Source organism: Oncorhynchus gorbuscha, linkage group LG24 (assembly GCF_021184085.1).
Source record: "Oncorhynchus gorbuscha isolate QuinsamMale2020 ecotype Even-year linkage group LG24, OgorEven_v1.0, whole genome shotgun sequence".
NCBI classification, from domain to species: domain Eukaryota; kingdom Metazoa; phylum Chordata; class Actinopteri; order Salmoniformes; family Salmonidae; genus Oncorhynchus; species Oncorhynchus gorbuscha.
Window position 1 is genome coordinate 2,727,195 of NC_060196.1, and position 65,000 is coordinate 2,792,194.

The window sequence follows — 65,000 nt, forward strand, 5'->3', positions numbered from 1 at the left end:
AATATATTAAACAAGTCAGCTTTATTTGTCCCAGTTCTGGATGAAACACTAAAACACATTACCAAAGATCTTTAATCATTTGTGATTCAGTACATGTTCAGTGGTGGAAGAGACCCTCTGGAGTTGCTGCAGTGTGTCTGGGGCTGCTGTGTGTTCTCCTACTGGCTGGGATCATAGGCCTGTCTGTTCAATGTAAGTCTACAGTATATCTATACTAAACAACAATGTAAACGCAACATGCAAACATTTCTAAGATTTCACTGAGTTACAGTTCATATCAGTCAATAGAAATAAATTCATTAGGCCCTAATCTATGGATGTCACATGACTGGCAGAGGTTCAGCCGTGGGTGGGCCTTGGAGGGCATAGGTCCACCCACTTGGCAGCCAGATTCCAACCACTGGGGAACCAGGCCCAGCCAATCAGAATGATTTTTCCCCCACAAAAGGGCTTCATTACAGACAGAAATACTCCTCAGCACACCCCCACCCTCAGACGATCCAACAGGAGAAGACGCTAGATGTGGAGGTCATGGGCTTGCGTGGTTATACGTGGTCTGCGGTTGTGAGGCCAGTTGAACGTACTGCCAAATTCTCTAAAACAACATTGGAGGCAGCTTATGGTAGAGAAATTAACATTCATTTATCTGGCAACGTCTCTGGTGGACATTCCAGCAGTTAGCATGCCAGATGCAGATCCCTCAAAACTTGAGACATTTGTGGCAAAACTACACATTTTAAAGTGGCCTTTTATTGTCTCCTGCAGAAGGTGCACCTGTGTAATGATCATACTGTTTAATCAACTTCTTGATATGCCACACCTGTTAGGTGGATAGATTATTTTAGCAAAGGGTTAGGTTAAATGCTGAATAACAGGGATGTAAACATATTTGAGAGAAATAAGCTTTTTGTGGGAATAAAACATTTCTGGGATCTTTTAATTCATCTCATGAAACATGAGACCAACACTTTACATGTTACATCTATATTTTTGTTCACTGTTTAAATAGTTCTTATAACTCAGATTTAATAGTTCTGATGTGATCTATTTTAGTGAGCAACTTTTTCTTTATTGTTGTTGCAGACAGCAACGTCTCAAAGAACTCATCCATAGAGAGAGACCAGCTACAGACCAGTTATAACAACCTGACTAAAGAGAGATACCAGCTACAGACCAGTTATAACAACATGACTAATGAGAGAGACCAGCTACAGACTGAGAAAGCGTTTCTTAAAATGAGGCTGACCAATCTCAGTGAGTAAAACTACAGTCATAAATTATCAGTAACAACACACACCTGATCATTTGTCTGTGTTCTTTCATTAAGTACCCAGGGTGATCAGTTGAAGGAAATTAATGTTTCAATTTGTAGAACGAACATGCCCTGAAGGCTGGCAAAAGTTTGAATCCAGTTGGTACTTCCTGTCTACTGAGACTAAAACCTGGAAGGAGAGCAGAGAGGACTGTCTGGAGAGAGGAGCAGACCTGGTGATCATAAACAGTGATAAGGAACAGGTGAGAGAGAGTGAGAGAGAGTGAGAGTGAGAGTGAGAGTGAGAGTGAGAGTGAGAGTGAGAGAGAGAGAGAGAGAGAGAGAGAGAGAGAGAGAGAGAGAGAGAGATGGGTGTGCAGGGGATAGATATGATCAAACATAAGTGTGTATATATTTATGTTTCTCAACAACAGACATTTCTCTTCAACCTCAACAAGAGAGTCTGGATTGGTCTGACTGACTCTGATAATGAGGGGACCTGGAAATGGGTGGACGGCACCCCACTGACCACAGGGTGAGAGATGATAACGAATCTATCAATAAGGCTACATTCAACCTTTTCATATACCAGGTATTGTCATTGATGGCAGCAGTCAACAAAGTTAACTTTAAGATTTAACATTTCTTTATATTATTTTGTCTGACTGTTTTTACCCTGTAGGTACTGGTATTACCCATGTCCTGATAATGCAGGTCCTACTCAGAACGAGGACTGTGGTGAGATACGTAATGACCAGCTTCCTCTAAAGGCATGGAACGACTTGTCATGTGACAGCCAACTCAACTGGATTTGTGAGAAAGCGTTTTAACATCACCATGACAACATACTGTAACATACAGCAGCCTACAGTGCACAGAACTTCCTCCTTCAATCTCTCTCTCTCTCTCTCTCTCTCTCTCTCTCTCTCTCTCTCTCTCTCTCTCTCTCTCTCTCTCTCTCTCTCTCTCTCTCTCTCTCTCTCTCTCTTTCTCCCTCTTTCTCCCTTTCTTCCTCCCTCTCCCTCCCTCCCGCACGCACACACATTGTATTTGTTTGTATTAGCATATGAATAAAAGTCCTACTCATTTCCTGAAATTGTAGCTTCCTGTGTCCCAGTAGTTATGTTTGACACGTCATCAGATACAACATGAAGTCAGTACATTTGACTTTGTTTACACTCTGCGTGCAATACATTTCATAATTTCTAATTCAAATACATTCTTCTTACTTGCTACAGATATTTACATGCTCCAATTTAGGCCTGGTGATGACATTCTCAACAGTACCAAACCACCATTACATACACTGTATAGGAGGTGACTGTATTAAATTTACATTTACATTTAAGTCATTTAGCAGACGCTCTTATCCAGAGCGACTTACAAATTGGTGCATTCACCTTATGACGTCCAGTAGAACAGTCACTTTACAATAGTGCATCTAAATCTTAAAGGGGGGGGTGAGAAGGATTACTTATCCTATCCTAGGTATTCCTTAAAGAGGTGGGGTTTCAGGTGTCTCCGGAAGGTGGTGATTGACTCCGCTGTCCTGGCGTCGTGAGGGAGTTTGTTCCACCATTGGGGGGCCAGAGCAGCGAACAGTTTTGACTAGGCTGAGCGGGAACTGTACTTCCTCAGTGGTAGGGAGGCGAGCAGGCCAGAGGTGGATGAACGCAGTGCCCTTGTTTGGGTGTAGGGCCTGATCAGAGCCTGGAGGTACTGAGGTGCCGTTCCCTTCACAGCTCCGTAGGCAAGCACCATGGTCTTGTAGCGGATGCGAGCTTCAACTGGAAGCCAGTGGAGAGAGCGGAGGAGCGGGGTGACGTGAGAGAACTTGGGAAGGTTGAACACCAGACGGGCTGCGGCGTTCTGGATGAGTTGTAGGGGTTTAATGGCACAGGCAGGGAGCCCAGCCAACAGCGAGTTGCAGTAATCCAGACGGGAGATGACAAGTGCCTGGATTAGGACCTGCGCCGCTTCCTGTGTGAGGCAGGGTCGTACTCTGCGGATGTTGTAGAGCATGAACGTACAGGAACGGGCCACCGCCTTGATGTTAGTTGAGAACGACAGGGTGTTGTCCAGGATCACGCCAAGGTTCTTAGCGCTCTTGGAGGAGGACACAATGGAGTTGTCAACCGTGATGGCGAGATCATGGAACGGGCAGTCCTTCCCCGGGAGGAAGAGCAGCTCCGTCTTGCCGAGGTTCAGCTTGAGGTGGTGATCCGTCATCCACACTGATATGTCTGCCAGACATGCAGAGATGCGATTCGCCACCTGGTCATCAGAAGGGGGAAAGGAGAAGATTAATTGTGTGTCGTCTGCATAGCAATGATAGGAGAGACCATGTGAGGTTATGACAGAGCCAAGTGACTTGGTGTATAGCGAGAATAGGAGAGGGCCTAGAACAGAGCCCTGGGGGACACCAGTGGTGAGAGCGCGTGGTGAGGAGACAGATTCTTGCCACGCCACCTGGTAGGAGCGACCTGTCAGGTAGGATGCAATCCAAGCGTGGGCCGCGCCGGAGATGCCCAACTCGGAGAGGGTGGAGAGGAGGATCTGATGGTTCACAGTATCGAAGGCAGCCGATAGGTCTAGAAGGATGAGAGCAGAGGAGAGAGAGTTAGCTTTAGCAGTGCGGAGCGCCTCCGTGATACAGAGAAGAGCAGTCTCAGTTGAATGACTAGTCTTGAAACCTGACTGATTTGGATCAAGAAGAGAGAGATAGCGGGAGAGCTGGCCAAGGACGGCACGTTCAAGAGTTTTGGAGAGAAAAGAAAGAAGGGATACTGGTCTGTAGTTGTTGACATCGGAGGGATCGAGTGTAGGTTTTTTCAGAAGGGGTGCAACTCTCGCTCTCTTGAAGACGGAAGGGACGTAGCCAGCGGTCAGGGATGAGTTGATGAGCGAGGTGAGGTAAGGGAGAAGGTCTCCGGAAATGGTCTGGAGAAGAGAGGAGGGGATAGGGTCAAGCGGGCAGGTTGTTGGGCGGCCGGCCGTCACAAGACGCGAGATTTCATCTGGAGAGAGAGGGGAGAAAGAGGTCAGAGCACAGGGTAGGGCAGTGTGAGCAGAGCCAGCAGTGCCGTTTGACTTAGCAAACGAGGATCGGATGTCGTCGACCTTCTTTTCAAAATGGTTGACGAACTCATCTGCAGAGAGGGAAGAGGTGGGGGAGGGGGAGGAGGATTCAGGAGGGAGGAGAAGGTGGCAAAGAGCTTCCTAGGGTTAGAGGCAGATGCTTGGAATTTAGAGTGGTAGAAAATGGCTTTAGCAGCAGAGACAGAGGAGGAAAATGTAGAGAGGAGGGAGTGAAAGGATGCCAGGTCCGCAGGGACGCGAGTTTTCCTCCATTTCCGCTCGGCTGCCCGGAGCCCTGTATCACCAACCAATGAGTGTAGTAGAGATATAAAAGGATGTTACCTAATCATCTTTGACAGTCAGTCTTTGTTGTCAAGTTACATATAAGCACAATATGAAATGCTCACATTTGACAGTTGATTCTCTGTACAGTGCCTTAGGAAACAATTCAGAACCCTTGATGTTTTCCACATTGTTACACTACAGCCTTTTTCAAAAATGTTCTAAACTATTGTCCTCATCAATCTACAAACAATAACCTATAATGGCAAAGCATAAACAGTGTTAAGAGTAAGAAATATCACATTGGCATAAATATTCAGACCCTTTACAAGGTACTTTGATGAAGCATTTTTGGCAGCGATTACAGCCTCAAGTCTTCCTGGGTATGACGCCAAAAGGTTGGCACACCTGTATTTGGGGAGTTTCTCACATTCTTCTTTGCAGATCCTCTCAAGCTCTGTCAGGTTGGATGGAGGGCGTTGCTGCAAGGCTATTTTTAGGTCTCTCCAGAGATGTTTGATCATGTTCATGTCCAGGCTCTGGCCACTCAAGGACATTCAGATACTTATCCCGAGGCCACTTTTGCATTGTCTTGGCTGTGTGCGTTGTCCTGTTGGAAGGTGAACCTTCACCCCAGTCTGAGGTCCTGAGCATTCTGGAGCAGGTTTTCATCAAGGATCTCTTTGCTCCGTTCATCTTTGCCTCAATCCTGACTAGTCTCCCAGTCTCTGCTGCTGAAAAACATCTCCACAGCATGCTGCCGCCATCATGCTTAAACGTACGGATGGTGCCTAGTTTCTCCCAGACTTGACGCTTAGCATTCTGGCCAAAGAGTTCAATATTGGTTTCATCAGACTAGATAATCTTGTTTCTCATGGTCTGAGAGTCTTCAGGAGCCTTTTAGCAAATGCCAAGCGGGCTGTCATGTGCCTTTTACTAAATTGTGGCTTCCGTCTAGCGATTCTACCATAAAGGCCTGATTGGTTGAGTGCTACAGAGATGGCTGTCCTTCTGGAAGGTTCTCCCATCTCCACAGAGAAAATGTAGAGCTCTGTCAGAGTGACCATCAGGTTCTTGGTCACATCACTGACCAAGGCCCTTCTCCACTGATTGCTCAGTTTCTCGGCAAGCTCTAGGAATAGTCTTGGTGGTTCCAGATGTCTTCCATTTTAGAATGATGGAGGCCAGTGTGTTCTTGGGACCTTCAATGTTGCAGAATTCTTTTGTTACCCTTCCCTAAGTATGTGCCTCGACTCTATCCTGTCTCTGAGCTAAACTGACAATTCATTCGACCTCATGGCTTGTTTTTTTTCTGACATGCACTGTTAACTTTGGGACCTTATATTGACAGGTGTTCCTTTCCAAATCATGTCCAATCATTTGAACTTACCACAGGTGGACTCCAATCAAGCAGTAGAAACATCTCAAGGATGATCAATGGAAACAGGATGCACCTAACCTCAATGTCGAGTGTTATAGCACAGGGTGGGACTGCATATGTGAATACTTTTTTTCTGTTTAGTATTTTTAAGAATTTTGCCAAAATATCTATAAAAAAAAACGTTTTTGCTCTGTCAGTTTGGGGTATTGTGTGTAGATTGCTGAGGAAAAATCATATTCAACCCAGTTTAAAATAAGGCTGTAACATAACAGAATGTGGAAAAAGTCAAGAGAACTTTTTAGTGGTTCAACCAGTTGCCACTCAAAAACTCCTCAACCAATCAGGTGCATTAAGAGAGAAGGGAACTGCAGCCAATTATGTTTCCATCTCATCCTCACTGTTTAAGACTACCCACCCTCAATTAAATCTATTGCTAAGACATTATAATGACCAATATTTGTTGTCCTGGACAAAGGACAATGGATGGGAGAATTCTGGAAAAGGCCTGAATTATCCTGGGGCTGTTACATCTGATATTTAATATATACATATGTATATTTATTTATTTTCCTTTTTTTTAACCCGGAAAAGCCCATTGAGACCCAGAGTCTCTTTTTCAAGGAAGACTGGCCAGGGCAACAGCAACAACCAATACATTACTTAATTAAAACATACAACAACACAATACAACAACAGCCTAAAAAAGCCACAAAAAAAACATAGTCTCCAATTAATATTTTAAATTAATTCAGTGGCACTAACACATCTAGATGAAGCATGGATTGTAGATTATTCCATAAATCTGGTGCACAAGTAGAGAAGGCAGTCTTGCCTAATACTGTGAATGTCCTGGGGACTTTAAATAGCCACCACCTAGCAGACCGGGTATGGTAACTGCTGGTGGTGAACGAGACCAGACTGCAGGGGTAAAGAGGGAGTTTACCCAAAAGGGCTTTGTTGATGAACACATACAAATCTATCTTTCAGCGCATATAAAGTGAGGTCCAACCTGCCATTTGGTACAATGTGCAATTTATTAACAGCTAGTCTTTGTTCTCCAATTCCCCTCTATGATCTATATCTTCCTGGTATCATAGTGTCCTGTCCATCATCACAAATAGCAAGTCCCATTCCTTGGGCAGGAGGACTGTGTAGAGAAATACTCTGGACAAGATGATCATGTCGAGACATGGAATGATTTATATTGTTCTGCAGAAAATGGTTTAACAATAACCACTGTAACCATCTCTCACACGCAGAAAAAAATATGAACACAAGCTTGTTCTATTTCTTGAATTAGCACAGCCACAACTACCTGTGTCATTTGTTGGTACTTCCCTAGAGTTAACTCCTACAGCAGTCACACAGACAGAGACACATAGATCAAATCAAATGTATTTATATAGCCCTTCGTACATCAGCTGATATCTCAAAGTGCTGTACAGAAACCCAGCCTAAAACCCCAAACAGCAAGCAATGCAGGTGTAGAAGCACGGTGGCTAGGAAAAACACCCTAGAAAGGCCAAAACCTAGGAAGAAACCTAGAGAGGAACCATGCTATGTGGGGTGGCCAGTCCTCTTCTGGCTGTGCCGGGAAGAGAACATGGCCAAGATGTTCAAATGTTCATAAGTTACCAGCATGGTCGAATAATAATAAGGCAGAACAGTTGAAACTGGAGCAGCAGCATGGCCAGGTGGACTCGGGACAGCAAGGAGTCATCATGTCAGTTAGTCCTGAGGCATGGTCCTAGGGCTCATGTCCTCCGAGAGAGAGAAAGAAAGAGAGAATTAGAGAGAGCACACTTAAATTCACACAGGACACCGAATAGGACAGGAGAAGTACTCCAGATAAAACAAACTGACCCTAGCTCCCCGACACATAAACTACTGCAGCATAAATACTGGAGGCTGAGACAAGAGGGGTCAGGAGACACTGTGGCCCCATCCGAGGACACCCCCGGACAGGGCCAAACAGGAAGGATATAACCCCACCCACTTTGCCAAAGCACAGCCCCCACACCACTAGAGGGATATCTTCAACCACCAACTTACCATCCTGAGACAAGGCTGAGTATAGCCCACAAAGATCTCCGCCATGGCACAACCCAAGGGGGGGGGGCGCCAACCCAGACAGGATGATCACATCAGTGACTCAACCCACTCAGGTGACGCATCCCTCCCAGGGACGGTATGAGAGAGCCCCAGTAAGCCAGTGACTCAGCCCCTGTAATAGGGTTAGAGGCAGAGAATCCCAGTGGAAAGAGGGGAACCGGCCAGGCAGAGACAGCAAGGGTGGTTCGTTGCTCCAGAGCCTTTCCGTTCACCTTCACACTCCTGGGCCAGACTACACTCAATCATATGACACACTGAAGAGATGAGTCTTCAGTAAAGACTTAAAGGTTGAGACTGAGTTTGCGTCTCTGACATGGGTAGGCAGACCGTTCCATAAAAATTGAGCTCTATAGGAGAAAGCCCTGCCTCCAGCTGTTTGCTTAGAAATTCTTGGGACAATTAGGAGGCCTTCGTCTTGTGACCGTAGCGTACGTGTAGGTATGTACGGCAGGACCAAATCAGAGAGATAGGTAGGAGCACGCCCATGTAATGCTTAGTAGGTTAGCAGTAAAACCTTGAAATCAGCCCTTGTTTTGACAGGAAGCCAGTGTAGGGAGGCTAGCACTGGAGTAATATGATCAAATTTTTGGGTTCTAGTCAGGATTCTAGCAGCCGTATTTAGCACTAACTGAAGTTTATTTAGTGCTTTTCCGAGTAGCCGGAAAGTAGAGCATTGCAGGAGTCTAACCTAGAAGTGACAAAAGCATGGATACATTTTTCTGCATCATTTTTGGACAGAAATTTTCTGATTTTGGCAATGTTACGTAGATGGAAAAAAGCTGTCCTTGAAATGGTCTTGATATGTTCTTCAAAAGAGAGATCAGGGTCCAGAGTAACGCCGAGATCCTTCACAGTTTTATTTGAGACGACTGTACAACCATTAAGATTAATTGTCAGATTCAACAGAAGATCTCTTTCTTTCTTGGGACCTGGAACAAGCATCTCTGTTTTGTCCGAGTTTAAAAGTAGAAAGTTTGCAGCCATCCACTTCCTTATGTCTGAAACACATGCTAGGGCAATTTTGGGGCTTCACCATGTTTCATTGAAATGTACAGCTGTGTGTCATCCGCATAGCAGTGAAAGTTAACATGATGTTTTCGAACGACATCCCCAAGAGGTAAAATATATAGTGAAAACAATAGTGGTCCTAAAACGGAACCTTGAGGAACACCGAAATTTACAGTTGATTTGTCAGAGGACAAACCATTCACAGAGACAAACTGATATCTTTCCGACAGATAAGATCTAAACCAGGCCAGAACTTGTCCGTGTAGACCAATTTGGGTTTCCAATCTCTCCAAAAGAATGTGGTGATCGATTGTATCAAACGCAGCACTAAGGTCTAGGAGCACGAGGACAGATGCAGAGCCTTGGTCTGATGCCATTAAAAGGTAATTTACCACCTTCACAAGTGCAGTCTCAGTGCTATGATGGGGTCTAAAACCAGACTGAAGCATTTCGTATACATTGTTTGTCTTCAGGAAGGGATTTTTGAGAGGAATGGAAGATTTGATATGGACCGATAGTTTTTAAAATATTTTCTGGGTCAAGATTTGTTTTTTTCAAGAGAGGATTTATTACTGCCACTTTTAGTTTGGTACACATCCGGTGGATAGAGAGCTGTTTATTATGTTCAACATAGGAGGGCCAAGCACAGGAAGAAGCTCTTTCAGTCGTTTAGTTGGAATAGGGTCCAGTATGCAGCTTGAAGGTTTAGAGGCCATGATTATTTATTTTCTGATAGGTTAATTGACATCATTTGAGTCAATTTGAGGTGTACCTGTAGATGTATTTCAAGGCCTACCTTCAAACTCAGTTCCTCTTTGCATGACATCATGGGAAAATCAAAAGAAATAAGCCAAGACCTCAGAAAATGCATTGTAGTGTTATGCAGGTGAATGAGGACCCAAAAGCGACTTGGCGAAAACAGAGTCTTTATTCCAGTAAAGGAAATAGGCAATACTCCTAGACAAATCGGAGCAGAAAACAAAACATAAAAAACGAATTCCACTCGTAGTGACGAGGACAGACTGGAGACTCGACCATAAACTGTAGGTTGCCTCGGGAAGGCACCGACCGTAGCAGACTCAGACACCTGCTCACACGCAGCATCTGAGGGAAACAAGACACAGCACGGCGAACAATATACAAGGATCCGACAGGACAGAAACGGAAAACAAGGGGAGAAATAGGGACTCTAATCAGGGGAAAAGATAGGGAACAGGTGAGGAAAGACTAAATGATTGATTAGGGGAATAGGAACAGCTGGGAGCAGGAACGGAACGATAGAGAGAAGAGAGAGAGGGAGCGAGAGAGAAAAAAGGGAACGAACCTAAAAAGACCAGCAGGGGGAAACGAACAGAAGGGAAAGCATAATGACAAGACAATATAAGACAAAACATGACAGTACCCCCCCACTCACCGAGCGCCTCCTGGCGCTCTCGAGGAGGAACACTGGCGGCAACGGAGGAAATCATAGATCACAAACGGTCCAGCACGTCCCGAGAAAGAACCCAACTCCTCTCCTCAGGACCGTAACGGAAAACGATAAAAAGGGAAACTAGGGTACTACTCTAAAAAAAAATGAGACACGGGTAGAGAACTGAAAGCTTTAGAGCAAACAGGACCAAACAGGCCAGGAGAGTAACAACTAGGGACAGACTGAGACACAGCAAGGGCAGGAACAAGAACAGGAGAGATGCGGTGGCAGGGAACAGACTGAGACCCAGCAAGACCAGGAGCAGAAGCAGAAAAAAATTACCAGACTTATTCTGCGCGCAGTCCGAACACGCAGCCACGAAACGGCGCGTGTCACGCTCCTGAGTAGGCCACCAAAAGCGCTGGCGAATAGAAGCAAGAGTACCTCGAACGCCGGGATGGCCAGCTAACTTGGCAGAGTGAGCCCACTGAAGAACAGCCAGACGAGTAGAAACAGGAACGAAAAGAAGGTTACTAGGACAAGCGCGCGGCGACGCAGTGTGCGTGAGTGCTTGCTTAACCTGTCTCTCAATTCCCCAGACAGTCAACCCGACAACACGCCCAACAGGAAGGATCCCCTCGGGAACAGTAGAAGCCACAGAAGAACTAAAGAGACGGGATAAAGCATGAGGCTTGGTGTTCTTAGTACCCGGGCAATAAGAAATAACGAACTCGAAACGAGCGAAAAACAACGCCCAACGAGCATGACGCGCATTCAGTCGTTTGGCAGAACGGATGTACTCAAGGTTCCTTTGGTCAGTCCAAACGACAAAAGGAACGGTCGCCCCCTCCAACCACTGTCGCCATTTGCCTAGGGCTAAACGGATGGCGAGCAGTTCACGGTTAGCCACATCATAGTTACGTTCCGACGGTGACAGGCGATGAGAAAATACGCGCAAGGGTGGACCCCATCGTCAGTATCGGAGCGCTGGGACAGAATGGCTCCCACGCCCACCCCCGACGCGTCAACCTCGACAATAAACTGTTTAGTGACGTCAGGTGCAACAAGGATAGGAGCGGATGCAAAACGCTTCTTGAGGAGATCAGAACAACAATCATACGACCGGTGAGGAGGAAGGGAGTTGGTTCTGGACCGACTGAAGACCGTGCGCAGACCATGATATTCCTCCGGCACTCCTGTCAAATCACCAGGTTCCTCCTGTGAAGAGGGAGCAGAACAAACAGGAGAAATAGCAGACATTAAACACTTCACATGACAAGAAACGTTCCAGGAAAGGATAGAATTAATAGACCAATCAAAAGAAGGATTATGACAAACAAGCCAGGGATGACCCAAAACAACAGGTGTAAAAGGTGAACAAAAAATCAAAAGAAATGGTCTCACTATGGTTACCAGATACAGTGAGGGTTAAAGGTAGTGTTTCACATAATATACTGGGAGAGGACTACCATCCAAGGCAAACATGACCGTGGGCTCCCTAACTGTCTGAGAGGAATGTCATGTTCCCGAGCCCAGGCTTCGTCCATAAAACAGCCCTCCGCCCCAGAGTCTATTAATGCACTGCAGGAAGCTGCCGATCCGGTCCAGCGTAGATGGACCGGTAAGGTAGTACAGGTACTTGACGGAGAGGACCGTCTAGTAGCGCTTATCAGTCGCCCTCCGCTTACTGATGAGCTCTGGCCTTTAACTGGACATGAAATGACAAAATGACCAGCGGAACCGCAATAGAGACAGAGGCGGTTGGTGATTCTCTGTTCCCTCTCCTTAGTCGAAATGCGAATACCCCCAGCTGCATGGGCTCAACACCTGAGTCAGTGGGGAAAGATGGTAGTGTCGGAGAGAGGGAGACACAGTTAACGCGAGCTCTCTTCTATGAGCTCGGTGACGAAGATCTACCCGTCGTTCAATGCGAATAGCGAGTTCAATCAAAGAATCCACGCTGGATGGAACCTCCCGAGAGAGAATCTCATCCTTAACCTTAGCGTGGAGTCCCTCCAGAAAACGAGCGAGCAACGCCTGCTCGTTCCAGTTACTGGAGGCAGCAAGAGTGCGAAACTCTATAGAGTAATCCGTTATGGATCGATTACCTTGACATAGGGAAGACAGGGACCAGGAAGCTTCTTTCCCAAAAACTGAACGATCAAAAACCCTTATCTCCTCTTTAAAGTTCAGATAATTGTTAGTACACTCAGCGCTTGCCTCCCAGATAGCTGTGCCCCACTGCCGAGCCCGACCAGTAAGGAGTGATATGACGTAGGCAATCCGAGCTCTCTCTTGAGTATGTGTTGGGTTGGAGAGAGAACACTATATCACACTGGGTGAGAAAGGAGCGGCACTCAGTGGGCTGCCCAGAATAACATGGTGGGTTATTAACCCTAGGTTCCGGAGGCTCGGAAGACCCGGAAGTAGCTGGTGGCACGAGACGAAGACTCTGATACTGTCCTGAGAGGTCGGAGACCTGAGCGGCCAGGGTCTCAACGGCATGCCGAGCAGCAGACAATTCCTGCTCGTGTCTGCCGAGCATCGCTCCCTGGAACTCGAGAGTAGAGTAGAGAGAATCCATAGTCGCTGGGTCCATTCTTGGTCGGATCCTTCTGTTATGCAGGTGAATGAGGACCCAAAAGCGACTTGGCGAAAACAGAGTCTTTATTCCAGTAAAGGAAATAGGCAATACTCCTAGACAAATCGGAGCAGAAAACAAAACATAAAAAACGAATTCCACTCGTAGTGACGAGGACAGACTGGAGTCTCGACCATAAACTGTAGGTTGCCTCGGGAAGGCACCGACCGTAGCAGACTCAGACACCTGCTCACACGCAGCATCTGAGGGAAACAAGACACAGCACGGCGAACAATATACAAGGATCCGACAGGACAGAAACGGAAAACAAGGGGAGAAATAGGGACTCTAATCAGGGGAAAAGATAGGGAACAGGTGAGGAAAGACTAAATGATTGATTAGGGGAATAGGAACAGCTGGGAGCAGGAACGGAACGATAGAGAGAAGAGAGAGAGGGAGGGAGAGAGAAAAAAGGGAACGAACCTAAAAAGACCAGCAGGGGGAAACGAACAGAAGGGAAAGCATAATGACAAGACAATATAAGACAAAACATGACATGTAGACCTCCACAAGGCTGGTTCATCCTTGGGAGCAATTTCCAAATGTCTGAAGGTACCACATTCATCTGTACAAACAATAGCACGCAAGTATAAACACCATGGGACAATGCAGCGGTCATACTGCTCAGGAAGGAGATGCGTTCTGTCTCCTAGAGATGAACGTACTTAGGTGTGAAAGTGCAAATCAATCCCAGAACAACAGCAAAGGACCTTGTGAAGATGCTGGAGGAAACAGGTACAAAAGTATCCACAGTAAAACGAGTATATCCACAGTAAAATTAAGCCTATATCGACATAACCTGAAAGGCCGCTCAGCAAGGAAGAAGCCACTGCTCCAAAACCACAATAAATAAACCAGACGGTTTGCAACTGCACATAGGGATAAAGGATCGTACTTTTTGGAGAAATGCCCTCTGGTCTGATGAAACAGAAATAGAACTGTTTGGCCATAATGACAAACATTATATTTGGAGGTAAAAGGGAAAGGCTTGCAAGCCGAGGAACACAATCCAAACCATGAAGCACGGGGGTGGCAGCATCATGTTGTGGCGGTGGTTTGTTGCCGGAGGGACTGGTGCACTTCAGAAAATAGATGGCAACATGAGGCAGAAAAATGATGTGGATATATTGAAGCAAAATCAGTCAGGAAGTTTAAGCTTGCTCGCAATTGAGTCTTCCAAATGGAAAATGACTCCAAGCGTTCTTCCAAAGTTTTGTCAAAATGGCTTAAGGACAACAAAGTCAAGGTATTTGAGTGGCCATCACAAAGCCCTGACCTCAATCCTATAGAACATTTGTGGGCAGTACTGAAAAAGCATGTGCGAGCAAGGAGGCCTACATACCTGACTCAGTTACACCAGCTCTGTCAGGAGGAATGGGACACAATTCACCCAACATACTGTGGGAAGCTTGTGGAAGGCAACCCAAAACGTTTGACCCATGTTAAACAATTAAAGGCAATGCTACCAAATACTAATTGAGTGTATGTAAACTTCTGACCCACTGGGAATGTGATGAAAGAAATCAAAGCTGAAATACATCATTCTCTCTACTATTATTCTAACATTTCACATTCTTAAAATAAAGTGGTCATCCTAACTGACCTAAGAAAGGGAATTTTTACTAGGATTAAATGTCAGAAATTGTGAAAAACGGAGTTTAAATGTATTTGGCTCAGGTGTATGTAAACTTCCGACTTCAACTGTATATACCTCAGTTTAGGTGGTCTCCTCCTTCCCTCTAAACATTTCATCTTTATTGCAAAGCAGGAAATTAATTGATTTGGCTAATAAACTGTTCCTTCTCCCTTACTGTGACCTGAGCTGACCTCATCCTCCATTCCTCACTAATCCACAGCTCTCCACCCGTATCTGTGACTGCAACCATGTGATTGCCTTTCCCTTAGTAACATTCCAAGCCCCTGGTCCATATTCAACCTCCATCGACCCCACCATAATACATTCCTCCTACAGATAGCCATTAACGTCTGGTTTAGCAAGTATTTCAAATTACAACCCAGTAACTCAAACCAGACTGTGGACCTTCTCCTTTCCATAGGATACCTGATGTCAATCAATAACATGTTCTGACAGAATGGAAACGTTCTGCATTCCAATCTCTCCCTCAGTACCACAAGGATATTTCATCATTCAAGTTTAGAACCCATCAGTCCCCCCTAATGAATTTTGAACAATAATTCCATACTGTTCAACATGATATAAATTTGGAAATAACTTCTAAATGAACAAAAACATAACATTTACATTTAAGTCATTTAGCAGACGCTCTTATCAAACATGATTAACAGTTGATTATTAGGTTTACACCTCTGAGACTTATGGTCTCTGATCTACAATGACACTGTACACACTCTTATTTACATCTCTCGTCAGACAACTGAGAATGACATTTCAACTGGAGCTTGATACAAAGCTGAGTCCTCTATCTATCTCTATGGGTCAAGGTAACAGTAATAGAAGGAAGAAACTGAGCTTTTAGAAAACAGCCAGTAGGGGGAGACAAACACTTATGTTGGGTATAATACCTGCTTTTATAAGGGACTTTTCTGACCAGCATCCCATTGACAAGCAGATAATAGACAAAACCTAAAACTGTCCGTTAACTTGAACAAATTCGGAAACTGAACAGATTATATATATATATTTACATTTATTTAGATAGATGCACTATTGTAAAGTGGCTGTTCCACTCGATGTCATAAGGTGAATGCACCAATTTGTAAGTCGCTCTGGATAAGAGCGTCTGCTAAATGACTTAAATGTAATGTAAATGTAATTTAACTAGGCAAATCAGTTAAGAACAATTTCTTATTTTCAATGACAGCCGAGGAACAGTGGGTTTCTGCCTTGTTCAGGGACAGAAGGACAGATTCAACAGATTGTCAGCTTGGGGATTTGAATTTACAACCTTCCGGTTACTAGTTCAACGCTCTAACCACTAGGCTACGCTGCTGCCCCCCGTATTATTTATGGTTAAATAAATAATGTTCTTGAAGTTTAAAATTAAGCCTTTTTCTGTATAGATGTCCTGTTGTACTTGTGGTGACCATATATTCATGGACAAAAAGTGGTCTGTGTTTTCTGGACAGATGCAGTGCATAAGGCCTACATAGAATGTGAATAATGACATTAAGCGTATATCTCAAATGGCACCATATTCCCTGTATAGTGCACTACTTTTGACCAGGTTCCATCACTATGTAGTAAATAGGGTTCCATTTGGGACACAGTAAGTTCAGGGAAGTTATTGCTGGATCACCTTTTGTATTGTAATTTCAGTTGATTTCAGCATGCGTTGCTGTGCCAACTCATATTTAGCCATACCACTGACTTCCTTTAATAACAGCTTCCTTTCTGCATGTCTGTCAGTGATTGGTGCTTATTAGCAGACCTGGGTAACGTATTGATTAGGACACATCATAGCAAAAATGTTTTGCAGCTGAAAATAAAAACACATGTATCTTACTGGACAGGTACAGTTAGTCACTCTCTGTTTCTGTTTTCTTTCTTCTGGTTGGTGCCTAATGAATATGACCCAGGTACTTTAGCTGTGCTTGGTTGAGCTTGTCTGGCTTAATGCAACCAATAGAATAGTCCCAAACGCTCAAAGTATTTTACAGATATTAAACCGTTTTAAACCCAGGTCTGGTTATTAGTTATTTTTTAAAGCATCCAGATACATTATTAAGCTGTATATATTCAACATGTTAATCATTGTTATAGAGTAGTAAGATACCATATAAGAGGGTGTGTGTGTTTGGTGTATGTGGGTGGAACAGTATGTGGGTGGAACTTCCCCCAGAAGAACAGGAAGTTATTCAGGAATCAGATAACAAGGTGAAAAGGAGAAGAAAGTGTCCCAACTATAACCAGCCAGGACATGTTACTGTATAACCAGCCAGGACATGTTACTGTATAACCAGCCAGGACATGTTACTGTATAACCAGCCAGGACATGTTACTGTATAACCAGCCAGGACATGCTACTGTATAACCAGCCAGGACATGTTACTGTATAACCAGCCAGGACATGTTTCTGTATAACCAGACAGGACATGTTACTGTATAACCAGACAGGACATGTTTCTGTATAACCAGACAGGACATGTTTCTGTATAACCAGACAGGACATGTTACTGTATAACCAGCCAGGACATGTTACTGTATAACCAGCCAGGACATGTTACTGTATAACCAGCCAGGACATGTTTCTGTATAACCAGACAGGACATGTTACTGTATAACCAGCCAGGACATGTTACTGTATAACCAGCCAGGACATGTTACTGTATAACCAGCCAGGACATGTTACTGTATAACCAGCCAGGACATGTTACTGTATAACCAGCCAGGACATGCTACTGTATAACCAGCCAGGACATGTTACTGTATAACCAGCCAGGACATGTTACTGTATAACCAGCCAGGACATGTTACTGTATAACCAGCCAGGACATGTTACTGTATAACCAGCCAGGACATGTTACTGTATAACCAGCCAGGACATGTTACTGTATAACCAGCCAGGACATGTTACTGTATAACCAGCCAGGACATGTTACTGTATAACCAGCCAGGACATGTTACTGTATAACCAGCCAGGACATGTTACTGTATAACCAGCCAGGACATGTTACTGTATAACCAGCCAGGACATGTTACTGTATAACCAGCCAGGACATGTTACTGTATAACCAGCCAGGACATGTTACTGTATAACCAGCCAGGACATGTTACTGTATAACCAGCCAGGACATGTTACTGTATAACCAGCCAGGACATGCTACTGTATAACCAGCCAGGACATGTTACTGTATAACCAGCCAGGACATGTTACTGTATAACCAGCCAGGACATGTTACTGTATAACCAGCCAGGACATGTTACTGTATAACCAGCCAGGACATGTTCCTGTATAACCAGCCAGGACATGTTACTGTATAACCAGCCAGGACATGCTACTGTATAACCAGCCAGGACATGTTACTGTATAACCAGCCAGGACATGTTACTGTATAACCAGCCAGGACATGTTACTGTATAACCAGCCAGGACATGCTACTGTATAACCAGACATGACATGTTACTGTATAACCAGCCAGGACATGATACTGTATAACCAGCCAGGACATGTTACTGTATAACCAGCCAGGACATGTTCCTGTATAACCAGCCAGGACATGTTACTGTATAACCAGCCAGGACATGTTACTGTATAACCAGCCAGGACATGTTACTGTATAACCAGCCAGGACATGCTACTGTATAACCAGCCAGGACATGTTCCTGTATAACCAGCCAGGACATGTTACTGTATAACCAGCCAGGACATGCTACTGTATAACCAGCCAGGACATGTTACTGTATAACCAGCCAGGACATGTTTCTGTATAACCAGACAGGACATGTTACTGTATAACCAGCCAGGACATGTTGCTTTATAACCAGCCAGGACATGTCCTGGCTGGTTATACAGTAACATGTTTCTGTTCCACAAATCCCCACCTACAACAGTTTTAAAAGCAGTCATCTTCAGACTCAGACTCTCTGTACTGGGGGTTCTTCCCTGGGTGCACGATGAGTGTTTTACCCCAGCACTACACAGTTGATTCAAATCATCAAAGCTTGATGATGAGTTGCTTATTTGAATCAGCTGTGTAGTGCTTGGGCAAAACCCAAAATGTTCACTAAGGAGGGCCCCAGGACTGAGTTTGGGAAACCCTGCTTTAAGGCACTGTAGCTATAGTCAACAAACATTGTTAAAAATGTTGGAGGCCATCTATACAAATCCAAATATGACCATTAAGGTTTGACAGAGGTGAGATGGAAGAGAGGATTGTGGATATCTACATCAGTGCGGAGATACTGGGGGAACGGTGAGATCAGCACCACTATACATCTGCAGAAAGACCATCTACATGACATTTACAACACCCTTACTAAGGAACAGACCAGCTAAGACAACCTGACTGCAGAGAGACCAGCTACAGACCAGTTGTAACAAGCTGACTGAAGAGAGAGACCAGCTACAGACCAGTTGCAAGAACCTGACTGAAGAGAGAAACCAGCTACAGGCCAGTTATAACAACCTGACTAAAGAGAGAGACCAGCTACAGACCAGTTGCAAGAACCTGACTGAAGAGAGAGACCAGCTACAGGCCAGTTATAACAACCTGACTAAAGAGAGAGACCAGCTACAGACCAGTTGCAAGAACCTAAGTGAAGAGAGACTCAGTGTTCATAAAGGACTTTGGCTATTTGGATTTTGAAACGCCCCTAAAAGCTCCTAATTAACTAGATATAGTCAAAATCATCCCTGTAAAGCCTGTGGGAATATACAACGCCGCACCATGATATAGCCTACAAACCGCAACCAAAAGAAGCTTAGAATGATAATAATGCAGACTGCAATACAGGTGCTAGTGTCAGATTGAGTACAACCAACAGGTTTTGTTTGTCTCACTCAGTTGTGGTTTGACCAGTAAAAATAAAAACATAGATACAAACAACAGGTCCATTAGGACAATTCAAGTTGCTTTAGCAACGGCAAATGAGTAGTCAACACTCACCAATAAGCCATCCATCCTCAACAGCTCCTTCCTGTAGGTGTAGACGCCGACATTGCTGGTTTACAGAATGAACAAGTCGTGGTTCCAACGGGCCACTTTGAAACCACATTCAGCAGTGTTTTGTTGTTGTCATATTTCCTATGACCTGCACATTAAGATTGGAAGCCTTTTCTGTTCATATTGTTGAACTGGTTTTGGCATGGGGATGGGGATGGGGATGTGGGTGCCGTCTATTGCTCTGTTTGTATTTGGGAATCAATTGCTGGGAAAGAAAGCCCTTTTGATGTAAATCTGTTGTGTGATTGTGTATGGAAGTGGTATGTTACAGTTTGTTTTGCTGATGATTGCATCCAAAACATTGACTCGTTGAAGGATGTAAGGTGACGATCGGCAAGCTCCCGCTGTAAAATGCCCGTTACTACAAACTCAAAACAGATTGGCACTTCATGTGCACCAGAATGACATGTTTTGGTCTTTCTTAGGTAGATCTTCAATCCTCAAAGATCCTTTACGATTGGTTTTGGGAAACGATATCAGATGATCCAATCTGTACTCTCTGTAAATCCCATCGGTCTCCGCGAAATGCAGCGTGGACCAAACCTTCTAACAGAGCAGGATCAGGCATCTCTAATTTGATTTCCATTATGGTTTATCTACAATGTTTTCTCTAATTGAACAAATTACTCTATATTATATTATTATATTGATTATTATCATAACAAATGCCCTGATGTGATCACATTATATATAGCCTGTAAAGATCTGTTACATTAATTCACAAAGTAAATACAATTAAATCGATTTAAAAATAAATATATGTCACTCACAATTTCACACATTTTCAACATATGTTTTCCCCATTCTTGACAAGCAGTTCCCTTATTCCTCCACTTGGCACTCATTGTTCCTAGCGGATGGTCATGTCTGTGTATAAAATCAAGCAAACTTTCATATAAATCTCAGACCTTGAGTGGAAATGACTCTACACATGGTTTACTAACAGATTTGTGTCTGTCTGCGGTTGATGAGGCCTCTGGTTGTCATTAACAGAGAACAGGAACAGGTGTCAGAGACAGAGAGCTGGATGGGGTTCTGGACTAACATTCCTTGGTCAGTAGTGTATTTTACACATATAGACCATTTGTAGTTATCTTCATCTTTCTCAACAACACACATTTCTCTTCAACCTCAACAAGAGAGGCTGGATTGACCTGACTGACATAGATGAAGATGAGACCTGGAGATGGGTGGACACAAAGACACACACGCATTACATGGTTTGTATTTGCATGTGAAAATGTTTCCTACTTATTTCCTGATTGTGGCTTTAGTGTCCCAGTAGTTACTGTATGTTTCACACATCATCAGATACAACATGGAGTCAGAACAACAGACTCGTTGTTAAATGTGTTTTCAATCAACAATGAAAACACACTGCAGTAGAACCCCACATTAGACGCAACACGAGGTCAGGACAGGAGACACAACATGAGGTCAGGACAGGAGACACAACATGAGGTCCGTACATTAGACACAACATGAGGTCAGGACAGGAGACACAACATGAGGTCAGTACATAAGACACAACATGAGGTCAGGACAGTAGACACAACATGAGGTCAGGACAGTAGACACAACATGAGGTCAGGACAGGAGACACAACATGAGGTCAGTACATTAGACACAACATGAGGTCAGGACAGTAGACACAACATGAGGTCAGGACAGGAGACACAACATGAGGTCAGGACATTAGACACAACATGAGGTCAGGACAGGAGACACAACATGAGGTCAGGACAGGAGACACAACATGAGGTCAGTACATTAGACACAACATGAGGTCAGGACAGGAGACACAACATGAGGTCAGGACAGTAGACACAACATGAGGTCAGGACAGGAGACACAACATGAGGTCAGGACAGGAGACACAACATGAGGTCAGGACAGGAGACACAACATGAGGTCAGGACAGTAGACACAACATGAGGTCAGGACAGGAGACACAACACGAGGTCAGTATAGTAGACGCAACATGAGGTCAGGACAGTAGACACAACATGAGGTCAGTACAGTAGACACAACATGAGGTCAGGACAGGAGACACAACATGAGGTCAGTATAGTAGACACAACATGAGGTCAGGACAGGAGACACAACATGAGGTCAGTATAGTAGACACAACATGAGGTCAGGACAGGAGACACAACACGAGGTCAGTATAGTAGACACAACATGAGGTCAGGACAGGAGACACAACATGAGGTCAGTACAGTAGACACAACATGAGGTCAGGACAGTAGACACAACATGAGGTCAGTACAGTAGACACAACATGAGGTCAGGACAGGAGACACAACATGAGGTCACTATAGTAGACACAACATGAGGTCAGGACATTAGACACAACATGAGGTCAGGACAGGAGACACAACATGAGGTCAGGAGAGTAGACACAACATGAGGTCAGGACATTAGACACATGAGGTCAGGACAGTAGACACAACATGAGGTCAGGAGAGTAGACACAACATGTGGTCAGGACATTAGACACATCATGAGGTCAGGACATTAGACACAACATGAGGTCAGGACAGGAGACACAACATGAGGTCAGGAGAGTAGACACAACATGAGGTCAGGACATTAGACACAACATGAGGTCAGTACATTAGACACAACATGAGGTCAGGACAGTAGACACAACATGAGGTCAGGACATTAGACACATCATGAGGTCAGGACAGTAGACACAACATGAGGTCAGGACATTAGACACATCATGAGGTCAGGAGAGTAGACACAACATGAGGTCAGGACATTAGACACATCATGAGGTCAGTATAGTAGACACAACATGAGGTCAGGAGAGTAGACACAACATGAGGACAATACATTAGACACAACATGAGGTCAGTACATTAGACACAACATGAGGTCAATACATTAGACACAACATGAGGTCAGGACAGTAGACACAACATGAGGTTATACAGTTTCTCCTGATAAACCGGTGCAGAATTGGTCCCAACCTCAACCACCATGTTACAGTTTTATCTTCCTCTTTCTACATTTCCCTTTTATTAGGAGGATGACATCATAAACAGTTAGTCACAGACTCAGAGCAGAGACAGACATATACACAGACACAGACACAGAGCAGAGACAGACATATACACAGACACAGACTCAGAGCAGAGCAGAGACAGAGACAGATACAGACACAGACTCAGAGCAGAGACAGAGACAGATACAGACACAGACTCAGAGCAGAGACAGACACAGACAAAGGGGCAACAATAGCACCAGAACCTGAGTACAGACAGAAAGCACATTAAGTTATTGGAGATGTCTGAGGACATCTATGCTGTGCCAGATATGACAAAGAAGGTCAAGTTTATTAACAGAGGTGAGATGAAGGAGAGGATTGTGGATATCTACGTCAGTGCAGACACCCTGAGAGACGGTGAGACCAGCACCAAGAGAGAAGAAACAGTAGACACTGCTCCTAATAATGGACCAGGAGACCAGCACTCAGGTAACACACACACACACACACACACACACACACACACACACACACACACACACACACACACACACACACACACACACACACACACACACACACACACACACACACACACACACACACACACACACACACACACACACACACACACACACACACACACACACACACACACAAATGCAAATAAATAACACACACAATACACATAACAGGTGAGATTATCCTGTAGTACTACAGATGTATTTGTCCCAATCCTGGATGATACAGTAAAACACATTACCAAAGATCTTTAATCATTTGTGATTCAGTACATGTTCAGTGGTGGAAGAGACCCTCTGGAGTTGCTGCAGTGTGTCTGGGGCTGCTGTGTGTTCTCTTACTGGCTGGGATCATTGGCCAGTCGTTACAATGTAAGTCTACAGTATATCTATACTAAACAGCAAAATGCAACATGCAAACATTTCTAAGATTTCACTGAGTTACAGTTCATGTCAGTCAATGGAAATAAATAAATTAGGCCCTAATCTATGGATGTCACATGACTGGCAGAGGATCAGCCATGGGTGGGCCTTGAAGGGCATAGGTCCACCCACTTTAGATCAAATCAAATCAAATTAAATGTATTTGTCACATACACATGGTTAGCAGATGTTAATGCGAGTGTAGCGAAATGCTTATGCTTCTAGTTCCGACAATGCAGTAATAACCAACGAGTGATCTAACCTAACAATTCCAAAACCACTACCTTATACACACAAGTGTAAAGGGATAAGGAATATGTACATAAAGATATATGAATGAGTGATGGTACAGAGCGGCATAGGCAAGATGCAGTAGATGGTATCGAGTACAGCATATACATATGAGATGAGTAATGTAGGGTATGTAAACATTATATTAAGTAGCATTGTTTAAAGTGGCTAGTGATATATTTGACATCAATTCCCATCAATTCCCATTATTAAAGTGTCTGGGGTTGAGTCAGTGTGTTGGCAGCAGCCACTCAATGTTAGTGGTGGCTGTTTAACTGTCTGATGGCCTTGAGATAGAAGCTGTTTTTCAGTCTCTCGGTCCCTGCTTTGATGCACCTGTACTGACCTCGCCTTCTGGATGATAGCGGTGTGAACAGGCAGTGGCTCGGGTGGTTGATGTCCTTGATGATCTTTATGGCCTTCCTGTGACATCGGGTGGTGTAGGTGTCCTGGAGGGCAGGTAGTTTGCCCCCGGTGATGCGTTGTGCAGACCTCACTACCCTCTGGAGAGCCTTACGGTTGTGGGCGGAGCAGTTGCCGTACCAGGCGGTGATACAGCCCAACAGGATGCTCTTGATTGTGCATCTGTAGAAGTTTGTGAGTGCTTTTGGTGACAAGCCAAATTTCTTCAGCCTCCTGAGGTTGAAGATGCGCTGCTGCGCGTTCTTCACGACGCTGTCTGTGTGGGTGGACCAATTCAGTTTCTCCGTGATGTGTACGCCAAGGAACTTAAAACTTACTACCCTCTCCACTACTGTCCCATCGATGTGGATAGGGGGGTGTTCCCTCTGCTGTTTCCTGAAGTCCACAATCATCTCCTTAGTTTTGTTGACGTTGAGTGTGAGGTTATTTTCCTGACACCACACTCCGAGGTCCCTCACCTCCTCCCTGTAGACCTTCTCGTCGTTGTTGGTAATCAAGCCTACCACTGTCGTGTCGTCCGCAAACTTGATGATTGAGTTGGAGGCGTGCATGGCCACGCAGTCGTGGGTGAACAGGGAGTACAGGAGAGGGCTCAGAACGTACCCTTGTGTGGCCCCAGTGTTGAGGATCAGCGGGGTGGAGATGTTGTTACCTACCCTCATCACCTGGGGGCGGCCCGTCAGGAAGTCCAGTACCCAGTTGCACAGGGCGGGGTTGTGACCCAGGGTCTTGAGCTTGATGACGAGTTTGAAGGATACTATGGTGTTAAATGCTGAGCTGTAGTCGATGAACAGCATTCTCACATAGGTATTCCTCTTGTCCAGATGGGTTAGGGCAGTGTGCAGTGTGGTTGAGATTGCATCGTCTGTGGACCTATTTGGGCGGTAAGCAAATTTGAGTGGGTCTAGGGTGTCAGGTAGGGTGGAGGTGATATGGTCCTTGACTAGTCTCTCAAACCATTTCATGATGACGGAAATGAGTGCTACTGGGAGGTAGTCGTTTAGCTCAGTTACCTTAGCCTTCTTGGGAACAGGGACAATGGTGGCTCTCCTGAAGCATGTGGGAACAGCAGACTGGGATACGTATTGATTGAATATGTCCGTAAACACACCAGCCAGCTGGTCTTCGCATACACTTGGCAGCCAGATTCCAAAAGGGCTTTATTACATACAGAAATACTCCTCAGCACCCTCCCTCAGACGATCCAACAGGTGAAGAAGCCTGATATGGAGATCCTGGGCTGCTAAATTCTCTAAAACGACATTAGAGTTAGCTTATGTTAGAGGAATGAACATTCAGCTCTGGTGGACATTCCTGCAGTTAGCATGCCAGACCCAGACATCTGTGGCATTGTGTGGGACAAAAAAACCTGCACATTTGAAAGTGACTTTTTATTGTCCCGAGCACAAGGTACATCTGTATAATGATCATGCTCACTAACAGGAATGTTAACACATTTGTGCACTTCATTTTAGAGCGTATGAACGTACATGTGACCAACACTTTACATGTAGCGTTTATATTTTGGTTCAGTGTATATGTAGTTCTTATAATTCAGCTTTAGTAGTTCTGATGTGATCTATTTTAGTTAGCAGTTTCTTCTTTATTGTTGTTGCAGACAGCAACGTCTCAAAGAACTCATCTGCAGAGAGAGACCAGCTACAGACCAGTTACAATAACCTGACTAAAGAGAGATACCAGCTAGAGTCCAAATACCATAACCTGACTAAAGAGAAAGACCAGCTACAGGCCAGTTACAACAACCTGACTCAAAAGAGAGACCAGCTACAGACCAGATACAGCAACCTGACGAATGAGAGAGACCAGATACAGACTGAGAAAGCGTTTCTGAAAATGAGGCTGACCAATCTCAGTGAGTAAAACTACAGTTATAAATTATCAGTAACAACACACACCTGATCATTTGTCTGTGTTCTTTCATTAAGTATCCAGGGTGATCAGTTGAAGGAAATTAATGTTTCAATTTGTAGAACGAACATGCCCTGAAGGCTGGCAGAAGTTTGAATCCAGTTGGTACTTCCTGTCTACTGAGACTAAAACCTGGAAGGAGAGCAGAGAGGACTGTCTGGAGAGAGGAGCAGACCTGGTGATCATAAACAGTGATAAGGAACAGGTGAGTGAGAGAGAGAGAGAGAGAGAGAGAGAGAGAGAGAGAGAGAGAGAGAGAGAGAGAGAGAGAGAGAGAGAGAGAGAGAGAGAGAGAGAGAGAGAGAGAGAGAGAGAGAGAGATGGGTGTGCAGGGGATAGATATGATCAAACATAAGTGTATATATATTAATGTTTCTCAACAACAGACATTTCTCTTCAACCTCAACAAGAGAGTCTGGATTGGTCTGACTGACTCTGATAATGAGGGGACCTGGAAATGGGTGGACGGCACCCCACTGACCACAGGGTGAGAGATGATAACTAATCTGTCAATAAGGCTACATTCAACCTTTTCATATACCAGGTATTGTCATTGATGGCAGCAGTCAACAAAGTTAACTTTAAGATTTAACATTTCGTTATATTATTTTGTCTGACTGTTTTTAACCTTGTAGATAATGGTATTAAACATGATATCTGACTGTTTTTACCCTGTAGGTACTGGTATTACCCACAACCTGATAATGCAGGTCCTACTCAGAACGAGGACTGTGTTGAGATACGTAATGACCAGCTTCCTCTAAAGGCATGGAACGACTTGTCATGTGACAGCCAACTCAACCGGATTTGTGAGAAAGCGTTTTAACATCACCATGACAACATACTGTAACACATAAAGCAGCCTACAGTGCACGGAACTTCCTCCTTCAATCTCTCTCTCTCTCTCTCTCTCTCTCTCTCTCTCTCTCTCTCTCTCTCTCTCTCTCTCTCTCTCTCTCTCTCTCTCTCTCTCTTCTCCCTCTTTCTCCCTCTTTCTCCCTCTTTCTTCCTCCCTCTCCCTCTCCCTCCTGCACGCACACACATTGTATTTGTTTGTATTAGCATATGAATAAAAGTCCTACTCATTTCCTAAAATTGTAGCTTCCTGTGTCCCAGTACTTATGTTTGACACGTCATCAGATACAACATGAAGTCAGTACATTTGACTTTGTTTACACTCTGCATGCAGTACATTTCATAATTTCTAATTCAAATACACTATTCTTACTTGCTACAGATATTTACATGCTCCAATATAGGCCTGGTCCAACATTCTCAACTGTACCAAACCACCATTACATACACTGTATAGGAGGTGACTGTATCACCAACCAATGAGTGTAGTAGAGATATAAAAGGATGTTACTTAATAATCTTTCACAGTCAGTCTTTGTTGTCAAGTTACATATAAGCACAATATGAAATGCTCACATTTGACAGTTGATTCTCTATACAGTGCCTTAGGAAACAATTCAGAACCCTTGATGTTTTCCACATTGTTACACTACAGCCTTTTTCAAAAATGTTCTAAACTATTGTCCTCATCAATCTACAAACAATAACCTATAATGGCAAAGCATAAACAGTGTTAAGATTAAGAAATATCACATTTGCATAAATATTCAGACCCTTTACTAAGTACTTTGTTGAAGCATTTTTGGCAGCGATTACAGCCTCAAGTCTTCCTGGGTATGACGCCAAAAGGTTGGCACACCTGTATTTGGAGAGTTTCTCACATTCTTCTTTGCAGATCCTCTCAAGCTCTGTCAGGTTGGATGGAGGGCGTTGCTGCAAGGCTATTTTTAGGTCTCTCCAGAGATGTTTGATCATGTTCATGTCCAGGCTCTGGCCACTCAAGGACATTCAGATACTTATCCCGAGGCCACTTTTGCATTGTCTTGGCTGTTGGCTGTTGGAAGGTGAACCTTCACCCCAGTCTGAGGTCCTGAGCATTCTGTAGCAGGTTTTCATCAAGGATCTCTTTGCTCCGTTCATCTTTGCCTCAATCCTGACTAGTCTCCCAGTCTCTGCTGCTGAAAAACATCCCCACAGCATGATGCTGCCACCATCATGCTTAAACGTACGGATGGTGCCTAGTTTCTCCCAGACTTGACGCTTAGCATTCTGGCCAAAGAGTTCAATATTGGTTTCATCAGACTAGATAATCTTGTTTCTCATGGTCTGAGAGTCTTCAGGAGCCTTTTAGCAGATGCCAAGCGGGCTGCCATGTGCCTTTTACTAAATTGTGGCTTCCGTCTAGCGATTCTACCATAAAGGCCTGATTGGTTGAGTGCTACAGAGATGGATGTCCTTCTGGAAGGTTCTCCCATCTCCACAGAGAAAATGTAGAGCTCTGTCAGAGTGACCATCAGGTTCTTGGTCACATCACTGACCCAGGCCCTTCTCCACTGATTGCTGAGTTTCTCAGCATGCTCTAGGAATAGTCTTGGTGGTTCCAGATGTCTTCCATTTTAGAATGATGGAGGCCAGTGTGTTCTTGGGGACCTTCAATGTTGCAGAATTATTTTGTTACCTTTCCCTAAGTATGTGCCTCGACTCTATCCTGTCTCGGAGCTAAACTGACAATTCATTCGATTTTTTCTGACATGCACTGTTAACTTTGGGACCTTATATTGACAGGTGTTCCTTTCCAAATCATGTCCAATCATTTGAATTTACCACAGGTGGACTCCAATCAAGCAGTAGAAACATCTCAAGGATGATCAATGGAAACAGGATGCACCTAACCTCAATGTCGAGTGTTATAGCACAGGGTGTGACTGCTTATGTGAATATGTTTTTTCTGTTTAGTATTTTTAAGAAATTTGCCAAAATTTCTAAAAAAAAACGTTTTTGCACTGTCAGTTTGGGGTATTGTGTGTAGATTGCTGAAAAATCATATTCAACCCAGTTTAAAATAAGGCTGTAACATAACAGAATGTGGAAAAAGTCAAGAGAACTTTTTAGTGGTTCAACCAGTTGCCACTCAAAAACTCCTCAACCAATCAGGTGCATTAAGAGAGAAGGGAACTGCAGCCAATTATGTTTCCATCTCATCCTCACTGTTTAAGACTACCCACCCTCAATATCCACATGGAGCAGTTTGTAGTGTTAAATCTATTGCTAAGACATTATAATGACCAATATTTGTTGTCCTGGACAAAGGACAATGGATGGGAGAATTCTGGAAAAGGCCTGAATTATCCTGGGGCTGTTACATCTGATATTTAATATATACATATGTATATTTATTTATTTTCCTTTTTTTAACCCGGAAAAGCCCATTGAGACCCAGAGTCTCTTTTTCAAGGAAGACCTGGCCAGGGCAACAGCAACAACCAATACATTACTTAATTAAAACATACAACAACACAATACAACAACAGCCTAAAAAAGCCACAAAAAAAACATAGTCTCCAATTAATATTTTAAATTAATTCAGTGGCACTAACACATCTAGATGAAGCATGGATTGTAGATTATTCCATATGTCTGGTGCTCAAGAAGAGAAGGCAGTCTTGCCTAATACTGTGAATGTCCTGGGGACTTTAAATAGCCACCACCTAGCAGACCGGGTATGGTAACTGCTGGTGGTGAACGAGACCAGACTGCAAGGGTAAAGAGGGAGTTTACCCAAAAGGGCTTTGTTGATGAACACATACAAATCTATCTTTCAGCGCATATAAAGTGAGGTCCAACCTGCCATTTGGTACAATGTGCAATTTATTAACAGCTAGTCTTTGTTCTCCACTCCCCCTCTATGATCTATATCTTCCTGGTATCATAGTGTCCTGTCCATCATCACAAATAACAAGTCCCGTTCCCTGGACAGGAGGTCTGTGTTGAGAAATACTCTGGACAAGATGATCATGTAGAGACATTGAATGATGTATAATTTGCAGCAGAAAATGGTTTAACAATAACCACTGTAACAATCTCTCACACACATAGAAAAAAATATGAACACAAGCTTGTTCTATTTCTTGAATTAGCATAGCCACAACTACCTGTGTCATTTGTTGGTACTTCCCTAGAGTTAACACCTACAGCAGTCACACAGACAGAGACACATAGATCAAATCAAATGTATTTATATAGCCCTTCGTACATCAGCTGATATCTCAAAGTGCTGTACAGAAACCCAGCCTAAAACCCTAAACAGCAAGCAATGCAGGTGTAGAAGCACGATGGCTAGGAAAAACACCCTAGAAAGGCCAAAACCTAGGAAGAAACCTAGAGAGGAACCAGGCTATGTGGGGTGGCCAGTCCTCTTCTGGCTGTGCCAGGTGGAGATTATAACAGAACATAGCCAAGATGTTCAAATGTTCATAAATGACCAGCATGGTTGAATAATAATAAGGCAGAACAGTTGAAACTGGAGCAGCAGCACGGCCAGGTGGACTGGGGACTGCAAGGAGTCATCATGCCAGGTAGTCATGAGGCATGGTCCTAGGGCTCATGTCCTCCGAGAGAGAGAAAGAAAGAGAGAATTAGAGAGAGCACACTTAAATTCACACAGGACACCGAATAGGACAGGAGAAGTACTCCAGATAAAACAAACTAACCCTAGCTCCCCGACACATAAACTACTGCAGCATAAATACTGGAGGCTGAGGCAGGAGGGGTTAGGAGACACTGTGGCTCCATCCGATGATACCCCCGGACAGGGCCAAACAGGAAGGATATAACCCCACCCACTTTGCCAACGCATAGCCCCCATAACACTAGAGGGATATCTTCTCCAACTTACCATCCTGAGACAAGGCCGAGTATAGCCCATAAAGATCTCCGCTATGACACAACCCAAGGGGGGCGCCAACCCAGACAGGAAGATCACATTAGTGACTCAACCCACTCAAGTGACGCAGCCCTCCTAGGGACGGCATGAAAGAGCACCAGTAAGCCAGTGACTCAGCCCCTGTAATAGGGTTAGAGGCAGAGAATCCCAGTGGAAAGAGGGGAACCGGCCAGGCAGAGACAGCAAGGGCGGTTCGTTGCTCCAGAGCCTTTCCGTTCACCTTCCCACTCCTGGGCCAGACTACACTCAATCATATGACCCACTGAAGAGATGAGTCTTCAGTAAAGACTTACCTGTTCAGGATACCACGGTTTACTGCCCCTTCTGGAGGATTTGGGTACCCATATAAAACAGGATACATTTTTTTCAAAAGTTGCTAATATTTGCATATAAAAAATATTATTGAATAGAAAACACTCTAACACTTCTAAAACCGTTTAAATTTTGTCTCTATGTAAAGCAGAAGTGTCAGGGCATGCATTCTCCCAAAATCTCTCTTGTAATGGAAAAAGTTGCCCCTACTTTGACGTCATCTTTAACGCACTTCCCAAAAGGCTACCGCTCTGTGAACAGTTTCTACGTGTTCAGCGTGAAGGCTCCCTTCTATGGGGCTTGTCAGTGTGTGAATCGCGAGCTCACGAGACGTTGAGCGTGCCGAAAGGTCTCGGTCACGCCAAAAAAATAGTGCCTTGTATGCGCGCTATGCTCCCGCTCTCTCTTTTCTTCATGATCAATGACAAGACGTGTGTGTTTAGCTTCGTCCTCAAAATTGCTGTACACCTTTATAACATGTTAAAGCTTAATTATGAACATAGTTTGACAAGTTTACTCGACATATGATATATATTTTCGACGTTTTGGTGCGCACCCACTTCAATTTTGCCTACATTTTTACCAAAATCAGGCTATTTTGAGAACCGAAAGACGCAGACTTGAAAACTGAATGCTAATTTGGTGAGTATAATCCCTTACAGGTCTTCTGATGGAAGAACAGCAAAGGTAAGGGAATATTTATGTGTTAATTTTGGGTTTCTGTCGACTCCAAGATAGAGGAGTCATTATGCTAATGTGGGAGCGCCGACTCCCTATTATAGCCTAGTAAACGCAAAATGTAATGTTATAAATAAAAGTAACACAGCGTTTGCATTTAGAAGAAGTGTGTTTTCCTATACATATGTAAAACATGCATATTTAGTCAAAGTTTATGATGTGTATTCCTTGTTAGCTGACGTTATCTGCCGGAGCTATTTAATTTCTCCGGACATTTTAGTAGCATTTTTTGAACGATGCATCATTGTAAACAGAGATTTATGGATATATATAGCATATTATTGAAAAAAAAATGAATGTACTGTGTAACATGTTATATTACTGTCATCTGATGAAGATTTCAAAAGGTTAGTGAAATGATTTTTCTTTTAATCCTGCGTTTGTTGATTGCATATTTTTTCCTACTTGGCTATGCTAATGAGCTATGTCTGCGGTGGTGGTTTGACATAAATATGTGCTATGTTTTTGCCGTAAAACATTTTAGAAATCTGACTTGCTGGCTAGATAAACAACTTGTTTATCTTTCATTTGAGCTATTTTATTTGTTAATGTGTGGAGGTTAAATATTTTTAGGAATATTTTTGCGCATTGTGCATTATGGTAATGAGCTTGAGCTGTAGTCACGCTACCCGCACAGGAATATAATTCCCTAACAGGTTGAGACCGAGTTTGCGTCTCTGACATGGGTAGGCAGACCGCTCCATAAAAATGGAGCTGTATAGGAGAAAGCCCTGCCTCCAGCTGTTTGCTTAGAAATTCTAGGGACAATTAGGAGGCCTGCGTCTTGTGACCGTAGCGTACGTGTAGGTATGTACGGCAGGACCAAATCAGAGAGATAGGTAGGAGCACGCCCTTGTAATGCTTAGTAGGTTAGCAGTAAAACCTTGAAATCTGCCCTTGCTTTGACAGGAAGCCAGTGTAGGGAGGCTAGCACTGGAGTAATATGATAACATTTTTGGTTTCTAGTCAGGATTCTAGCAGCCGTATTTAGCACTAACTGAAGTTTATTTAGTGCTTTTCCGGGTAGCCGGAAATTAGAGCATTGCAGGAGTCTAACCTAGAAGTGACAAAAGCATGGATACATTTTTCTGCATCATTTTTGGACAGAAAGTTTCAGATTTTGGCAATGTTACGTAGATGGAAAAAAGCTGTCCTTGAAATGGTCTTGATGTGTTCTTCAAAAGACAGATCAGGGTCCAGAGTAACGCCGAGGTCCTTCACAGTTTTATTTGAGACGACTGTACAACCATTAAGATGAATTGTCAGATTCAACAGAAGATCTCTTTGTTTCTTGGGACCTAGAACAAGCATCTCTGTTTTGTCCGAGTTTAAAAGTAGAAAGTTTGCAGCCATCCACTTCCTTATGTCTGAAACACATGCTTCTAGCTAGGGCAATTTTGGCGCTTCACCATGTTTCATTGAAATGTACAGCTGTGTGTCATCCGCATAGCAGTGAAAGTTAACATGATGTTTTCGAACGACATCCCCAAGAGGTAAAATATATAGTGAAAACAATAGTGGTCCTAAAACGGAACCTTGAGGAACACCGAAATTTACAGTTGATTTGTCAGAGGACAAACCATTCACAGAGACAAACTGATATCTTTCCGACAGATAAGATCTAAACCAGGCCAGAACTTGTCCGTGTAGACCAATTTGGGTTTCCAATCTCTCCAAAAGAATGTGGTGATCGATGGTATCAAAAGCAGCACTAAGGTCTAGGAGCACGAGGACAGATGCAGAGCCTTGGTCTGATGCCATTAAAAGGTAATTTACCACCTTCACAAGTGCAGTCTCAGTGCTATGATGGGGTCTAAAACCAGACTGAAGCATTTCGTATACATTGTTTGTCTCCAGGAACGGATTTTTGAGAGGAATGGAAGATTCGATATGGACCGATAGTTTTTAAAATATTTTCTGGGTCAAGATTTGGTTTTTTCAAGAGAGGATTTATTACTGCCACTTTTAGTTTGGTACACATCCGGTGGATAGAGAGCTGTTTATTATATTCAACATAGGAGGGCCAAGCACAGGAAGAAGCTCTTTCAGTCATTTAGTTGGAATAGGGTCCAGTATGCAGCTTGAAGGTTTAAAGGCCATGATTATTTATTTTCTGATAGGTTAATTGACATCATTTGAGTCAATTTGAGGTGTACCTGTAGATGTATTTCAAGGCCTACCTTCAAACTCAGTTCCTCTTTGCATGACATCATGGGAAAATCAAAAGAAATCAGCCAAGACCTCAGAAAATGCATTGTAGACCTCCACAAGTCTGGTTCATCCTTGGGAGCAATTTCCAAATGCCTGAAGGTACCACATTCATCTGTACAAACAATAACACGCAAGTATAAACACCATGGGACAATGCAGCGGTCATACTGCTCAGGAAGGAGATGCGTTCTCTCTCCTAGAGATGAACGTACTTAGGTGTGAAAGTGCAAATCAATCCCAGAACAACAGCAAAGGACCTTGTGAAGATGCTGAAGGAAACAGGTACAAAAGTATCCACAGTAAAACGAGTATATCCACAGTAAAATGAAGCCTATATCGACATAACCTGAAAGGCCGCTCAGCAAGGAAGAAGCCACTGCTCCAAAACCAAAATAAATAAACCAGACGGTTTGCAACTGCACATAGGGATAAAGGATCGTACTTTTTGGAGAAATGCCCTCTGGTCTGATGAAACAAAAATAGAACTGTTTGGCCATAATGACAAACATTATATTTGGAGGTAAAAGGGGGAGGCTTGCAAGCCGAGGAACACAATCCAAACCATGAAGCACGGGGGTGGCAGCATCATGTTGTGGCGGTGCTTTGTTGCTGGAGGGACTGGTGCACTTCAGAAAATAGATGGCAACATGAGGCAGGAAAATTATGTGGATATATTGAAGCAAAATCAGTCAGGAAGTTAAAGCTTGCTCGCAAATGAGTCTTCCAAATGGACAATGACTCCAAGCGTTCTTCCAAAGTTGTGTCAAAATGGCTTAAGGACAACAAAGTCAAGGTATTTGAGTGGCCATCACAAAGCCCTGACCTCAATCCTATAGAACATTTGTGGGCAGTACTGAAAAAGCATGTGCGAGCAAGGAGGCCTACATACCTGACTCAGTTACACCAGCTCTGTCAGGAGGAATGGGACACAATTCACCCAACATACTGTGGGAAGCTTGTGGAAGGCTACCCGAAACGTTTGACCCATGTTAAACAATTAAAGGCAATGCTACCAAATACTAATTGAGTGTATGTAAACTTCTGACCCACTGGGAATGTGATGAAAGAAATCAAAGCTGAAATACATCATTCTCTCTACTATTATTCTAACATTTCACATTCTTAAAATAAAGTGGTCATCCTAACTGACCTAAGAAAGGGAATTTTTACTAGGATTAAATGTCAGGAATTGTGAAAAACGGAGTTTAAATGTATTTGGCTCAGGTGTATGTAAACTTCCGACTTCAACTGTATATACCTCAGTTTAGGTGGTCTCCTCCTTCCCTCTAAACATTTCATCTTTATTGCAAAGCAGGAAATTAATTGATTTGGCTAATAAACTGTTCCTTCTCCCTTACTGTGACCTGAGCTGACCTCATCCTCCATTCCTCACTAATCCACAGCTCTCCACCCGTATCTGTGACTGCAACCATGTGATTGTCTTTCCCTTAGTAACATTCCAAGCCCCTGGTCCATATTCAACCTTTATTGACCCCACCATATATACATTCCTCCTACAGATAAACATTAACGTCTGGTTTAGCAAGTATTTGAAATTACAACCCAGTAACTCAAACCAGACTGTGGACCTTCACCTTTCCATAGGATACCTGATGTCAATCAATAACATGTTCTGACAGAATGGAAACGTTCTGCATTCCCCCCCTCCCTCAGTACCACAAGGATATTTCATCATTCAAGTTTAGAACCCATCAGTCCCCCCTAATGAATTTTGAACAATAATTCCATACTGTTCAACATGATATACACTTGGAAATAACTTCTAAAACATAAAACATGATTAACAGTTGATTATTAGGTTTACACCTCTGAGACTTATGGTCTCTGATCTACAATGACACTGTACACACTCTTATTTACATCTCTCGTCAGACAACTGAGAATGACATTTCAACTGGAGCTTGATACAAAGCTGAGTCCTCTATCTATCTCTATGGGTCAAGGTAACAGTAATAGAAGGAATAAACTGAGCTTTTAGAAAACAGCCAGTAGGGGGAGACAAACACTTATGTTGGGTATAATACCTGCTTTTATAAGGGACTTTTCTGACCAGCATCCCATTGACAAGCAGATTATAGACAAAACCTAAAACTGTCCGTTAACTTGAACAAATTCGGAAACTGAACAGATTATATATATATATATATTTACATTTATTTAACTAGGCAAGTCAGTTAAGAACAAATTCTTATTTTCAATGACAGCCGAGGAACAGTGGGTTTCTGCCTTGTTCAGGGACAGAAGGACAGATTCAACAGATTGTCAGCTTGGGGATTTGAATTTACAACCTTCCAGTTACTAGTTCAACACTCTAACCACTAGGCTACGCTGCTGCCCCCCCATATTATTTATGGTTAAATAAATAATGTTCTTGAAGTTTAAAATCAAGCCTTTTTCTGTATAGATGTCCTGTTGTACTTGTGGTGACCATATATTCATGGATGAAAAGTGGTCTGTGTTTTCAGGACAGAAACAGTATATGAGACCTACATAGAATTTGAATAATGACATTCAGGGCACGTCGCTAATGGCACCATATTCCCTGCATTGTGCACTACCTTTAACCAGGGTCCATCACCATGTAGTAAATAGGGTTCCATTTGGGACACATGGAGTTTAGGGGTTATTGCTGGATCACCTATTGCATTGTCATTTCAGTTGATTTCCACATGTGTTGCTGTGCCAACTCATATTTAGCCATACCACTGACTTCCTTTAATAACAGCTTCCTGTCTGTCTGTCTGTCTGTCAGTGATTGGTGCTTATTATCAGACCCGGGAAACGTATTGATTAGGACACATCATAGCAAAAATGTTTTGCAGCTGAAAATAAAAACATGTTTATCTTACTGGACAGGTACAGTTAGTCACTCTCTGTTTCTGTTTTCTTTCTTCTGGTTGGTGCCTAATGAATATGACCCAGGTACTTTAGCTGTGCTTGGTTGAGCTTGTCTGGCTTAATGCAACCAATAGAATAGTCCCAAACGCTCAAAGTATTTTACAGATATTAAACCGTTTTTAAACCAGGTCTGGTTATTAGTTATTTTTTAAAGCATCCAGATACATTATTAAGCTGTATATATTCAACATGTTAATCATTGTTATAGAGTAGTAAGATACCATATAAGAGTGTGTGTGTGTTTGGTGTAAGTCGCTCTGGATAAGAGCGTCTGCTAAATGACTTAAATGTAAATGTAAATGTAATGGGTGGAACAGTATGTGGGTGGAACTTCCCCCAGAAGAACAGGAAGTTACTCAGGAATCAGATAACAAGGTGAAAAGAAGAAGAAAGTGTAACAATTAAAACCCAGCCAGGACATGTAACTGTATAACCAGCCAGGACATGTTACTGTATAACCAGCCAGGACATGTTACTGTATAACCAGCCAGGACATGTTACTGTATAACCAGCCAGTACATGTTACTGTATAACCAGCCAGGATATGTTACTGTATAACCAGCCAGGACATGTTACTGTATAACCAGCCAGGACATGTTACTGTATAACCAGCCAGGACATGTTACTGTATAACCAGCCAGGACATGTTACTGTATAACCAGCCAGGACATGTTACTGTATAACCAGCCAGGACATGTTACTGTATAACCAGACAGGACATGTTACTGTATAACCAGCCAGGACATGTTACTGTATAACCAGCCAGGATATGTTACTGTATAACCAGCCAGGACATGTTACTGTATAACCAGACAGGACATGTTTCTGTATAACCAGACAGGACATGTTACTGTATAACCAGACAGGACATGTTTCTGTATAACCAGACAGGACATGTTTCTGTATAACCAGACAGGACATGTTACTGTATAACCAGCCAGGACATGTTACTGTATAACCAGCCAGGACATGTTACTGTATAACCAGCCAGGACATGTTTCTGTATAACCAGACAGGACATGTTACTGTATAACCAGCCAGGACATGTTACTGTATAACCAGCCAGGACATGTTACTGTATAACCAGCCAGGACATGTTACTGTATAACCAGCCAGGACATGTTACTGTTCCACAAATCCCCATCTACAACAGGGTCAAAAGCAGTCATCTTCAGACTCAGACTCTCTGTACTGGGGGCCCTTCCCTGGGTGCACGATGTGTGTTTTACCCAGCACTACACAAGTGACTCAAAACATCAAAGCTTGATAATGAGTTGGTTTGCTAGGGCAAAACCTAAATGTTCACTAAGGGGGGCCCTAGGACTGAGTTTGGGAAACCCTGCTTTAAGACACTGTAGCTATAGTCAATGAACATTGTTGAACATGTTGGAGGCCATCTATACAAAGCCAGATATGACCATTAAGGTTTGACAGAGGTGAGATGGAAGAGAGGATTGTGGATATCTACATCAGTGCAGAGACCCTGAGAGACGGTGAGACCAGCACCTCAACACATCTGCAGAAAGGCCAGTTACATGACAGTTACACCACCCTTACTGAGGAAAGAGACCAACTACAGACTAGCTAAGACAACCTGACTGCTGAGAGACCAGCTACAGACCAGTTACAACAACCTGACTGAAGAGAGAGACCAGCTACAGACCAGTTATAACAACCTGACTGAAGAGAGAGACCAACTACAGACCAGTTATAACAACCTGACTGAAGAGAGAGACCAACTACAGACCAGTTATAACAACCTGACTGAAGAGAGAGACCAGCTACAGACCAGTTATAACAACCTGACTGAAGAGAGAGACCAACTACAGACTAGCTAAGACAACCTGACTGCAGAGAGACCAGCTACAGACCAGTTACAACAACCTGGCTGAAGAGAGAGACCAGCTACAGACCAGTGATAACAAACTGACTGACGAGAGAGACCAGCTACAGACCAGTGATAACAAACTGACTGACGAGAGAGATCAGCTACGGACCAGTTATAACAACCTGACTGAAGAGAGAGACCAGGAAAAGACCAGTTATACCAACCTGACTGAAGAGAGAGACCAACTACAGACCAGTTATAACAACCTGACTGAAGAGAGAGACCAGCTACAGACCAGTTATAACAACCTGACTGAAGAGAGAGACCAGGAAAAGACCAGTTACAACAACGTAACTGAAGAGAGAGACAAGCTACAGACCAGTTATAACAAGTAGACTAAAGACAGACAACAGCTACAGACCAGTTACAACATTCTGACTGAATAGAGAAACCAGCTTCAGACCAGTTACAATACCCTGACTAAAGAGACAAACCAGCTACAGACCTGTTACAACAACCTGACTGAGGAGAGAGACCAGCTACAGGCAAGCTCCAACAACTTGTCTAAAGAGAAACACCATCGACAAAGGGAAAGAGATGATTTTGAAGGTTGGTACTACATCTCGACCAAGACAAAAACTGGAGGGACAGTAGAAAGGACTGAATGAACAGAGGAACAGCACTGAAGCCTCATTTATCAAGACTACTTAACCCATCATAGTCTAAGCCCTGTTTCCTCCGAGCTCTAAAATGGAAACATTTCCTCTCAGCCTCATGGCAAAATGTGGAGATTAGCTACAAACTGAGCAACTCCAATGCCACAACAGCAAACGACACAACATTTTATGTATGAACATATTAATGTAATCTCTACTTATCAGCATCCTGTGTGTCTAGATTTAAAGAAGAAAAAAATGTCCCAACCTCAACCACCATGTTACTATTTCATCATCTTCCTCTTTTGACATGTTCCTTTTATTCTGGGGATGCCTTCTTAAACAGTTAGTCTGAGACAGAGCGGAGACAGAAACAGACACAGGGGCAACGATAGGACCAGAACCTGAGTATGGACAGAAAACACAGTAAGTTATTGGAGATGTCTGAAGCCATCTATGCTGTGCCAGATATGAACAAGAAGGTTAAGTTTAACAGAGGTGAGATGAAGGAGAGGATTGTGGATATCTACGTCAGTGCAGACACCCTGAGAGACGGTGAGACCAGCACCAAGAGAGAAGAGACAGAGGACACTGCTCCTAATAATGGACCAGGAGACCAGCACTCAGGTAAAACACACACACACACACTCACTCACACAAACACACAAATAAATGACACACACATACATTATACACATGAGATTACCCTGTAGTACTACAGATGTATTTGTCACAATCCTGGATGAAACAGTAAAACACATTACCAAAGATCTTTAATAATTTGTGATTCAGTACATGTTCAGTGGTGGAAGAGACCCTCTGGAGTTGCTGCAGTGTGTCTGGGGCTGCTGTGTGTTCTCCTACTGGCTGGGATCATAGGCCTGTCTGTCCAATGTAAGTCTACAGTATATCTATACTAAACAACAATGTAAACGCAACATGCAAACATTTCTAAGATTTCACTGAGTTACAGTTCATATCAGTCAATAGAAATAAATTCATTAGGCCCTAATCTATGGATGTCACATGACTGGCAGAGGTTCAGCCGTGGGTGGGCCTTGGAGGGCATAGGTCCACCCACTTGGCAGCCAGATTCCAACCACTGGGGAACCAGGCCCAGCCAATCAGAATGAGTTTTTCCCCACAAAGGGCTTTATTACAGACAGAAATACTCCTCAGCACACCCCCCCCCTCAGACGATCCAACGGGTGAAGAAGCCAGATGTGGAGGTCATGGGCTTGCGTGGTTATACGTGGTCTGCAGTTGTGAGGCCAGTTGAACGTACTGCCAAATTCTCTAAAACAACGTAGGAGGCAGCTTATGGTGGAGAAATTAAAATGTATTTATCTGGCAATGTCTCTGGTGGACATTCCTGCAGTTAGCATGCCAGATGCAGATCCCTCAAAACTTGAGACATCTGTGGCAAAACTACACATTTTAAAGTGGCCTATTATTCTCTGCTGCACCAGGTGCACCTGTGTAATGATCATACTGTTTAATCAGCTTCTTGATATGCCACACCTGTTAGGTAGATAGATTATCTTGGCAAAGGGTAAATGCTGAATAACAGGGATGTAAACACATTTGAGAGAAATAAACTTTTTGAGTGTATGAAACATTTCTGGGATCTTTTAATTCATCTCTTGAAACATGGGAACAACACTTTATATGTTACATTTATATTTTTGTTCACTGTTTAAATAGTTCTTATAACTCAGATTTAGTACTTCTGATGTGATCTATTTTAGTGAGTAACTTGTTCTTTATTGTTGTTGCAGACAGCAACGTCTCAAAGAACTCATCTGCAGAGAGATACCAGCTACAGACCAGTTATAACAACCTGACTAAAGAGAGAGACCAGCTACAGACCAGTTACAACAACCTGACTAAAGAGAGAGACCAGCTACAGAACAGTTACAACAACCTGACTAAAGAGAGAGACCAGCTAAAGACTGAGAGAGATGTTCTTAGCGGGAGGCTTACCAATCTCAGTGAGTATACCTACAATAATAAATTATCATTAACAACACATACCTGATCATGAGTCTTATGTAAAACGTGATAAGTTGAAGGAAATTAATGTTAAGCATCTTGTAGAGAACACCTGTCCTGAAGGCTGGCAGACGTTTGAATCAAGTTGGTACTTCCTGTCTACTGAGACTAAAACCTGGGAGGAGAGCAGACAGGACTGTCTGGAGAGAAGAGCAGACCTGGTGATCATAAACAGCAGAGAGGAACAGGTGTGTGAGAGAGAGAGAGAGAGAGAGAGAGAGAGAGAGAGAGAGAGAGAGAGAGAGAGAGAGACGGTTAGATATTAACAAACATATGAATATATAGTTATCTTTCTCAACAACAGACATTTCTCTTCAACCTCAAGAAGAGTGTCTGGATTGGTCTGACTGACTCTGATATTGAGGGGACCTGGAAATGGGTGGACGGCGCCCAACTGATCACAGGGTGAGAGATGATAACTACTGTGTCAATAAGGCTCCATTCAACCTTTTTCTATAGAGGTTACTGTCATTGATGGCATCAGTCAACAAAGTTAACTTTAAGATGAAACATGTCTGTATATTTAGGATTGTGATGTTCTAACAGTGATGTCTGACTGTTGTTAACCCTGTAGGTACTGGTATTAACCATGATATCTGACTGTTGTTAACCCTGTAGGTACTGGTATTAACCATGATATCTGACTGTTTTTAACCCTGTAGGTATTGTTATTAACCATGATATCTGACTGTTTTTAACCCTGTAGGTCCTGGTTTTAACCATGATATCTGACTGTCTTTAACCCTGTAGGTACTGGTATGACCCACAGCCTGATAATGCAGGTCCTACTGGGGAGGAGGACTGTGCTGAGATACGTAAAGATCAGAGTCCTCTAAAGGCATGGAACGACTTGTCATGTGGAAGCAAACTCAACTGGATTTGTGAGAAAGCATTTTAACATCACCTTGACAACATACTTTAACATATGTTCCTCCTTCATTCTCTCTCTCTCAAATCAATACACATGTTGTATTTCTTCATATAGCATATTATTAAAAGTCCTATTTATTTCCTGACATTATAGCTTCCTGTTTACCAGAGTCAACATAGTTAGTACATTTGACTTTGTCCACGCTCTGCATGCGGTTAATTTCATAATTTCCAATTCTAATACATTCTTCTTACTTGCTACATATATTTACATGCTCCAATTTAGGCCTGGTGATGACATTATCAACAGTACCAAACCACCATTACATACACTGTATAGGAGGTGACTGTATCACCAATCAATGAGTGTAGTAGAGATATCAAAGAATCACAGGATGTTACTTAATAATCTTTGACAGTCAGTCTTTGTTGTGAAGTTACATATTGGCACAATATCAAATGCTCATATTTGACTGCTGTTCCCTTATATGGGTCCCAAAAGAGGGAAGTGAAGTGGGTCTTTTCAGTGATTCAACTAGCTGTCACTCAAAAACTCAACCAATCAGGTTCATTAGGAGAGATGTGGGCTGCCAATTATGTCGCCATCTCGTCCTCTCTGGTTAAGACTACCCACCCTCAATATCCACTTGGAACAGTTTGTAGTGTCACATCTATTGTCTGGACATTATAATGACCCATGTTTGTAGTCCTGGACCTACTGAACATGTTGATGTATATTTGGGAGTAAACAGAGGGTCCAAATCAGCAGAAAGGTGAAAGGAAGGAGGAGTTCTGGAAACTCCCTGAATCATCTTGGGGCTGTTACATATGATATTTAATATATGTTAACAACTAGTCTTTGTTCTCCACTTCCCCTCTATGATCTATATCTTCCTGGTATGACAGTGTCCTGTCCATCATCACAAATAACAAGTCCCATTCCCTGGGCAGGAGGAATATGTTGAGATATACTCTGGACAAGATGATCATGTAGAGACATGGAATCATTTATATTGTTCTGCAGAAAATGGTTTAACAATAACCGATGTATCAATCGCTCACACGTACACATGAACACAAGTGCTGACACAGTATGTAAACTTGTTCTATTTGTTGTATTAGCAGAACCACAACTACCTGTGTCATTTTGTTGATACTTCCCTAGAGTTAACACCTACAGCAGTCACACAGACAGAGAAACACACATGACTCAGAGACAGAGACATCAGTAGAAGCAGAAACTTCATCCGAGTAATAATTCCCTGTCTTAGGTCAGTTAGGATCACCACTTTCTTTTAAGATTGTGAAATTGAAAACTCTAGTCATTGGAGACTCCATTACCCGCAGTATTAGACTTAAAAGGAATCGTCCGGTGATCATACACTGTTTACCAGGGGGCAGGGCTACCGACGTTAAGGCTAATCTGAAGATGGTGCTGGCTAAGGCTAAAACTGGCGAGTGTAGAGAGTATAGAGATATTGTTATCCACGTCGGCACCAACGATGTTAGGATGAAACAGTCAGAGGTCACCAAGCGCAACATAGCTTCAGCGTGTAAATCAGCTAAATGTGTCGGCATCGAGTAATTGACTCTGGCCCCCTCCCAGTTAGGAGGAGTGATGAGCTCTACAGCAGAGTCTCACAACTCAATCGCTGGTTGAAAACTGTTTTCTGCCCCTCCCAAAATAATGAATTTGTAGATAATTGGCCCTCTTTCTGGAACTCATCCACAAACAGGACCAAGCCTGACCTGCTGAGGAGTGACGGACTCCATCCTAGCTGGAGGGGTGCTCTCATCTTATCTACCAACATAGACAGGGCTCTAACTCCTCTAGCTCCACAATGAAATAGGGTGCAGGCCAGGCAGAAGGCTGTTAGCCAGCCTGCCAGCTTAGTGGAGTCTGCCACTAGCACAGTGTAGTCAGCTAAGCTATCCCCATTGAGACGTGCCTGTGCCTCGACCTAGGTTGGGGAAAATTAAACATGGCGGTGTTCGCCTTAGCAATCTCACTAGGATAAAGACCTCCTCCATTCCTGTCATTATTGAAAGACATTGTGATACCTCACATCTCAAAATAGGGCTACTTAATGTTAGATCCCTTACTTCAAAGGCAGTTATAGTCAATTAACTAATCACTGATAATCTTGATGTGATTGGCCTGACTGAAACATGGCTTAAGCCTGATGAATTTACTGTGTTAAATGAGGCCTAACCTCCTGGCTACACTAGTGACCATATCCCCCGTGCATCCCGCAAAGGTGGAGGTGTTGCTAACATTTACGATAGCAAATTTAAATTTACAAAAATTAAGAAATAAAAAATACATTTAAATAATAAAAAAATGCCGTTTTTGTCTCTTGAGCTTCTAGTCATGAAATCTATACAGCCTACTCAATCACTTTTTATAGCTACTGTTTACAGGCCTCCTGGGCCATATAGAGCGTTCCTCATTGAGTTCCCTGAATTCCTATCGGATCTTGTAGTCATAGTCACAACACAAAGATTCCTTGATGTCCTTCCAGACTCCCTCTGTCTACCCAATGATGTCAGAGGACAGAAATCAGTTAACCACCTAACTGAGGAACTCAATTTAACCTTGCGCAATACCCTAGATGCAGTTGCAACCCTAAAAACTAAAAACATTTCTCATACGAAACTAGCTCCCTGGTATACAGAAAATACCCAAGCTCTGAAGCAAGCTTCCAGAAAATTGGAAAGGAAATGGTGCCACACCAAACTGGAAGTCTTCCGACTAGTTTGGAAAGACAGTACCGTGCAGTATCGAAGTGCCCTTACTGCTGCTCGATTTCCTATTTTTCCAACTTAATTGAGGAAAATAAGAACAATCTGAAATGTATTTTTGATAATGTCGCAAAGCTACCTAAAAAGCAGCATTCCCCAAGAGAGGATGGCTTTCACTTCAGCAGTAGGAAAATATCATGATTATTAGAAAGAAAATTACGGACTCTGCGTATTCCTTCAAAGCTCAGTTGTCCTGAGTCTGCACAACTCTGCCAGGACCTAGGATCAAGAGAGACACTCAAGTGTTTTAGTACTATATCACTTGACATAATGATGAAAATAATCATGGCCTCTAAACCGTCAAGCTGCATAATGGACCCTATTCCAACTAAACTTAAATGTAAATGTAAACTACTGAAAGAGCTGCTTCCTGTGCTTGGCCCTCCTATGTTGAACATAATAAACGTCTTTCTATCCACTGAATGTGTACCAAACTCACTAAAAGTGGCAGTAATAAAGCCTCTCTTGAAAAAGCCAAACCTTGACCCAGAAAATATAAAAAACTATCGGCCTATATCGGATCTTCCATTCCTCTCAAAATTTTTAGAAAAGGCTGTTGCGCAGCAACTCACTGCCTTCCTGAAGACAAACAATGTATACGAAATGCTTCAGTCTGGTTTTAGACCCCATCATAGCAATGAGACTGCACTTGAAGTTGGTAAATGACCTTTTAATGGCATCAGATGGAGGCTTTGCATCTGTCCTCGTGCTCCTAGACCTTAGTGCTGCTTTTGATACCATTGATCACCAGCTGCTTTTGGAGAGATTGGAAACCCAAATTGGTCTACATTGTCTCTGTGAATGGTTTGTCCTCTGACAAATCAACTGTACATTTCGGTGTTCCACAAGGTTCCGTTTTAGGACCACTATTGTTTTCACTATATATTTTACCTCTTGGGGATGTCATTCGAAAACATCATGTTAACTTTCACTGCTATGCGGATGACACACAGCTGTACATTTCAATGAAACATGGTGAAGCCCCAAAATTGCCCTTGCTAGAAGCCTGTGTTTCAGACATAAGGAAGTGGATGGCGGCAAATGTTTTACTTTTAAACTCAGACAAAACAGAGATGCTTGTTCTAGGTCCCAAGAAACAAAGAGATCTTCTGTTGAATCTGACAATTAATCTTAATGGTTGTACAGTCGTCACAAAGAAAAACTGTGAAGGAACTCGGCGTTACTCTGGACCCGAATCTCTGTTTTGATGAACATGTCAAGACTGTTTCAAGGACAGCTTTTATCCATCTACGTAACATTGCAAAAATCAGAAACTTTCTGTACAAAATTTTGCAGAAAAATTAATCCATACTTTTGTTACTTCTAGGTTAGACTACTGCAATGCTCTACTTTCTGGCTACTGTCGTGGAAATTTCCTGTATTACCCAATCATGAGAGAGCAAACCACACACAAGTCAGAGTTATCATGAAGTCCATCTGTAATTATATGAGCTTCACCACAACCCTGTGACTCTCAGATCAATTCAGTGTCTATAAATTAATTCTCTGACAGTGCTTACATATTGGCAACTGAGATCCTTTATAGCAAAGACACACATAGCCAGACAGCATTGGCTATAAAGTATTGTTCAGTTTGGTCTCCTAAACCAAGTTCTTATCTCGTTCTTGGTACCACTTAGGACCAAAAACATTACCTCATCCAATGGCATATATCAAATACACCCCTCCTGGACAAGATCACAGAGAGACGTGACTGGCACCCTGACATTGTGGAGCCACCTAACTGGTTCCCCATTAATCACCCCATCCCTTCACATGGTTTAGGAATAGTTTACAGACACATTCACAGATAAGACTTACCCGACCTCTCCCCTCTCTGGGCCCAAGTAACTTTATCCCACAAGCATGCTTATGAAAATGAATAAAACATCTTATTTATAAATATTACCTAAAGAATTCTGATTCTGCCATGACATTCCCCTCTCAGGGACATTGTGCCTTCTAAAGAATCAGAACATCAATTAAATACTCAATATTTAAAATAAAATAAAGACAATCTTATCCCCTCAATGTCAAATACCTTAGCTTATATGTAAGCTTTCTCCCTTCTGAAACTAAGTTTACAACCTTTGTTCTACAAGACAAACTTGCACATGTTTAATAACACAGAATAATCAATTTGAGGAAGATAAAAAGATAACATAGAAATGCTCCCTAAGTTACATGAGAACCCGTATCTAAACACAGACCTCATCACAACAAAAAGGACAGGCATCCCTCTAAGTCATCATGCTCAGAGATGTAGTCAGGAATAGAGAATAGGTCAGGGAAATCATTCATATTCCAAATCATAATTAACAACCCAACTATTTATCCAACCAAAATTTAGAATGACATTCCTCAGTGATTCAAATGGGTCTTATCACTCAAAGTAAAAACCTCACTTTAACACACATCAATATTAGCAGAATTTACATTCAGTATAATTATCCCATAATTCTACTATTAACTTTTTTAATCATGATTATAATACAGATCAGTATCTCAATGCATTCTTAATCTAAATTTCTATAATTTTACATGGTGTAGACCTCTACAATCAACCTGATACCACAAAAGTATAAACTATTTTATTAGCAAAGTTGACCAATTGTCAGGAACGGTTACGAGTAGGCGAGAGGAGTGCCCCCACAGAAGGACCTGAGTCCTCACTGCCTTGGGGACAAACAACCGATTGGCAGGACCTCCTTTCGGGTCCGGTTCAATAGCTTGAGCTCGTCTCACGGTATCCTCAACTTGCCACAAGATCGGAGCCACGATCTTAGCAGCAGGAAGGACAGGCATGTCCGTGTCATCTCGAATGGCAGGAGCGTAGACTCGGGACAGGGCATCCGGTTGGAGATTCTTCGACCCGGGCCGATAGGTGAGGATAAACTGGAATCGATTGAAGAAAAGAGACCATCTAGCTTGTCTAGAGTTCAACCGCTTCGCCTGCTGGATATACTCCAGATTTTTGTGATCCGTAAGCACTTGAAACGGGTGAGAAGCCCCCTCGAGCCAGTGTCTCCATTCCTTCAATGCCATCTTAACCGCTAGGAGTTCACGATCCCCCACATCGTAGTTCCTCTCAGCCGGGGTAAGCCGGTGTGAGAAGAAAGCGCACGGATGAAGCTTCTTGTCTTCACCCCTCTGAGACAGGACAGCTCAAACACCAACCTCTGAGGTGTCTACCTCCACCACAAACGGTTCATCCGTAGTCGGTAGTATCAGGATGGGAGCAGAGAGGACGCACTGCTTGAGTCCTTGGAAGGCCGTCTCAGCTTCTCTTCCCCACAAAAACCTTGCATTGCCACCCTTGGTTAAAGCTGAGAGATGGGCTGCCACCAAGCTGAAGTTCTTGATGAACTTGCGGTAAAAGTTAGTGAAGCCCAGGAAACGCTGAACTTCCTTAACGGATTTGGGGGTGGGCCAATCCGCTACCGCCCCTACCTTCCTGGGGTCCATTTGGACTCGACCGGGTTCCACTACAAATCCCAGGAATTGTACTCGGGATGAATGGAATTCACATTTTTCCGGCTTAACGTACAGATGGCTGTCTAGGAGGCGTTTGAGTACTTGTCTGACATGCTTTGTGTGTTCTTGAAGAGAGCTCGAAAAGATGAGGATGTCATCCAAGTAAACGAACACAAATATGTTAAGCATATCCCTAAGCACATCGTTAATGAGCGCTTGGAACACAGCTGGTGCGTTGGTCAGGCCGAAGGGCATCACCAAGTATTCATAGTGACCAATAGGCGTGTTGAAAGCGGTCTTCCACTCGTCACCAGGTCTGATCCGCACAAGATGGTATGCGTTCCGCAGGTCAAGCTTAGTGAAAACAACTGCTTCCTGGAGCAGCTCGAAGGCTGTGGCCATAAGGGGTAGCGGGTAACGGTTACGGATGGTTATGGCATTGAGTCCCCGGTAGTCGATGCAAGGACGTAATCCACCGTCTTTCTTGGCCACAATGAAAAACCCTGCTCCCGCCGGGGAGGTGGATGGACCCATGAGGCCTGCTTCCAGAGCGTCCTTGATGTAGGTATCCATAGCAGCTCGTTCGGGTGGAGATAGGGAAAAGATCCGACCCCTGGGGGGGCAAGTGCCCGGAAACAGTTCGATGGGGCAATCATAAGGTCTATGGGGTGGTAGCATGGTGGCCCTCTGTTTGCTAAATACCAGTTTGAGGTCATGGTAACACTCGGAAACTCGGGTCAGGTCGATGGATTCTAAAGACTCGGGAGTAGACCTCGGGGAATTCGGGAAAATACAAGTAGCTTGGCACGTAGGACCCCACTGCTTGATAGTGCCCACAGACCAGTCGATGTGAGGGTTATGGCTGTGAAGCCAGGGGTATCCAAGGACAAGAGGGAACTCGGAACAGGAGATCAAATGAAAGTTCATCAATTCCTGGTGTTGTGAAACTGAAAGTCACAAGGAGGTAGTGACATGAGTGACAAGTCCAGATCCCAAAGGGCTTCCATCCAATGTAGTAACCCTCATGGGGTTACTTAGAGGTTCAGAGGGAACGCCATTCTCCTTCGCCCAGACACCATCCATGAAGTTACCTGTGGCTCCAGAGTCTACCAAGGCTTGAAGGTGAAGCTTGTGGTTGTCCCAGGAAAGGGTGACTGGAATGAGCAGACGGGAGTTGGACGGATGGGAGGAGGTTATGTTTCCCGTTACAGTTCCCCCCGGGACACGTGGAACGGAAATGGCCCGGTTTGCCGCAATTTGGACAGCGTCGCTCCCTCATCCGGCGGTCTCTCTCAGCCTGGGAGATGCGTCCAATCTGCATGGGTTCCAGTGGAGCCAGCGAGGATAAAGGTGGGGACTCGGAGCTGGGACTGATAGGGGCTAGAGGTCTACGGTTGAGTTCTCTCTCTCTCAGACGCTGGTCAATGCGTGAGGCCAACTTGATCAGGGACTCAAGATTGTCCGGTGGCTCCCGAGTGGCCAGTTCATCTTGGATAGTGTCGGAAAGGCCTTTCAGAAAGCACTTAACACAGGAGACATGGAAGACAGGATGGACGCGAAGACTGAAACGTCCAAACAGGGAGCGCCTCGTTGTTCCAGCCACTTGCTGCTGCCACCGTGCGGAACTGGATGGCATAGTCCGTCACGCTGCGCCGACCTTGGTGGAGAGTCAGGAGCTGTTTGGCTGAGTCAGGACCACTGCTTGGGCCTTGAAAAACGTGTTTGAATTCCTCAGCAAAGGCAGAGTAGCTGGCACAGCAGGAACTATGGGCATCCCACACAGCAGTAGCCCAGGCCAGGGCTTTTTCCGACAGCAGGGTGATGATATATGCGATCTTAGACCGGTCGGTGGGGAACGACGAGGGTTGCAGCTCGAAGGAGAGAACATTGGGTGAGAAACCCTCTACAAGCACTTGGATCACCTGAGAACCGTTGGGGAGGTGGAAGACGAGGTTCAGCCAGAGGGTTAACTGCCATGGGTACATGAATCTGAGGTACTGGGACGGGAACTGTTGCCGGGATAAGTCAATCAGATATCTGCTTTATGGAAGTCAGCATCTCCGACAGAAGATGAGAATGTCTAGCCATTAAGGTCTCTTGCTGAACCAGGGCGGCTTCGTGGCGTTGGACAGTCTCCTGGTGGTGGGACAGCATGGCAACAAGGTCCTGGGAACTGGCTGCCTCTGGGTTCATTTTTGGCTCTGTGTTTCTGTCAGGACCCGGTAACAAACCCGGGTCTCCGGAGTGAGAAACAGTCACTTAACCAACTGAGCCACGAATAGTTGGCAGAACCCAGAAGATGAGGCAGACACAGCAGTACTTGAGACGGTGTATTTAATGAAGTAAAAAGTGAAGTTCTTCAGGAAAACATGTAACTCCACAACCTCAAAAGGAATTCCACAAGAACAAAGGTAATCCTCCAAGACAAAAAGGTAAATCCACAAGGTGGAAGGTATAGCACAAAAAGCCTCAAAAAATACTCAAAAACAAACAAACAAGAACGTAGATGGAAAAAACAGAATTCCACAAGAGAGTCCACCGGGATCAACAAGAGTTCACAGAGAACTAGGGCTGGGTGATAATAAATGACAAACATGACACAAAAACAAACAAACAAGCTAACTGGGTGCTCACTGCGTGAGAAAGAGGCACTCCAGTGGGCTGGTAGCAAGGTGGGTTATTAACCCTAGGTTCTGGAGGTAGCAGGAAGTAACATACAAACAGAGCAAAGGACTGAGGAAAACAAAGGGTTTAAATAAAATCAGGGGAAATGAGGCACAGGTGCAAATAATAATGGGGATCAAGGGAAAACAAAAGGTCACAAGGCACAATGGGGGCATCTAGTGACCAAATACCGGAACAACCCTGGCCAAATCCTGACACCAATCCCCCCTCTCAGGCACTGATTCTTCTGGCGTCCTTTTCGTTCTTCTTCAGATAGCTTTACAGTTCAAAGTGGACGGACCATGATAACGTTCCAATTTCAATGTCTCATCTTTACCACTCATGTCTTGTCCATTCGTCAACCAATATACCAGCATCATAAGAAAAGGTATGAACAGATCTCTCTCCATGATCACTCCTTGTGGACTGTCCTCTCACACTCCTGAGAGAAGCATGAAAGAAAAGCAGTTGATAGCTTAGATCGGATACTACACTGATTTCTGGCTTGGTTCCTTTCTCTCGGTAGAAGTGGTTCAGAAGGCCTTCTTCAACGCCTTTGTCACTCTTTTTCAGCCAGTTAGAGGGGATTTAGAGGTACACACACTATATTCGGTCCAATTAACTCTTCCATGCATTAAGATACCATCTGATGTCACTTCATGATAACCTCGAAAGAACAGATCAGAACAACAGTTTAGTTCAGTTCATTAACTACATGATAAATGATTACTTTTGCCAATTATTCTTAATACAGATATCTAAACATATTTCAAAGAGAATATCAACACATTCTATTGTTTCAAATTGGCTTATACTTCCCATCTCACTGTCAACTCCATCGTAGAGCCAAGGATCAAGAAGTTAGACCTATACCCATCGGGAATAGAACAAAACAAACACAACAATACAATACACTCAACAATACAATTACACTCCTTCACATATCACTCAAGGTTTATAACTTCAATTCAAAATCTCAAACTGAATCCTCCCCCATTTTCTACTCATATCTCTCCGTGTGAGAGTAATGTAAAAAACAAAACCACTACTGGAAAAAATAAAATAAAATACAAATAACCTAATCAAATAAAACTTTAAACTGAAAAAACTCCACAAAGAAAAAGTATTTAACCCTTGTGTTCATAGGAAAATAGACTTAAAGCAGCAGTTAAAAGCAATGCCCTCTCCTTCTTCATATTGGTCTAAATTACAAATATGGCTAAGACCTATAAACTCAAACATATTTACCAATTACACAAATTATATTGAAAACAGTATTACAAATGACCATAAATTCATTATCCAAATGGCTTTCCAATGCAGGTGATCAAGCCACAACGGAAGGTCATCAGAGGTCATAGATCATACAAAACCTTTCAAAGAAGTGTTTTTTTTTACTATATTACACAAATGATAAAAATAGTCAAATATTTCCTACTTGCTTGTATCCCAGGTTCCCAGAACATTCCTTTATCAAAATAATTAGCGTGTGTAATTAAAAATCAGAAAATAAAAACGAATTAAAATCCCATGTGCGTGCTTGCCCCTTTAAAACCTCTAATGACTCCCCATCCCGCATGAGGGAGCGTAATCATCGCCTGACCCTAATTTGCATAACGCAACGGACATAAATATTCCAGGAAAATATTCCTATTCATGAAAATCACAAATTAAATATATTGATACACAGCTTAGCCTTTTGTTAATCACCCTGTCATCTCAGATGTTCAAAATATGCTTTACAGCCAAAGCTAGACAAGCATTTGTGTAAGTTTATCGATAGCCTAGCATAGCATTTTGTCCAGCTAGCAGCAGTTAACTTGGTCACGGAAAAGCAATCATATTAAATTGTTTACCTTTGATGAGCTTCGGATGTTTTCACTCACGAGACTCCCAGTTAGATAGCAAATGTTCCTTTTTTCCAAAAATATTATTTTTGTAGGCGAAATTGTTCCGTTTGTTCTTCACGTTTGGCTGAGAAATCACCCGGAAATGGCAGTCACAAAAACGGTGAAATATATTCCAAATTAGCTCCATAATATCGACAGAAACATGGCAAACGTTGTTTATAATCAATCCTCAAGGTGTTTTTCAAATATCTATTCGATAATGTATCCATTGGGACAATTTGTTTTTCAGTTGGACCGATTGGAGTAATGGCTACCTCTGTATTTTACGTGAGAATCTCTCTGGGAGCATCAGGTTACCACTTGCGCAATGTATCCGCTTACGGGTATTCTTCAACATAAATGCGTAAAACTACGTCACAATGCTGTAGACAACTTTGGGAATACGGAGAAAGAGTAATCTGGTTGATAGCCCATTCACTGCTCAAGGGACGCATAGGAACGCAACGCTTTCAAAACACGAGGCACTTCCGGATTGGATTTTTCTCAGGCTTTCGCCTGCAACATCAGTTCTGTTATACTCACAGACAATATTTGTACAGTTTTGGAAACTTTAGAGTGTTTTCTATCCTAAGCTGTCAATGATATGCATATTCTAGCATCTTGTCCTGACAAAATATCCCGTCAAAAATGAAAATACTGCCCCCTAATTACAACAGGTTATACCTTTGCACTAAAACAAATGGAAAACTCAAATCAAACATAGTATTTTAAAAAACACCAACAAATAGTCATAACAAATGTTTTATGTGTGTGTATTTGCAAACCTTAAGGTAAAAACAAAAACTTCCAGGCCCTTTTCAATTTGGTAGTTTATGGCCTCAATCTCACTCACTCTCCCCAAGATTATAGTCCCAGGAAACACTCTCTTCCTTACTTTCAGCATAACAAATCCTATTACTTTTTTCCCAGTGGACAAAAATATATATAACCCCTCTCATTTCAATGTTTTCCCTTACCTCTATGTAAGGTTAAAACCTAACTTTATAACTTCCTCTTCTCTTTGCTCTTCACACTTATGAAATGTATCCTATTTCTTTAAAAATAACACACGCAGCACCAAAATGATAACATGTGTCAGTCAATCGATAAGAATGAAAAACATTTCGGTAATCACTTTCTATCGCCATTATCTCTCCGCTATTATTCAGAATGTCTTTAATAACTTAGGTAACTGTCTTCTCTATTTATACAGTAATTTAAATACGACTCAATTCTCAAAATATTATTCCAGCAGATAATTTAGTGAACAGACATCGTCCTGCATCAAAATTCGCTTCGTTATTATTTTAAGTTGAATGAATTAGTCTATCAATTTAACCTAAATCTATTAAAAAGTTAAATTTATATCTTATACCAACACTTGCGACCATAACTTTCCAGGCAAAACATACAAATTGGAAGGCCTCGAGATTGGAAGGCAGCTATGCTTATGTTTACTTATGCAACGTATTCCTATTACTTTACTACTTACTTTACTACATCACATTAATCACGCAATGATAATTAGTTTGATTGAAAACCTTAGGTTTGTAGGACATTATAAATTACGTCGAGATTCCCTCGAATTCTCTCTAACTTTATGGAAAACAGTTTATTCAATAAATCTCGCAACTCCTCTCATACTGGGAAGAAAAAATATGACATTTTCAGACCTTAAGGGCAATTTTATTTCAAATGCTGTACCCAGACGGAGATAATCAATATGCGTTTTATAGTTACATCGTTCGGGGAAGATAACCAAAAGTGGACACACTCTAATCAGTTTCTAGAGCTCAAATTCCCAGATTTTGTAGACTAGTTTAATAGTGCATAAAACCCTCATCTTCATCAAATTATCCATTTAAGATACCAACTCAAAACCTACGTATGTCTACGAATGGGTGGTTTAAATTGTATCTAATTATTCTCAGCATTACTTTATCAAATCTCTAGTAATTGATTATACACACATACAATTTATCATAATTTCAAATAATTCACAGAATCCATATAAAACGTAATAAATCTTAGGTACTCACAGAACTTTAAGGATCACCCACACAGGATTGGTCAGATGTTCACACAGAACTGGTCAGACATTCACACAGAACATACTTGAAAGGTACTCACACAGAGTCAACCTACCCGGCTCACACAGAACGGTCCGACAAATATCATCTAATGATCCCATAACAAAATACCCAGTGGCTTAACATCACCATGACAATATACTGTAACATATACAGCAGCCTACAGTTCGCACTTCTCTCTCTCTCTCTCTCTCTCTCTCTCTCTCTCTCTCTCTCTCTCTCTCTCTCTCTCTCTCTCTCTCTCTCTCTCTCTCTCTCTCTCTCTCTCTCTCACACACACACACACACACACACACACACACACACACACACACACACACACACACACACACACACACACACACACACACACACACACACACACACACACACACACACACACACACACACACACACACACACATGTTGTATTTAATGTATTGGCATATTAATAAAATTCCAAATTATTTCCTGACATTGTAGATCCTGTTTACCAGAGTCAACATAGTTAGTACATTTGCTTTTGTGCACAATCTGCATGCGGTTAATTTCATCATTTCCAATTCTAATACATTCTTCTTACTTGCTACATATATTTACATGCTTCAATTTAGGCCTGGTGATAACATTCTCAACAGTACCAAACCACCATTACATACACTGTATCTGTAGTTGGTGACTGTATCACCAATCAATGAGTGTAGTAGAGATATAAAAGGGTATCAAAGGATGTTACTTAATAATATTTGACAATCAGTCTTTGTTGTCAAGTTACAAATAAGCACAATATCAAATGCGTATTTTTGTCTGTTGTTCCCCTATATTGGTCTCAAAAGAGGGAAGTGAAGTGGATCTTTTCAGTGGTTCAACCAGCTGTCCCTCTAAAACTCCTCAACAAATCAGGTTCATTAAGAATGAGGAAACCCCCGGTGGATCACAGATAGAGAGCAGAGAGGTACCTGGTGGAGAAGCACATTAGACCAACTACTTAACTACGTGTCAGTACAATTAGAATCATACAGTAGATATTACCATTAGGAGTCAGTTAGAAAGGTAATCATACAGTAGATATTACCATTAGGAGTCAGTTAGAAAGGTAATCATACAGTAGATATTACCATTAGGAGTCAGTTAGAAAGGTAATCATACAGTAGATATTACCATTAGGAGTCAGTTAGAAAGGTAATCATACAGTAGATATTACCATTAGGAGTCAGTCAGAAAGGTAATCATACAGTAGATATTACCATTAGGAGTCAGTTAGAAAGGTAATCATACAGTAGATATTACCATTAGGAGTCAGTTAGAAAGGTAATCATACAGTAGATATTACCATTAGGAGTCAGTTAGAAGGGTAATCATACAGTAGATATTACCATTAGGAGTCAGTTAGAAAGGTAATCATACAGTAGATATTACCATTAGGAGTCAGTTAGAAAGGTAATCATACAGTAGATATTACCATTAGGAGTCGGTCAGAAAGGTAATCATACAGTAGATATTACCATTAGGAGTCAGTTAGAAAGGTAATCATACAGTAGATATTACCATTAGGAGTCAGTTAGAAAGGTAATCATACAGTTAGTTAAGACTACATCAAAACTACATCAATGAAGAGGTTATTGAAGAAAAGCAGAGGAGAGCAATGAGGAGAGTGAAGACTGAGACCAATCGCTCAGGTAAGAATTAAGAAAAATGTATCACACACACACATTGACAAAGACTTACACAAACACTGAAAAATGCTAATAGCAAGTCTTAGTGGACAAGTTTTAAAAAAGATGTACCTTTCAATAGATACTTTAAGTGTATTCAGAAGCATTAAAGCTGCAATATGCACTTCCAACAACTGCAGATTGCTCCTTTAATGATTTTAACATGTTATACTGATACAGTATCTTCCTCTAAAGCGACTATGAGAAACGGTACTCTTGCTGCTGATTATGTCACACCCTCCAGTGTGTGTGGTATGTGTGTGCTTGCATGTGAGTGTTTATGAGTGTGTTGGTATGTGTGTGTACGTGCGTGCATGCTTGAATGCTTGAATACGTGTGTGTGTGTGTGTGTGTGTGTGTGTGTGTGTGTGTGTGTGTGTGTGTGTGTGTGTGTGTGTGTGTGTGTGTGTGTGTGTGTGTGTGTGTGTGTGTGTGTGTGTGTGTGTGTGTGTGTGTGTGTGTGTGTGTGTGTGTGTGTGTGTGTGTGTGTGTGTGTGTGTGTGTGTGTGTGTGTTCTCACATTAGTGTGTATCTCCTCAGGACCTGGGGATTCAGGGAGAAGACTCTATAGGATGGTTGCTGTGAGCTTTGGGATGCTGTGTGTTCTACAAGTCACTCTCAACATCTCCCTGAGACTAGTCTGTGAGTGTATTCTTGTCTAATCATCACACTATGTCAGACTTTCACAACAACGTCCTAAATTCAGATGACACACTGAGTACAGTTGTCAATTCAATGCCTATTCCACGTTGGTTAAATGTAATTTCATTGAAATGATGTTGAAACAACGTTAATTCAACTAGTGGGGAGTGTTGTTATCTGCGTAATTAAGTTCCTCCTCTGTTATAAATGTTTAAGGAACTTGCAAACCTAAGATTTTCTGTCCACTTTCAGATGGTTTGTTTTTAACAGTTGCAGTAAGAAATTGTGTTTTCACCAGTAGCTATATGTATCAATACTTTCCAGATAACAGATGCTTCAAATATTCTGAAGAGAAAGACCAGCTACAGACCAGTTACAACAGCCTGACTAAAGAGAGAGACCAGCTACAGACTGAGAGAGATTTTCTTAGCGGGAGGTTTACCAATCTCAGTGAGTGAACTACAGTAATAAATTATCATTAATCACACTAACTTTATCGTGTGCCTGTATTCTTTCAATGAGTATCCAGTGTGATACATTGAAGGAAATTTATGTTTTCATCTTGTAGAAAAAACTTGTCCTGAAGGCTGGCAGAAGTTTGAATCCAGTTGGTACTTCCTGTCTACTGAGACTAAAACCTGGAATGAGTGTAGAGAGGACTGTCTGGAGAGAGGAGCAGACCTGGTGATCATAAACAGTGATAAGGAACAGGTGAGAGAGAGAGAGAAAGAGAGAGAGAGAGAGAGAGAGAGAGAGAGAGAGAGAGAGAGAGAGAGAGAGAGAGAGAGAGAGAGAGAGAGAGAGAGAGAGAGAGAGAGCGAGAGAGAGAGAGAGAGAGAGAGAGAGAGAGAGAGAGAGAGAGAGAGAGAGAGAGAGAGAGAGAGAGAGAGAGAGATGGGTGTGCAGAGGGTAGATATGATCAAACATAACTATGTGTATATGTATCTTTCTCAATAAGACTTTTGTCATCAACCTCAAGAAGAGAGTCTGGATTGGTCTGACTGACTCTGTTAAGGAGGGGACCTGGAAATGGGTGGACGGCACCCCACTGACCACAGGGTGAGAGATGATAACTAATCTGTCAATAAGGCTCAATTCAACCTTTTTCTATACAGGTTATTATCATTGATGGCAGCTGTAAACAAATTTAACATTAAGATTTTAAATTATTTAGGATTGTAGTGCTCTAAATGTGATGTCTTACTGTTTTTAACCCTGAAGGTACTGGTATTAACCATGATGTCTGACTGTTTTTAACTTTGTAGGTACTGGTATTAACCATGACATCTAACTGTTTTTAACCCTGTAGGTACTGGTATTAACCATGATATCTGACTGTTTTTAACCCTGTAGGTACTGGTATTAACCATGACATCTAATTGTTTTTAACCCTGTAGGTACTGGTATTAACTAAGATATCTGACTCTTTTTAATCCTGTTGGTTCTGGTATGACCCACAGCCTAATAATGCAGGTCCTACAGGGGAGGAGAACTGTGTTGAGATACGCACAGATCAGAGTCCTCTGAAGGCATGGAATGACTTGTCATGTGCGGAGAAACTTCACTGGATTTGTGAAAAAGTGGTTTAACATCACCATGACAACATACTGTAACACATACAGCACCCTTCAGTGCACAGAACGCCCTCCTTCATTCTCTCTCTCTCTCTCTCTCTCTCTCTCTCTCTCTCTCTCTCTCTCTCTCTCTCTCAAACCCAGACACACAAGCGTGTTTTATTTGTTTGTATTAGCATATTAATAAAAGTCCAACTTATTTCCTGATTGTGACTTCCTGTGTCTCAGTAGTTGTTTCACACATTATCAGACACAACATGAAGTTAGTACAGTAGACTCAACAGAATACATTTAACAATGAAAATGTATAATTGTGCTGTTATAATGCCAAACCACACACACATACACACTCGTTTACATGTTTTTATGAGCAAATTAATACAATTCCTACTTATTTCCTGATTGAAGCTTCCTGTCTACCAATAGGCTAGTTATGTTCCACAAAACATTGTGGAAGGGCGATGATGCTAATCCGAGGTAATGTCGCTAAGTACAAACCTTTGTCTGCTGCATACAAGCCCAGTCAATTTAAAAACAAATCTATTTGTTCTCTTGAGGATCTTGGACCCCATCATTCTACCTGCTCTGTTTAGAAACTCAAGGTGGAGTCGGTCTCCAGTAATGTTTGCTCTGAAATGAAGCCTAGCCAGGATGAGGTGCCTGCAGCGGCAGCTATAGTAGAGGCTTCCAGCCTTGGCCCTGATCATATCAGAGATGATTTTGGACGGGTAAGAGTGATATTTTGGGGAAACGTGGATCCCTGCTCTTTGTCCAACCCATATGTTGTGTCAAGCCGGGAACTGTCACATATGTCACATTTTGGGCTTAGAATAAATGTATCACATTTTGGAGAAGTGTAATTGTTTATATTTTGTGTGCATCCAGAGGCAGAGACTGTTCCACATCACACATCTCAGGGCTCCGCATCACACATCTCAGGGCTCCACCTGTGGTGTGCTTTGCTCTGCGGAGCAGGGTGCCTCTCAAAGGACTGATCACTGGGGTGGCGTTGAGTGTAGATCTGACAAACAATACTTCTGGTGTTTTTTACGTCCTCGGTTGGTGAGAAGTAGACTGAGACTGAGACTGAGACTGAGACTGAGACTGAGACTGAGACTGAGACTGAGACTGAGACTGAGACTGAGACTGAGACTGAGACTGAGACTGAGACTGAGACTGAGACTGAGACTGAGACTGAGACTGAGACTGAGTAGACTGAGACTGAGACTGAGACTGAGACTGAGAGACTGAGACTGAGACTGAGACTGAGACTGAGAGTAGAGAGACTGAGACTGAGACTGAGACTGAGACTGAGACTGAGACTGAGACTGAGACTGAGACTGAGACTGAGACTGAGACTGAGACTGAGACTGAGACTGAGACTGAGACTGAGACTGAGACTGAGACTGAGACTGAGACTGAGACTGAGACTGAGACTGAGACTGAGACTGAGAAGTAGACTGAGACTGAGACTGAGACTGAGACTGAGACTGAGACTGAGACTGAGAAGTAGACTGAGACTGAGACTGAGACTGAGACTGAGACTGAGACTGAGACTGAGACTGAGACTGAGACTGAGACTGAGACTGAGACTGAGACTGAGACTGAGACTGAGACTGAGACTGAGACTGAGACTGAGACTGAGACTGAGACTGAGACTGAGACTGAGACTGAGAATACCCAGAATGTCTTGTTGAGCTTGAATAGAGAGTTCTTACCTGTCAGGTTAGGTTATGTCAGCTATTTGGGGGATCGCAGAAGGTTTCCTATGCTGAGGCAGTGAGGAACGTAGATGAAAGCCCAAGGGTGAGTGATTTGACTGGGAGCCCCCCACTGAGTAGGACTCGGGACAGAGATCCAGAGAGGATGTTTTTTAGATTTCTTGCATTTATTGTCATGGTCATTAATTGTACTGCAATGATGGAGCGGAAATCCCAGAAGATTGTAGTAGCGGCAGCAGTGTGAGAGATTATAGTGCAGAAGATCTACAGGGGGTTTTGAGAGAAGGGGTTCCATCCTCCCAGGCCGACAGCCTGATGTAGCATATGATCGGGCCAAAGTAGAGGGATGGTGTGGTGGGTGTGTTGGTGAAAGTGCTGTATACAGGTGTAGGATCGATAGAGCCAAAGTAGAGGGATGGTGTGGTGGGTGTGTTGGTGAAAGTGCTGTATACAGGTGTAGGATGTTAATTTGATCCCCCTGTTGCACAATAACTTTCTGCAATGCATTTAGCATGTAGTTTAGTATTGGTAGTCTACTATTGGCATGCATTTTCAAATACAAATATTCTAATACTCCTATGTATTTCAATCCAGGTTTGACACATATCCAACTTTATCTTCTGCACTGCAGGTGAAGCAGGAAGAGATACATTTTCCTTGATGGGACTTGAGGGAATGAAAGAGTTTTGGCTCCACCTGCTGACAATTTAAGGTAGTGATCTCTCTGCAAAGAGGTGAGTTTATGAAGAAACAGTTCTCTCTCTGTCACCCTCTAAGGCCAGTCTGTGTCATGGTAACGCTGCACCCTGAACCACAACGGTGAATCTTTTGTCAGATGAAAAATCATTGTTACAATCAGCAAAACGCCTGTCACCGGTTGTCATTTATTCCTCTTCTCTCTCTCTTTCTGTCTCTCTCTTACTGTCTCTCCTTCCATCCATCCTGACCATTAAGAACTCCATGCCCCCATTATATTATAATGACTGCAGGGAGTTCTTCTGGTCAGGTGGTCAGCAAGTTGAACTCCTGGCCCACTTTAGCAAGTACTTTTTTTGCCCCAAAAAGACAGACATTGACGTTTCTATAATAAATTACCCATGTGGCGTCAAACCTACAACCATGGTGTTGTACACTACATACCCCAGTGATGTAACACTACAGACCCTGGTGTTGTAACACTACAGACCCAGTGATGTAACACTGTGTTGTAACACTACAGACCCTGGTGTTGTAACACTACAGACCCCAGTGATGTAACACTACAGACCCTGGTGTTGTAACACTACAGACCCTGGTGTTGTAACACTACAGACCCCAGTGATGTAACACTACAGACCCTGGTGTTGTAACACTACAGACCCTGGTGTTTGTGTAACACTACAGACCCTGGTGTTGTAACACTACAGACCCTGGTGTTGTAACACTACAGACCCTGGTGTTGTAACACTACAGACCTACAGGTGTTGTAACACTACAGACCCTGGTGTTGTAACACTACAGACCCCAGTGATGTGTGTTGTAACACTACAGACCCTGGTGTTGTAACACTACAGACCCTGGTGTTGTAACACTACAGACCCTGGTGTTGTAACACTACAGAGACAGACCCTGGTGTTGTAACACTATAGACCCTGGTGTTGTAACACTACAGACCCTGGTGTTGTAACACTACAGACCCTGGTGTTGTAACACTACAGACCCTGGTGTTGTAACACTACAGACCCTGGTGTTGTAACACTACAGACCCTGGTGTTGTAACACTACAGTCCCTGGTGTTGTAACACTACAGACCCTGGTGTTGTAACACTACAGACCCTGGTGTTGTAACACTACAGACCCTGGTGTTGACTGGTGTTGTACTACAGACCCTGGTGTTGTAACACTACAGACAGACCCTGGTGTTGTAACACTACAGACCCTGGTGTTGTAACACTACAGACCCTGGTGTTGTAACACTACAGACCCTGGTGTTGTAACACTACAGACCCTGGTGTTGTAACACTACAGACCCTGGTGTTGTAACACTACAGACCCTGGTGTTGTAACACTACAGACCCTGGTGTTGTAACACTTGTAGACCCTAGTGTTGTAACACTACAGACCCTGTAACACTACAGACCCTGGTGTTGCTCTAACACTACAGACCCTGGTGCTCTAACACTACAGACCCTGGTGCTCTAACACTACAGACCCTGGTGCTCTAACATTACACACCCCTGGTGTTGTAACACTACAGACCCTGGTGTTGTAACACTACAGACCCTGGTGTTGCTACAGACCCTAACACTACAGACCCTGGTGTTGTAACACTACAGACCCTGGTGTTGTAACACTACAGTAACACTACAGACCCTGGTGTTGTAACACTACAGATCCTGGTGCTCTAACACTACAGACCCTGGTGCTCTAACACTACAGACCCTGGTGTTGTAACACTACAGATCCTGGTGTTGTAACACTACAGACCCTGGTGTTGTAACACTACAGACCCTGGTGTTGTAACACTACAGACCCTGGTGTTGTAACACTACAGATCCTGGTGCTCTAACACTACAGACCCTGGTTTATCCAACTGAGCTTTTTGAACCTCCGTCTGTAACCTCTCCTCTCTAGTGTCTTGCTAAGTTTTCCTGACCAGTTCGCTTCCTGTGTGGGTTGGAATGCTGTTTCGTTTCCTGAGAAAGAAAGAAGAAGAAAAGAAAAGAAAAGAAAAGAAAGAAAGAAAGTAAACCAGGACCAGGAGACCTCAAGGCTAGAGAAACATTTAGCTGAGTTCATCTAATCCACTTTCCCCCTCTGCCATGAACTGGGGAACAATCAGACACTTATACCTGATGAACATGCTTCAGTGAAGGACTAGAATTCCTCAAATAGTCTCACAGCCCAAAGTATTTATATTTCTGTTCTATCGTTGGAAAGCTGAACAGGCACAATTCAAGAGTGGAACCATTCATACCATTCTATACAATCTAGCTCTGTGTCTAAAGTGAGGTGAGTGGGGGCACCTGTTTTATTATTGACAGAAGTGGGGGAACATGTAGACAGACTGTGGTCCAGTGGAGGCTGCTGAGGGGAGGCTCATAATAATGTTTGGAATGGTATCCATATCAACCATATGAAAACCACATCGTTGATGTGTTTGATACGATTCCATTGACTCCATTCCAGCCATTATTATCAGCCGTCCTCCCCTCAACAGCCTTCCAGCCTTCACTGCTGCGCACACACACACAATATTGTACAGTCACACTGACACACACACGCACACACATACACTCTCCCCTTCATGCATCCTACTGCTGTAGAGGTATGTGTGGAATTCCCTCAAAAACATCTGACAAGCGAAGATGAGTGCATCACCGTCCCATCCAACATGTATACCATCAGCCATCTGCCTCCGTCCCATCCAACATGTATACCATCAGCCATCTGCCTCCGCCCCATCCAACATGTATACCATCAGCCATCTGCCTCCGCCCCATCCAACATGTATACCATCAGCCATCTGCCTCCGTCCCATCCAACATGTATACCATCAGCCATCTGCCTCCGTCCCATCCAACATGTATACCATCAGCCATCTGCCTGCCCCATCCAACATGTATACCATCAGCCATCTGCCTCCGTCCCATCCAACATGTATACCATCAGCCATCTGCCTCCGTCCCATCCAA

At 43.0% G+C, this 65,000-nt stretch overlaps 3 protein-coding genes and 1 long non-coding RNA gene across 6 annotated transcripts; all 4 read left to right on the plus strand.

Annotated features, from left to right (window-relative positions):
* Positions 1 to 1,401: 1,401 nt before the first annotated feature.
* LOC124013185 lies at positions 1,402 to 2,127 on the plus strand. The gene is made up of 3 exons (XR_006834831.1): positions 1,402 to 1,515; positions 1,687 to 1,787; positions 1,935 to 2,127. It is a non-coding gene; the product is annotated as an uncharacterized LOC124013185 (long non-coding RNA).
* A 20,801-nt stretch (positions 2,128 to 22,928) lies between these two features.
* On the plus strand, positions 22,929 to 27,492 carry LOC124011967 (C-type lectin domain family 4 member M-like). 2 transcript variants are annotated; one of them, XM_046325253.1, is made up of 6 exons: positions 22,929 to 23,294; positions 23,597 to 23,698; positions 26,082 to 26,336; positions 26,455 to 26,597; positions 26,779 to 26,879; positions 27,071 to 27,492. In XM_046325253.1, exons 1-6 carry the CDS (start codon positions 23,105 to 23,107, stop codon positions 27,216 to 27,218), a joined length of 939 nt encoding a protein of 312 aa, XP_046181209.1. In that variant the 5' UTR covers positions 22,929 to 23,104; the 3' UTR covers positions 27,219 to 27,492. The 2 variants fall into 2 exon arrangements, with proteins under 2 accessions (XP_046181209.1, XP_046181210.1); XM_046325254.1 differs by having other exon boundaries at positions 26,803 to 26,879.
* Positions 27,493 to 40,215: 12,723 nt separating this feature from the next.
* On the plus strand, positions 40,216 to 42,922 carry LOC124011968 (CD209 antigen-like protein C). Of its 2 annotated transcripts, XM_046325255.1 has the most exons (6): positions 40,216 to 40,481; positions 40,647 to 40,748; positions 41,633 to 41,845; positions 41,952 to 42,094; positions 42,211 to 42,311; positions 42,657 to 42,922. In XM_046325255.1, the coding sequence occupies exons 1-6, from the start codon at positions 40,265 to 40,267 to the stop codon at positions 42,802 to 42,804; spliced, it is 924 nt and encodes a 307-aa protein (XP_046181211.1). In that variant the 5' UTR covers positions 40,216 to 40,264; the 3' UTR covers positions 42,805 to 42,922. The 2 variants fall into 2 exon arrangements, with proteins under 2 accessions (XP_046181211.1, XP_046181212.1); XM_046325256.1 differs by lacking the exon at positions 40,647 to 40,748.
* A 14,879-nt stretch (positions 42,923 to 57,801) lies between these two features.
* Positions 57,802 to 60,086, plus strand: LOC124011969 (C-type lectin domain family 4 member E-like). Its single transcript, XM_046325257.1, has 5 exons — positions 57,802 to 58,031; positions 58,356 to 58,481; positions 58,600 to 58,742; positions 58,990 to 59,090; positions 59,492 to 60,086. Exons 1-5 carry the CDS (start codon positions 57,962 to 57,964, stop codon positions 59,556 to 59,558), a joined length of 507 nt encoding a protein of 168 aa, XP_046181213.1. The 5' UTR covers positions 57,802 to 57,961; the 3' UTR covers positions 59,559 to 60,086.
* Positions 60,087 to 65,000: the final 4,914 nt, after the last annotated feature.

Bases quoted from the DNA above. Each gene is read 5' to 3' on its own strand.
- LOC124011967 (XM_046325253.1), top strand. From the start codon at position 23,105: ATGTCTGAGGACATCTATGCTGTGCCAGATATGACAAAGAAGGTCAAG. The intron at 23,699-26,081 runs GTAAGTCTACAG...TTGTTGTTGCAG, and splicing joins CATTGGCCAGTCGTTACAAT to ACAGCAACGTCTCAAAGAAC. The intron at 26,880-27,070 runs GTGAGAGATGAT...TTTACCCTGTAG, and splicing joins GGCACCCCACTGACCACAGG to GTACTGGTATTACCCACAAC.
- LOC124011968 (XM_046325255.1), top strand. From the start codon at position 40,265: ATGGACAGAAAACACAGTAAGTTATTGGAGATGTCTGAAGCCATCTAT. The intron at 41,846-41,951 runs GTGAGTATACCT...AGCATCTTGTAG, and splicing joins CGGGAGGCTTACCAATCTCA to AGAACACCTGTCCTGAAGGC. The intron at 42,095-42,210 runs GTGTGTGAGAGA...TCTCAACAACAG, and splicing joins TAAACAGCAGAGAGGAACAG to ACATTTCTCTTCAACCTCAA.
- LOC124011969 (XM_046325257.1), top strand. From the start codon at position 57,962: ATGGTTGCTGTGAGCTTTGGGATGCTGTGTGTTCTACAAGTCACTCTC. The intron at 58,482-58,599 runs GTGAGTGAACTA...TTCATCTTGTAG, and splicing joins CGGGAGGTTTACCAATCTCA to AAAAAACTTGTCCTGAAGGC. The intron at 58,743-58,989 runs GTGAGAGAGAGA...TTTCTCAATAAG, and splicing joins TAAACAGTGATAAGGAACAG to ACTTTTGTCATCAACCTCAA.